This window comes from Oncorhynchus kisutch, linkage group LG30, assembly GCF_002021735.2.
Source record: "Oncorhynchus kisutch isolate 150728-3 linkage group LG30, Okis_V2, whole genome shotgun sequence".
NCBI lineage: Eukaryota > Metazoa > Chordata > Actinopteri > Salmoniformes > Salmonidae > Oncorhynchus > Oncorhynchus kisutch.
Window position 1 is genome coordinate 7,088,460 of NC_034203.2, and position 64,514 is coordinate 7,152,973.

Sequence of the window (64,514 nt, forward strand, 5' to 3'; positions counted from 1 at the left end):
GTACGGCGACAGATCTCAGAACATTGTCAATTTTTACAGTGTACTCCCTGTACCAGTCAGAACCGTAGGATAAATAAATGGGGAACATAAACAGACAATGAAAGCTCTTACAATATTCGCTGATTACACTTTTCTAAAACAGGTTATAGGCTATTTGTGCACCACCAAGTTAGAACAGTATGCGAAATTAAGAGGTGAAAGTATACCAAATTATTAGGGTGTGTCACATTCGTTGAATGGAGGAGACCAAGGGGCAGCGTGATATGAATACATGTTTTTAATGAAGGCGAAGAACACTTACCAAACTATACAAAAACGACCGTGAAGCTAAATATAGTGCTGACACAGGCAACTAACACATAGACAATAACCCACGAAATACCCAAAGAAGATGGCTGCCTAAAAATGGTTCCCAATCAGAGACAACGATAAACAGCTGCCTCTAATTGAGAATCAATCTAGGCAACCATAGACATACAAAACCCCTAGACAGTTCAAAACACATACATCACCCATGTCACACCCTGACCTAACCAAAATAATAAAGAAAACAAAGAATACTAAGGTCAGGGCGTGACAGGGAACGCCTTTGGTTCTTTGCGTTTAAAAACAAATACACGTCATATAACATTTGAGTCTTTGCGTTTAAAAATTTGACTCGTTTAAAAATTTGACTCGTCAAATAACACAATTCTATTAGAATGTTGTGAATGCTGAATTTGCACTTGCAAGCCAAGCACCACAACTACTAACGTTATGTGTTTACAATACCGCTTTGGTGAAAATAGACCAAATTATTAGGGTGATACACATGGGCTACTAACAGCTTACTACACAACATACACTTCATATTACTTTCTTATACATTTCTCCCTAGCATATTACATCATTTATGCAGCAGCATACAAGACATCTTTGGACTCACCTTGTGAAATTTTGTCATCGAACTTTATCATCAAAGTCTGGCATTCTCTGGATTTATGGTGGGAATACTGGGGAAAAAAACACAGCCACTCCATTGAATAGCAGGCTAACGTAGGGGTTTCTTTGCAACGCTTGCAGTTAGCCACTGATTCCTTCCAAACGACTCGTTGTTGAATTTGCAATTTCCAACTGATTATTGTGTAATCTTAATGTACAATGGCCGATGAACACCGATATGTTTTATCTATAATTTCTCTTAATTATTTCTCTTCATATGACAAGGATTTAAAAGTATTTGCCAGTAGATTGTCGACTTGATGATAACTGATGATGACTGCTAGCTTAGACTTTGAAAGTAAGACATTGACTTGATCAGTCCAATAAAAGCTACTGTAGCTATAACGTGATTTGATGGCATTCTATCTGTGGCCAATGACCTTGAGCATTCTTGGATGGGAACTTCTAATATAAGCCTCCTCCCTAAGTTTGTTTTACTCACTGCTTTAGCACACTCTGCCAACCCTGATGTCCTTGCCGTATCTGAATCCTGGCTTAGGAAGGCCACCAAAAATTCTGAGATTTCCATACCCAACTATGACATTTTCCATCAAGATAGAACTGCCAAAGGGGAAGGAGTTGCAGTCTACTGCAGAGATAGCCTGCAAAGTAAAGTCATACTTTCCAGGTCCATACCCAAACAGTTCGAACTTCTAATTTAAAGAATAAGTCTCTCACTGTTGCCGCCTGCTACCGACCCCCCTCAGCTCCCAGCTGTGCCCTGGACACCATTTGTGAATTGATCGCCCCCCTTCTAGCTTCAAAGTTTGTTCTGTTAGGTGACCTAAACTGGGATATGCTTAACTCCCCGGCAGTCCTACAATCTAAGCTAAATGCCCTCAATCTCACACAAATCATCAAGGAACCCACCAGGTACAACCCTAAATCTGTAAACAAGGGCACCCTCATAGACATTATCCTGACCAGCTGGCCCTCCAAATACACCTCTGCTGTCTTCAATCAGGATCTCAGCAATCACTGCCTCATTGTCTGTATCCGCTACCGGTCCGCAGTCAAACGACCACCCCTCATCACTGTCAAACGCTCCCTAAAACACTTCTGCGAGCAGGCCTTTCTAATCGACCTGGCCCGGGTATCCTGGAAGGATATTGACCTCATCCCATCAGTTGAGGATGCCTGGTCATTCTTTAAAAGTAACTTCCTCACCATCATAGATAAGCATGCTCCGTTCAAAAAATGCAGAACTAAGAACAGATATAGCCCCTGGTTCACTCCAGACCTGACTGCCCTCGACCAGCACAAAAATAGCCTGTGGCGGACTGCAATAGCATCGAATAGTCCCCGCGATATGCAACTGTTCAGGGAAGTCAGGAACCAATACACGTAGTCATTCAGGAAAGCAAAGGCCAGCATTTTCAAGCGGAAATTTGCATCCTATAGCTCTAACTCCCCAAAATTCTGGGACACTATAAAGTCCATGGAGAACAAGAGCACCTCCTCCCAGCTGCCCACTGCACTGAGGCTAGGTAACACGGTCACCACCGATAAATCCATGATAATCGTAAACTTCAACAAGCATTTCTCAATGGCCGGCCATGCCTTCCTCCTGGCTACTCCAACCTCGGCCAACAGCTCCCCCACTCCCCCTCCCGCAGCTACTCGCCCAAGCCTCCCCAGCTTCTCCTTTACCCAAATCCAGATAGCAGATGTTCTGAAAGAGCTGCAAAACCTGGACCCGTAAAAATCAGCTGGGCTTGACAATCTGGACCCTCTATTTCTGAAACTATCCGCCGCCATTGTCGCAACCCCTATTACCAGCCTGTTCAACCTCTCTTTCATATCGTCTGAGATCCCCAAGAACTGGAAAGCTGCCGCGGTCATCCCCCTCTTCAAAGGGGGAGACACCCATGACCCAAACTGTTACAGACCTATATCCATCCTGCCCTGCCTATCTAAGGTCTTCGAAAGCCAAGTCAACAAACAGATCACTGACTATCTCGAATCCCACCGTACCTTCTCCGCTGTGCAATCTGGTTTCCGAGCCGGTCACGGGTGCACCTCAGCCACGCTCAAGGTACTAAACGATATCATAACGCCATCAATAAAAGACAGTACTGTGCAGCCGTCTTCATCAACCTGGCCAAGGCTTTCGACTCTGTCAATCACCATATTCTTATCGGCAGACTCAGTAGCCTCGGTTTTTCTAATGACTGCCTTGCCTGGTTCACCAACTACTTTGCAGACAGAGTTCAGTGTGTCAAATCGGAGGGCATGTTGTCCGGTCCTCTGGCAGTCTCTATGTGGGTGCCACAGGGTTAAATTCTCGGGCCGACTCTTTTCTCTGTATATATCAATGATGTTGCTCTTGCTGCGGGCGATTCCCTGATCCACCTCTGCGCAGACGACACCATTCTGTATACTTCTGGCCCTTCCTTGGATACTGTGCTATCTAACCTCCAAACAAGCTTCAATGCCATACAACACTCCTTCCGTGGCCTCAAACTGCTCTTAAACGCTAGTAAAACCAAATGCATGCTTTTCAACCATTCGCTGCCTGCACCCGCTCGCGTGACTAGCATCACCACCCTGGATGGTTCCGACCAAGAATAAGTGGACATCTATAAGTACCGAGGTGTCTGGCTAGACTGTAGACTCTCCTTCCAGACTCATATCAAACATCTCCAATCCAAAATCAAATCTAGAATCGGTTTTCTATTTCGCAACAAAGCCTCCTTCACTCACGCCGCCAAACTTACCCTAGTAAAACTGACATCAACTTCGGCGATGTCATCTACAAAATAGCTACCAATACTCTACTCAGCAAACTGGATGCAGTTTATCACAGTGCCATCCGTTTTGTTACTAAAGCACCTTATACCACCCACCACTGCGACCTGTATGCTCTAGTCGGCTGGCCCTCGCTACATATTCGTCGCCAGACCCACTGGCTCCAGATCATCTACAAGTCCATGCTAGGTAAAGCTCCGCCTTATCTCAGTTCACTGTTCACGATGGCAACACCCACCCGTAGCACGCGCTCCAGCAGGTGTATCTCACTGATCATCCCTAAAGCCAATACCTCATTTGGCCACCTTTCCTTCTAGTTCTCTGCTGCCTGTGACTGGAACAAAGTGCAAAAATCATTGAAGGTGGAGACTTTTATCTCCCTCACCAACTTTAAACATCTGCTATCTGAGCAGCTAACCGATGGCTGCAGCTGTACATAGTCCATCGGTAAATAGCCCACCCAATTTAACTTCCTCATCCCCATACTGTTTTTATTTATTTACTTTTCTGCTCTTCTGCACATCAGTATCTCTACCTGCACATGACCATCTGATCATTTATCACTCCAGTGTTAATCTGCTAAATTGTAATTATTCGCCTACCTCCTCAAATGTATATAGTATTTTTTTCTTCTTTTTTTTCTACTGTGTTATTGACTTATTTATTGTTTACTCCATGTGTAACTCTGTGTTGTTGTCTGTTCACACTGCTATGCTTTATCTTGGCCAGGTCGCAGTTGTAAATGAGAACTTGTTTTCAACTAGCCTACCTGGTTAAATAAAGGTTAAATAAATAAAATAAAAAATAAAAAACCCAAGGGGCTAACATTTTCTAGCTCTAACCTTAGAATTGGGGATTACGTACTGTCCCATGAGTGGCAGAAAACTGAGCCAATCCAGACAGACAACTGAGCCAATCAGGCTCAACGCTCTATATTTTCTGCTGGCTCGCCCCAACACCACAGAAAGCACTGAGCTAGGTTGAAACACCTGCCTTACTCAAGAAAGCAAAAAAAGCGACCATGTTTGGATGCAGCTTTATTAACTCATTGAGATTGTTTTTTAACCCAAAAGTGTGGTGCTTAAAATGAATGATGGGTCACCTTGGTATGTATACATAAGCCTAATCACTGTCTCACAACTGCCCTAGAACTCATGTTAACTAGCTATTCACAGACCACAACCTTGTGGTTATCATGCATTTTTTTCTCAGTCGTTTTAAGGTGTCATAAAAAGCCCATTAGAAGAAAAATCCTGTTTCTTACAAAGCAAACACAAAACATTTGTGACCCTATAGGTCCACTAAAATGAAGATTGCTAACTGACTTACCAACAAAGCCAGACAACTGGCTACAGTAGGAGCAAATAGAAATCCAAGGCAGCCATTGATATCTTTAATAAAGTGCACACCACCCAGTACAGTCACCTATGTAACCTCAGTGCATTTACACAAATATCCAATGACTCCTATGCTTAACCTGTACAGTCATCACCATAACCACAGTTCATTTCAGAATGGTCAACACCGTAGCCACAGTGCACCTCTCACACGTGGTTGTTATCTCCGTAAACCACATTGTATCTCCTGGTCAACTCCGTAACCACTGTTCCCCTCCGTGTCCATCCGTTGAACACTCAGGGATGAGGAGGGTCTTCTGTCTGGGTCCAGTTTTGGACGTCTAAACTGGGGATTTAAGGACTTATGGGAGGTTAAACCCCTGGATTCAAGCCCCCAGTCGCCTGTTTGAGGGATTACACTCCTCAGACCCCCATTTTCACCTCTTCATCTTGGCTGACGAGAAGTGGGGGTTGTCTTTGTGTTCGTGTCTCTGCCTGACATCTCTGGGGGCGAGGGGTCTCTAAATGAGTGGGCTAACTGCTCTTAGACGTTAAAGAGATTCTCCGGTACGTTTGTATATATTTTTTGCCAGTAGTTTTGAATGTAGCGCCCATGAGCTAAAAGTGATCCCCAAAAATTGCATACTACAGTTGTGGGATCTTAATTTGAGCCAGTTTGATACAGCAGAAACATTTTCTTGCAGCAACAGGAAAATGGAATTATTGTGTGTATTATAATTAATGACAATTTATTGTAGGATTTTAGAATTTCAGACTTGATTTTCCCTAACATAAAATGTATCAAATGGAAATTCTAAGCTTTGGTATGCTTTTTAAACCTTGAATACACCACAAGTTCGCATTTCCTGCCGTGCTGGAAAATTATCATCAACAAAATAGTGATCAAATGAAGATTCTATATCTCTACGTCTCAAATGTGCAGATATGTGCACTACATCACTACGTCATTGCTCTCTCTCTCTCTCTCTCTCTCTCGCTCTACTGTGTGTGCGTTTGCTAGCTGTCACTCAAACGGCAAGGTGCTGAAGCTTATTGGCTGAAACTCAAATTGCTAGGGGGCTGAAACTCATAATGTAGGGAAAATGGCACCACACAGCTTCCAAAAAACAGTCGCTTTCAAACTATGGATTTCGTGGCTAATTGAGGTAAAACAGTAATTCTGGTCACAGATTATGCATGCATGAACTACACATTGACAAATCCAGCCTAAAAGCGGGAGGTTAAAATACTTACCTGTCTCCAAAGTACCCGAGCATGTCTTTAATTAAGTCCCCTACTTTAAGCAGTTCTGGACCGGTTTTGACTGACTTTTTGTTGAATCCAGCAGTTGCAGTTTCATCTCGCTGTGATATTCTCAGCCGGATTTTCAGCTCTCAACATGAAAAAATACTAAATAACTTAGTAGAATTGAAACACGACCACTTTCTTTTGGTCACCACTATGTCATCAGTTGTATGAAATGGGTATTGTTTGTTGATTGATTGTTACTACATTTAGAAAGCATTTAATTCATTTCAAACCCTATTCCCTTACTTTTGTTGAATAGGGTGGTTTTTTTCTTCTTATTTTCATAATATTTGTACACCTCAGCAACTTATATCTATTTTTATCAGAAAGGTGAGTTTCAGACCTCTGTATAACTATGCAACATTTCTAATTATTGTTTATGGCCATCTCATGAAGATGTATTACTTTTAGGCATGTCTATTTGAGTGGAAGTTTACATTTTTGTCACACCCTGATCTGTTTCACCTGTCTTTGTGCTTGACTCCACCCCCTTCCAGGTGTCACCCATCTTCCCCATTTATCCCCTGCGTACTTATACCTGTGTTTTCTGTTTGTCTGTTATTATTGACCTCTGACTACCCTGAGCCTGCCTGCCTGCCTGCCCCTGGTGTTACAATAAACATTGTTACTTCACACAGTCTGCACTTGGGTCTTACCTTGATCCCTGATACATTTTGCCATATTGTTCAAAAGGTTAGAAGGTTGTGTAAATGGTACATGCTGTATTGTAATGTAAAGATGAATGCTGAGGACCTTTAGAGTGATAGAAGCCAGTGGAATGCACCATATCTTTTCTAGGGGGGTGTGATGCAACAGCATAAATAGACATCATAGTTACGACGTAGGCCTACAACAGTATTAATGTATCGATGAGATTGACTACCTAATGGACTGCCCTGCTCTAATGGTTTACAAGAACTGCCTATGCTAGCAGTACGGTAATGATTTGACTATATGGGTGTGTGCATGCGCTGCATGTGTGTGTGAGAATGAGGTCAACTTTGTGCCTATGTGAATGAATGGAAAAGTGAGTGTGCATGTGTGGGTGTGTGCATGTGTATGCCTGTGTGCATGCATGTGTTTTCCAGTATGTGGTTTTGTGTGTGTTCATGTTCAGGTATTTGTGCCGTGAGTGTGTTCCGGTATATATGCATGTGTGTGTGGTAGCTTACGCTTCACTTCAGTGTGTGTGTGTTCCGGCATGCCAGGTGTCCGTGCACTGCTGGCCAGAGTGGGAAGCTTGCGCTTCACTTTACAAGGGAGCCTACAGGGGTGGAAGTAAGCTGCCCTGAAACTTTAATGAGAGTCTGACATCTTCAACACGATCGTCTCACTGCCCTCATCCTCATCTAACAGTCCCTATATGTGGAGTGAAAACCAGACAGACAACCTACTTTAATACGAGACAGACATTCTGCGGTCTCCTAAACACAAAGACACTATTGACACTGTTTGTGGTGCTTCATTGTGAAGCTACGGAAAATAGCTTTCCTCTCGTGATTTAATTGTCTTGTGTATAGTACGTTAAATGTACATGCAAGTTGATGACTGTTCCTAATGATTTTGCCTTCTTAATTGTTTTTGTTTGATTGGCCAATTGTCCTATAGCCACATAATTTGCCAATTACAGTAGCAGATCGATATTTCGTTTAAGTTGTTACGTGCTTGGCTGAACTGTAAAAACACTAGAGTACAGTAAATTCAATATGGGGAAATCCCTGATTAGTTGCCCTAATGAGGTCTACTGTAAATCAATGACCCAAATCAATGATGTATGCTTACCTCCTATCACTTAAATCTACACTACAGTAAGTACAGTAAGTACATGCACATCCTTAAAGGAGAACTATTCCACCTCTATTCCTGGGGTTGGGTAAGACAGTGGTTACTACAGAATTAGAATAGCCTACCTCAGTTGCAGTTACAATGACCAAAACCCTTCATTGGAAATAGTTCTCTTTTAACCCCCCCCCCCCCTCTCTGTTCTCTTTAGTCTGTGTGTACGGACCTCTGTCAGGGAGTAAACTGTTCCTGTGAAGTGCTGAACACACAGGCTGGGGGGGGGCAGAGGTCAGACGGGCCATTTTCTTTTGTCCTCTGAAGTGACTGATGTCGGCTGACTTTGTGTCTGTCCAGTAAACCACATTGCCCACAGAAGGCACTATTATTATTATTAACATGGTTGACACTTCCTTTACAGTGCATTTGACCAGTAAAAAAAAACAGTCAAACAAGCTGGTAGTGACTGGCCATTTAGTTGTGAGATTTGACGTGTGGTCAATTATTTTGAAATCAATGTGATTTAACTCATATCTGGTTATGGCATACTGTACCTTGTGACAGAGAGCACTTGCGATTCAATTGAAAGTTCTTGATTGATACTGTTACTCAGTACTAGCTCTCCTGATGGAAGTGCCATTGAAGTACAATTACAGTGCTGGATTAGCCATCTAAAATAACAAGCACATTGATATTCACTGGTAGTAATAATAGTCTGGAGCTATAGTTTGTGATTGGTTTCTCTTTCAACACAGGATTTGTCAATGTCATCTGCACAAAAAACATGAAAAGGACTTGGCCCTTGAATTGTACTGCTTTCTTAGTAGGCTACTTACAGGCACTTTCCATTTGGGTACTGAACCACACCTACAAAATGTTGTCCTATTTACTTTCGAGGAGAGTTCTGCAATAAACAAACCTAAGTCTCAACTGCTGACTTACTTTCGGTTTATCTTATTAATAGATTTATTAGATATATAACTTGTAACTAACTCACAATCCTAACACTAGCTAATCTCTTACCCACTACTGTGCACTGACATTTACAATGATTCTTTCCTCCCCTCTGCTGGGGCCTATTCTCACAAAATTGAGATTCTAGGATTTGCGTGCGCAACAAATTATTGGCATTTGTCAAACTGTCGCAAACAGCATTGATTTTCAACATTGAGTCAACATTGTTTTCATTGATAAATAAGAGCCATACTATATGTGAACGAGTGCTACAACCCCACCTGGAAAATGCCCTCCATTCACCATTTATGGTAGCAAAAAATGTCCTCATTTGTTGTATGATTTGGAAATGTTAGAACTGGGCCATGCCAGTTTCTAAAAGAAAGCGCAAAGTCTAATTTTAATCACATTTCTATAGCGGTGTGGATAGAATGTTTTCATCTTTTGCAGTGACTTTTTCAAACAAAAAATGCATGCCACCTATTGCGAGTGCCAAACACTGGCTACGCATTCGGCAAGATTGATTGTCTATTCAAACAATTTTAAAGTAAATGCTACAGTCCATACTTCTTTACAATATTATACACTACACGGCCAAAAGTATGTGGACCTCTGCTCATTGAACATCTCATTCCAAAATCATTGGCATTAATATGTAGTTAGTCCCCCACTGCTGCTATAACAGCCTCCACTCTTCTGGGAAAGCTTTCCACTAGATGTTGGAACATTGCTGCGGGGACTTGCTTCCATTCAGCCACAAGAGCATTAGTAAGGTCGGGCACTGATGTTGGGCGATTAGGCCTGGCTCGCAGTCGTTGCTCCAATTCATCCCGAAGGTGTTTGATGGTTATGGGGTCAGGGCTCTGTGCAGGCCCGTCAAGTTCTTCCACACCGAAAGGGCCTTCCTCAAACTGTTGCCACAAAGTTGGAATCACAGAATCGTCTAGAATGTCATTGTATGCTGTAGCATTAAGATTTCCCTTCACAGAAACTAAGGGCCCTAGCCCAAACCATGAAAAACAGCCCCAGACCATTATTCCTCCTCCATCAAACTTTACAGTTTGCACAATGCATTCGGGCAGCGAGTCTTCTCCTGGCAGCCGCCAAACCCAGATTTGTCTGTCGGACTGCCAGATGAGTTGTTGAAGCGTCATTCATCACGGTGCCACGTTGGAAGTTACTGAGCTCTTCAGTCTTCAGGCCATTCTACTGCTAATGTTTGTCTATGGAGATTGCATGGCTGGGTGCTTGATTTTATATGATTTTTGGGGCGGCAGGGTAGCCTAGTGGTTAGAGCTTTGGACTAGTAACCGAAAGGTTGCAAGTTCGAATCCCTGAGCTGACAAGGTACAAATCTGTCGTTCTGCTCCTGAACCCACTGTTCCTAGGCTGTCATTGAAAATAAGAATTTGTTCTTAACTGACTTGCCTAGTAATATAAAGGTTAAAAAATATATATACACAATTGTCAGCAACGGCTGTGGCTGAAATAGCCAAATCAAATTTTATTTGTCACATACACATGATTAGCAGATGTTAATGCGAGTGTAGCAAAATGCTTACGCTTCAAGTGCAGTCAAGACAGTGCAGTAATATCTAACAAGTAATCTAACAATTCCCCAACAACTACCTAATACACACAAATCTAAAGGGGCGAATGAGAATATGTACATGTAAGTATATGGATGAGCGATGGCTGAGCGGCATAGGCAAGGTGCAATAGATGGTATAAAATACAGTGTGAACATGTGATATGAGTAATGTAAGATATGTAAACATTATTAAAGTTGCATTATTTAGAGCGGCATGTACAAAGTGACTAGTGATCCATTTATTAAAGTGGCCAGTGATTGGGTCTCAATGTAGTCAGCAGCCTCTCTGAGTTAGTGATTGCTGTTTAGCAGTCTAATGACCTTGAGATAAGAGCTGTTTTTCAGTCTCTCGGTCCCAGCTTTGATGCACCTGTACTGACCTCGCCTTCTGGATGGTAAAGGTGTGAACAGGCAGTGGCTTAGGTGGTTTATGTCCTTGATGCTCTTTTTGGCTTTCCTGTGACATTGGGTGCTGTCGGTGTCATGGAGGGTAGGTCGTTTTCCACCGGTGATGCGTTGTGTAGACCGCACCACCCTCTGGAGAATCTTGCTGTTGAGGGCAGTGCAGTTTCTGTACCAGGCTGTGAAACAGCCCGACAGGATGCTCTCGGTGGTGCATATGTCAGGGTTTTTGGTGACAAGCCAAATTTCTTCAGGCGCTGTTGTGCCTTCTTCACAACACTTTCTGTTAAGGTGGACCATTTCAGTTTGTCTGTGTACACCAAGGAACTTAAAACATTCCACCTTCTCCACTGCTGTCCCTTCGATGTGGATAGGGGGGGTGCTCCCTCTGCTGCTTCCTGAAGTCCACGATCATCTCCTTTGTTTTGTTGAATGATAGGTTGTTTTCCTGACACCACACTCCGAGTGCCCTCACCTCCCCCTGTAGGCTGTCTCGTCATGTTGTTGGTGATCAAGCCCACTACTGTTATGTCGTCTGTAAACTTGATGATTGAGTTGGAGGCATGCATGGCTACGCAGTCGTGGGTGAAAAGGGAGTACAGGAGGGGGCTGAGCACGCACCCTTGTGGAGCCCCAGTGTTGAGGGTCAGCGAAGTGGAGATGTTGTTTCCAACCTTCACCACCTGGAGGTCGGCCCATCAGAAAGTCCACGACCTAATTGCACAGGGTGGGGTCGAGACCCAGGGCCTCCAGCTTGATGGTGAGCTTGGAGGGTACTATGGTGTTAAATGCTGAGCTGTATTCGATGAACAGCATCCTTACATAGGTATTCCTTAATTGGTATGAGATTGTGCAGTGTGATGCTGATTGCGTCGTCTGTGGACCTGTTGGGGCGGTATGCAAACTGAAGTTGGTCTTGGGTGGCCGGTAAGGTGGAGGTGATATGATCCTTGACTAGTGTCATGACATTGGCCTGGGGGGGGGGGGGGGGGGGGGGGGGGGGGGTTTATGACAGTCATAAATACCCCTTCCCCCCTTTTTCCTCTCTCTACCCTACTGAGGTTACATTTGCAAAAAAACATAGAGATTCTGGGAACATCAGTAGGTGGGGGAAATGAACTATGTTCTGGTAATCCGAACAATTGAACATATGCGGTGGTACTGAATATGGTAATGAATATGATGTCAGTTTGGTTGTCATCTGAGACATTCTCATCAATGATAAGATGACATAAACTCCACAGTGGAAAGTCTACACCTCAGAGTTATTGGATTCACATGGAATTGTTGTTCAATTTAAAGGTTTGAATATTACATTATTTGTGATGGGATGAAATGTGATTTTAGCTTCTAAAATGGGAGATGTGGGTTTTCTTAAGATAGGGCTGCTCAATCAATCAGTGGCCCGCCCTGTGAAGGGACATGGGCTATAAAACTTTTCAAACACACCCTTCTCTCCCTTCCCATATAAGCCCTTGACGACAATAGAACTTCCTGTTCCGAGGACTTGAGGACGACGGTCCTATGTCAGAATGGTTCAGATAATAACTACAGAACGAATCCAACATCAGCGTGAGCTTTGGTTGCGAATGGTATGAACTTTTATTCACTACAGAAGTGATACCTCCTAGCCGTTGAGTTAGCAACCACAGCTACAAACGCAGGTTAGGAAGGAACAGACAGAGTATACCGTCTACCACACAACAACGTTATTACAACGTATCCAATTTACCAGCAGAGACATTCTTCAAAGGACTCGGTTGGGCAACACGGCCTTCCATCTACAACCTACTGAAGCGCAGCTCAGAGTAAATATTTATTGCATTTTCCTTTTCCAAATGGGCGGTAATTTAGAATGCATAACATACTGTATTTACAATAGCACAGCGTCTTCCTTTGTTACTCAGTCTTCCCGCTCTCTCACTCAAACCCAGCCCTTTTCTTTTGTGTAAGAAGCTGTCATATCTCTTTCCGCCCGCTAGGGACGTTTTCCTTTATGACGTAATTTGTAATCAAGTTATGATTTAATTATGTGTATGTGTAATTCTGTGTGATTAATTAGGTATTCAGTAAATAAATAATTAAACCCAATTTTGTATTGCAGATAACTAAGAATTTACAACTTTCAGATGAGACTGAAATAAGATGACGGTTGATATTGACTGCTATTGATGTAAAATATTACTAGGTCTTTAAGAGTTTATTTGGAAGATATCAGCTCTATAAATATTTTTTCGTGGTGCCCGACTCTCTAGTTAATTACATTTACATGATTAGCTCAATCAGGTGATATTAATTACAGATAAATTATTTTATAGAATAGCATGTCATATCACTTAATCCGGCATAGCCAAAGACACGACACTAGTCTCTCAAAACACTTCATGATGACAGAAGTGAGTGCTACGGGGCGGTAGTCATTTAGTTCAGTTATCTTTGCCTTCTTGGGTACAGGAACAATGGTAACCATCTTGAATATGTCTGTAAACACACCAGCCAGCTGGTCTGCGCCTGCTCTGAGGACGCAGCTAGGGATGCCATCTGGGCCAGCAGCCTTGCGAGGGTTAACACGTTTAAATGGGGTGTCCACATACTTTGTAGTGTATATTGTTCAGTATTTTGTTGATCAATACATGATTTTCTTTCTCCTGCCTTGGTATAGGCTCTGAGATGAAATAGGCTATGGTGTTGCGCTCCTATTGCACATCAATACTGCAGCCTACACTTACAGTTGAATAGTTTAAATAGGCTAACGTTCTATTTACTTTCAAGCACGCTTGGCTATTGAATGAACAATTGATAGATGGAAGACTCATTTTTGTTGTGCAGCGGGAATCGACCTGTTTGACCTTTTGATGTCAGAAAAGTAGGGACAGTGATATGTCCTGCAAAATGATTATGATTTAAGCCTACATAAGAAAAGTAAAACAAACAGAGGCCTATTAGGCTATATGCTGCTGTGCGATATCATTACCAATGGCAAATGCATCTGTTTAATCATTTTGGCCTATGTTTTAATATTTTAGTATTATTCCCAACCACCATAATACCTCCAAGTTCCCCAAAACAACAACATGAGCTTGCAATACAATTGATCGACCACTAGAAGTTGTACGTCCTCATGCTTTAAGCTTTGCTTGGAGATACGTACATTTTTACCAACCTTTGCAGGAAAACTGAGCCTCCTGCTCCCTACCTGCTCTGCTCTCTGCTGTATCTAAATCAATACAATTGAATTAGGGACAGCAGTTAATACACCCTAAATTCCCATTTGTTTCTGTAAACTAATTTGTGGTCGCCTCTGACACAGTCCCCGTCCCCCGCCTCCCCTCTGCAGGACTCCTTGTTTCTGCAGCCGAGTGCGAGACCGACCGAGGGGGGAGGGAGGGGGGAAAGTGAGGGGAGGGGGAGGGGGCGAGGGGAACGGAGGGTAGGGTTGATGAAAACAACAGATCGCTGCTACCCTAATCCTTTTGTGTATACGGTGTTAATCCAGCCGTAAAAGCCCGCTGCATCCGCGCCTTGTACCCGAGCGCTCCCATCACACAAACAACTAACCTGTGTCCTTATGGAAAGCAATGTCTGGATAGTCATACTGTAAACACAGCACTACCAGCAGTAGCATCTCATAACAAACACACAAGATCACAACCTCAAACTCTAACTGTGCCTGTTGTGTGTCCATTCGTCTGCATCCTTAACATAGATTTCCTTTTTGCGTGGTTGTGCAGAGTGTGTTTTAATTCATGTGGGGGGGGGGGGGGGGGTGAAGTTGTGTTTTGCAGATGGATTTTGTTTTTTGGGTGCTTTCTGACATTTTCTCTATGTGCATTTGTTGTTTTTGTTCCATTTGTGCATACAGAGTCGTTGGTTTGTTTGGTATGGACGTATGAATGCATACATGTGAATGTAAGTCAGTGTATTCATTGTGTGCTGTGTTTTTGTGTGTATCCCATGCTTGTTTACAAGCTGAACGAGAGAGGGGGGGGGGATAGAGGGAGGGAGCGGTAGTGTGGTTGCCGGGGCAGGGGGGGGGGCTGTGTTTAAAGAGGACACACCCTGGCAGCAGCGGAGGCACCAATGCCCCTCCCACCCCCAACCCCCTCTACTCCAACCCACAACGCCAGGCAGCTGATTAGAGAGCTCTCCGTGGTGCTGAAAAGAGAAAAACACATTCAGACACACAGTAGGTGCAGTACGGCCATGAGAGAGAGAGAGCGAGAGAAAGAACGTGAGAGAGTGAGCGAGAGAGAGAGGAAGGTAGAGTAGGCGTGTTCTTTGTGTTGTGATCCACGCTTCTGAAGCTTGGACTCATCTGCTGTGGCTCAGGCTAGCAGAGAGGAGCTCTGTGTGGATGAGAGAGGCAGTGGAGGGATGCTTCGACTGAACACCCCCTGACACAAACATACACACACCGCTCTTCTTTTCAACTACGGGCACGAACTGCACCTGTGGCACACACACACCTGGAAAGCCGAGGGTTCATCGGATCAGACAGAAAAAGCCACGAAGAACAAGTCAACTCCGGCGTGTGAATTCATTCTGCAGAAAGTGGCTGCAAGTCAAGAGGAGTGTGTGCGAGGCTTGTTTGTGTCTGTCTGTTTGTCAGTGAGGATGTGTGTGTGATGCTGTTAGGGTTTGGTCCAGTGCTGCTGCCTGCTCCCGTGCTCTGTAGCATGTGCAGATGAGTGTGAAGCAGGCCCCTGGGTTGGAGTCTAGCATCGTTTGGACAGGGGGCTTGGGTCTCTCCGGCTACCCAGGGGAGGGAGCACTGATCTGGGCATCCACCGGCCTTGCTGGCACTGCCCCTGCCCTGGAGTACTCCTCTGAGCAAGCCTTACTGTCGGGAGCGTACAATGGCTACTGGACTTCCCTGTGGATTTAAGTGGAATTCTGCACAGATGCTCCAGGATCTGTCCGAGTTGTTCAGAGGCTCGCACTGGACTCACCTGGAGAACACCACTTTGGCCCTCAAGTCAGCAGGGACACAGCTCCACTGTAAGTAACACACACACACACACACAGAATACAACCTTACCGTGAAGTGCTTAGTTACAAGCCTTTAACCAGCAATATGGAAAATATAAATAAAATAAATATTTACTAAATAAACGAAAGTAAAAAATTAAATCCAAATTTACACAAGAAAATGACGTAACTATAACGAGGCTATTTACAGGTTAGTCGAGGTAATTAGTAAAGTGACTATGAATAGACAATAAACAGCGAGTAGCAGCAGTGTAAAAACAAGAGGGGGGGGGTCAATGTAAATAGTCTGGGTGGCCATTGATTAAATGTTCAGCAGTCTTATGGCTTGGGGGTAGAAGCTGTTAAGGAGCCTTTTGGTCCTAACTTGGCGCTCCGGTACTGCTCCGGTACTGTAAGCAGAGAGAACAGTCTATGACTTGGGTGACTGGAGTCTTTGACAATTCTTTGGGCCTTCCTCTGACACCACCTAGTATATAGGTCCTCCATATCAGGAAGCTTGGCCCCAGTGATGGACTGGGCCGTACGCACTACCCTCTGTAGCGCCTTACGGTGAGATGCCGAGCAGTTGCCATACCAGGCGCTGATGCAACTGGTTAGGATGCTCTCGATGGTGCAGCTGTAGAACCTTAAGAGGATCTGGGGACCCGTGCCAAATCTTTTCAGTTTCCTGAGGGGGAAAAGGCATTGTCGTGCCCTCTTCATGACTGTCTTGGGATGTTTGGACCATGATAGTTCATCAGTGATGTGGACACCAAGGAACTTGAAACTCTTGACCCACTGCACTTCAGTTCCATCGATGTTAATGGGGGGCCATTTCGGCCCTCCTTTTCCTATAGTCAAAGATCAGCTCCCTTGTCTTGCTCACATTGAGGGAGAGGTTGTTGTCCTGGCACCACATTGCCAGGTCTCTGACCTCCTCCCTATAGGTTGTCATCGTTGTCGGTGATCAGGTCTACCACTGTTGTGTCGTCAGCAAACAGTGCCATTGATTTCATAGGGTTCACCTTTGTTACCTGATCCTCTGTATGATGAGGGATGGTTTTCACTGACCTAGCTGTGCAATTCTTTTGACACCGCTCGAGAATATCCCCATACCCCCAGTGCCACCGTTGCCTAGATACGGACGTAGTGTGCCACTTTCATTCCCGTTTGGGGGAAAAGGCTGCCTTGGATGACCAACTGTTGCAATCAATGTCACCTAAGAAGAGGAGAGGATGGAGAGGGCAGTAAAAAGTGAGGCGTAGTGAGGGAAAGATAGGATGTGGGTTAGGTTCAGAGCTGCAAAACAACATTTTAAGAGAAAAGATTGAGTAACAAATTGCACGCACTGGAGAGAGAGCATCTCCAACAGATATAGCTGATTTTAAATGAGAGAAAAGATAAAAGAAAGAGGTGAAAGGAAGGGAAGAGATGATGAACTGTGCAGGACCATAGGAGGAGAAGCAGGGCTGCAAGGTTTTACTGAAAAACAGTGTGATAAACAAGCTGATCCCAGCGCTGCACAGCGCTGCAGGCTTACAGGGATTACAGAGGCAGGCTTAATTCAGCTCCAGCAGTGTTTGAATCCTGTGTTGCCCCCCCCCCCTGTCACTGACAGAATTTTACCTCTGCACTGAACACATCCACTTAACATGTCCACTCATCACTTCAACACTGAGATTTCACAGTGGGCTTCAAAAGTGCTTCACCACTCAGCAGCTTCATGAAACCACTGCGCTTTGAAACTGTGGTACATGGACCAAAATTCAACCACTAGATGCAGCGCAGAGGGTCGGCACTCAGAAAAAGATGGAAAAGTGCCGTGTGCCTGTGCATCAATGATAAACTTCAACTATGAGATGCAATTCTGCAGCATTAACTGTAGCGCTCCAGCCACGAGCTAAAACACAGTACTGTAAATTAGGTCTGTCTCTCGTCTCTCTGTGACCCTGATTCAAAACTGGGCCCTTTTAAAAATGAGTGGTCTCTGGAGCAAACCGGAACAGACTGCCCCACGTGCAGTTAAACTCACTAACCCCAACGTCGAGGTTATTCATGGACAGACAGAACAGACAGACAGTAGAGGTACAGTGTGCCAGACAATTATCTGGTCTTTCTAAGTTAGCCATGCCATCCATTTGGCTGCTCTCCAAACTCTCTGACTCACACAGACACGCACACTCGCGCGCACACACACACACACGTTCTCACATGCACACATGGGCAGACAGACCGTCACACACACACACACACACACACACACACACACACACACACACACACACACACACACACACACACACACACACACACACACACACACACACACTGTCCCCCAGGTCCCCTCCCCCCACTCCACACACAGTCCACTCAGTGCCGCTCACACGTAAACAGCACAAGTCTCTTAGGCTTATCTGAAAACATTGACCTACATAAAAGTGTGCGTTCTCTTCTCTTCTGCTACAGACTCCTGCAGGACGCACTGTGCTGTTGCACGCACACACATACCGGTACACACACATTCCCTCTCAAACAGCATCTATGCACAGTGTGCACTCTGCATCTACGAGCTCACTGAATTCGCACACCCCATCGTCAGATGCTCAATGGTGCGTTTGGATGTGGCTGTAAACAGTGCTGTTTTCACCGTCCATTCCTCTCATTTGAGCGAAAGCAAAGGGGTTGACAGTCAGGGAAGAGGCTCTTTTTCCCCCAATGGAGCATCCTCCTTCACGCAGCTCGCCTGTGACGCACAACTGTTTGTGGAGGAATCTTATAAAGAATAATCTTGTGTAGAAGCAGGCAAAAGCACAAACCAGATTATTTGATCAGGAACCGCAGCAGTTCTACGTGTAAATCCAGCACAAACCACAGGAATGCACATGAGTGCAATCAGTAGCATAATGCCTGATATTCTGTATGCGTAGTACGTGACGTTGAAGGACTTCTCAGTACTGTATGTTGCTTCATCCTAAGCCTAAGGCTACTGTCATTCGGGTTGTGTGTCATTTGTTTTCCTTCTTTCATTCGTAAGTTCTTGATCCATTGAAGCCATTTATCAGGGCGACTAGACAGTGGGGCCCCTTCAGAGTTGTGCGTTTGTACTATACGTTTCCCATGCTCCAGGGGGGATAATGATGAAACTTGTGGTCGCAGCCATGACGCAACTGTTACCACTAATACTAACAACCCATTTATAAGCAAAAAAAAAACACCCATACACAGCCACCAGCCACCGTAAACATCACTGAGCCCACTATACCATATTTGTCATTAACACTACTCTATCTTCCTCTCGAAGAAGGCTGCCGGATCGCTTGTGAAGAATGATGAGCTCCAAAGAGGAAGAAACTCTGAGATTTCTCCAGTATGTTGAAGATAGCGGACTAAGAGCCTACAGCGGGCTGGTCTCTCAGAATTTGGATCACGCCAGGAATGAGAGGAACAGGATTTACCTACAGGAGAAGAACGACAAGAAGAGAAAACAGGAAGAAGCCATAAAGAGGTAGGAGACTTAAAAATGTGTTCGTACACCTACAGGACACTCCTTCCAAAACCTGGGCCGCAGACCTTTGAGAAATGATACAAATATACAGGCACGTCATGCTTGTCTATAGACGTGAGATGTCACACCATACGAGGACTTAATGTTAAATGTAACAAAGCATCAACGACAGTCATGCATCTTATAATACACCTGAAGACACACACACACACACCGCATGCTTATACAGTTATATATAGACTCACTTATACATGATATGCTTGTAAAGTCGCAGGCTTAAGTTGCACTGTGCTGCCGATGACACGGACCTCTTACAATTACAATTACAGCCTCCAAGACAATGAATCTGGCCCAAACGAGCCCTTAGGGCACCTTGTCCAATCTTTCAAGGGGGCCTTCGGATTTCCATTTCCTTAAGCTGAGTGTACACTATGTGATTTTGGCCCATAAGTTTTTGAGATCGGAGACTACTTGGGGCGCGCGGCCGCCACCGACACTCGTTTAATGTGAACGAGTCAGAGACAATATCTGAGGGCTTTGACCCTTCTTTGAGCAGTCTCAGACGTCCCAATATTTGGAAACGTGTTTGAATTTATCGGCACAAAATCTGCAATGCTCTTGTAGTGTGAGACATGCAACAACAAGATTTGAGAACTGTGATCTGCAGTAGCCAGTGAGATGATGACGTTGCATCGCATCACCCAGAATGTGTACACTGGAGCAGGGGAAATGACTCTGACACACAATGTTATTAAATTCAAAATGTATTGGCTAGATATTTCAACTCTGTAGCACACGCGTGAATGTCTGACGTTTATGAGGCTGCTTTGAGCTATGGCTCGTTCTAGCTATCTAATCACATCCTTGTTTTAACGAGACAGCGTGGTATCGAGAATCCTCACCACAAAGGGAAGAACCTTATCGTGTGTGACCCACGTCTGCGCCACATCGTTTAGTGTGCACGGTGCACACCACTACGTCGGCAATGTAAAACACAACAGGAAAGACGGTTGTTTAATGTGAGAGGCTCAGCGATGTTAGGATTTTAAAAGTTGTGTAGTGTTCCGCCCGGCATTATGGTGTGCTATTCTGATTTGGAGCAAAGGCTTGTACTGCGTTGGTCAAACTGTTGAGTTTCCATACACAACAGAGATGAAAGGATGTGTGTACTGTTTGTGGTTCTTGAGTGGGTGTGCGTGTGCGTGCGTGCGTGTGTGCGTGCGTGTGTGCGCGTGTGTGTGTCTTGGGTGTGTAACATGTCCTCAGTCCCTTCTGTTAAGAGCTCACAGTGTGTGTGTGTGTGTCCCTTAAGCCATGGCATATTGCTATACTTTGGGGTGCCAGTGGGTCGGTGCGGGCCTCTCTACGGAGTAGAGTTAATTTATCATTTACTGACTTATTTGGGACTTGTCCTTGGCTAGAGGTCGTCCCTGCCTGCTCCACTTGATGGAGAGTAGTTTTAAGGTAGCCTGGTCTCAGATCTGTTTGTGCCGTACAGCCAACCCTTATGGTCATTGTTTGGCATGGTAATGACAATAGGACTTGGCAAGACGGCAGAAACAGATGACAACAACCATAGGAGCACAAACAGATCTGGGACCAGGCTAGATTTAGGGAGATTGTGATCATAAAATTGATGGATGAGCCCACATTCACTATTGGACATAAATGCACTAAGTGTGTGATTGGTTTAAGGTTGTTTTTAATGTAGGGTCTATCAACAGAACTCTAGGCTATATTTGTTAGCTGGCTAATGATGGAAGATTGGGCCAAAACTCAAAACCAGTCATATATAAGGTACATAATATTATTTACTAACTGAGAGTTTGTAATTTCAGTCATCTGATACAGTGGTTACAAACACTTCTACAAAGCATTGGAATTTGCATTGGAATAGTCAGTAGTGTCTTGCAAATGTTTGCGTCCTCTTTCATCCTCTGTCCAGGTGAAAGTGAGGCAGAGGAGACTGGTTGTCCTTACTTGGGGCTATGTAGCGGCACCACGTGGCATCCGAAAGCTGAGCGAATAGGAAGTGGCTGCACGACATGGGCAGCACGTGGAGCCGGCGTGCTTTGGTTGTGTGTGAACAAGTAGGCGCTGTGGAGGCAAGTGTGTGGTTCGCCCATAAAAGATATGACAGCAGATGGATAGAGAGGCGTCTGGTTGTGTGTTGCTTTCCAATGCTACATGTTAACAGTGGTAGCAGAGTTCCTCGACAGATTCTCATTCTACAAGTGTTTGCGACATTTTCTAGGTCTAGGGAATGTGTTCCAAACCTGAACAGTCATCACTCTTTAAGCCTTGTATGGCATTGATTGCTTTCACCTGTTAAGCTCTGAAAATGTTGTAGAGAGTGTCAGGTATGTGCAGTGTATGTGCAGCTTTGGCCATTTAGTGTCTTCTTCTGATAGTAAATCTGACATCAACTACAGTTGACTCATAATATTATAGTAGGTGCCAGCAGTGCAACTTTTTTCCATTCATGAACTGTATATGTTCTCTGCACTTGCAATGTTTCTATGCACCGCACCGTTTACACGAGTAGCGTTTATGAGCAAGTTCTGTTTGAGAAACCAATATAGTGCATGTTTTAAAGCACAAAGTCCCAAGTCCCCCAGTCGTATGACGAAACGTTCTGTGGAGAGCACAAGAAACTCATATAACTTTTCACTTAATAAACACATGGCAGCAAAAGTTACCTAGCACACCGACAGCGAGTCTGATGTCATCCTAATTTTGTACCCATTCCAAGGGAGGTGCTGCCTTGAGGAAAGTGCTATCTAGTGTCCTGATATCTCTCTATCCGTCTCTCAGCTGTTGTCAATGTAAAATATTAATACACAGTAGCTAGAGGAAGAGTATAAAAAAAATTGCTGGATTTTGGACGAAGCCTATAAGTAGGTCAATGAGACGACCCATTTTTACAGTAAATGATGGAGGGAGAGAGAGAAGCAAAAATAAAGAGAGATAGAGAGGGGGAGAAAGAGAGATATACGAGAGAAAATGGGAGAGAGAGAATGGGAGAGAACGGGAGAGAGCGAGAGGGAGGGGGAGAGAAAAGAAACCTGTTAGAAAGAGATTAAGTGTGGAGAGCTCGCTAGCAGGAGATGTGTTCTGCCTGGTGACAGCTGGAACAGCCGCAGGCCAATCAGAGCACCAAGTTGGTTTGAGTGAGGAGGGTCTTCCTGCCTACAGTGCCATCCCACTTGTGTTTCCATTGTATCTGAAGGAGTAGTTATTCACACACACACAGGGATATACACGCACAGGGTTGTTGTCGGGCAGTTCTGGTTCTGTGTCTACTTGTGTCTCTATGTGACTTGGAATGTGCAATATGTCACCAACAAACAAAATAATTGGGTTTATGTGTGAGATTAATTGTAAGGGAAAAGTCTGTCCATAACACTCAGTGTGTATTGTCACACATGCACACACACACACACACACACACACACACACACACACACACACACACACACACACACACACACACACACACACACACACACACACACACACACACACACACACACACAGATAGATAGATATGCACAGCAAACCTCACACACAAACTTAGTTCTGTTCTTTTTTGGTGTCTTATTGTGCATTCAATGTCACATAGACTCAAGTAGCCTACTGACACAGAGCCAGAACTGCCCGACGACAACCCTTCATCCAACTGTTCCTTGTGCACCTGTGGTCTAAGTTCCAGCCAATCACTGGGCAAAGATCCTATAAATAACACACAAATACACTCCAGTAGTTACACACCTGGTACATACACAGTTCTGTATGTGTTAATGTTCATGGGTGCTTTCCTGCAGACGCCTGTGTGTGAGCGAGCAGAGCTTAATTATTATTACGTCTGGTTATGATTACATTATTATTGTCATTTCTGCAGAGTATATGAAGCCATATTTCCACATTGCATGGATAAAGTTTTTCCAATTCTAGAAATAACAAATGATTATGAAAAAACAATAATGTTATAACCTATCATTTCTGCCGCGTTTATGAGTTCAAAGCAAAAGCTACAACTCGTCACTTGATTTACTATACTGAAAACAATGAAGGTTCTTAAAGGGTTCTTCCTCAGCTGGTATGGTTCCTTGGGGAACTCTTAGCCGATAAAGAACCTTTGAGTTAAGTGGAGGTTTCTTGACGGGACATCTACAGTTCTTCGGGAATTCTTAAAGGTTCTTGAAATATATGGAAGCCTGCAGATGTGTCCCTTTCATAGCATACAGAAAATTGGCCAGTATTAACTTCTTTGGGCTGGAGGCAGTATTGAGTAGCTTGTATGAAAAAGGTGCCCAGAGTAAACTATCCAAACATTTGGATAGAAAACACTCTGAAGTTTCTAAAACTGTTTGACTGATGTCTGTGAGTATAACAGAACTCATATGGCAGGCAAAAACATGAGAAAAAAATCCAACCAGGAAGTGGGAAATCTGAAGTTTGTAGTTGTTCAACTCTTGGCCTATCGAATACACAGTGTCTATGGGGTCAAATTGCACTTCCTAAGGCTTCCACTAGATGTCAACAGGCTTTAGAACCGTGTTTGATGCTTCACTGTGAAGTGGGGGCGAATGAGAGGGGAATGAGTCAGAGGTCTGCCAGAGATCCACGAGCTGGTGACGCACGCTCACGTGAGAGTTAGCTCTGTTCCATTGCATTGAAGACAAAGGAATTTTCCGGTTGGAACATTATTGAGGATTTATGTTAAAAACATCCTAAAGATTGATTCAAAACATCGTTTGACATGTTTCTACGGACTGTAATGGAACTTTTTGACTTTTCGTCTGCTCCTAGTGATCCTGGGTGAGTTTGAATTTGTGAACTAAATGCGCCATCAAAAGGAGGTATTTGGACATAAATGATGGACTTTATCGAACAAAACAAACATTTATTGTGTAACTGGGATTCCTGGGAGTGCATTCTGATGAAGATCATCAAAGGTAAGTTAATATTTATAATGCTATTTCTGACTTCTCTTGACTACTCAACATGGTGGATATCTGTTTGGGTTGTTTTGGTCTCTGAGCGCCGTACACAGATTATAGCATGATGTGATTTTTCCGTAAAGTTTTTTTGAAATCTGACACAGCGGTTGCATTAATTAGAAGTGTATCTATAATTCCGTGCATAATAGTTGTATCTTTAATCAATGTTTATTATGAGTATTTCTGTAAATTGATGTGGCTCTCTGCAAAATCACCGGATGTTTTGGAACTACTGAACGTAATGCGCCAATGTAAACTGAGATTTTTTTATATAAATATGAACTCTATCGAACAAAACATACATGTATTGTGTAACATGAAGTCCTATTAGTGTCATCTGATGAAGATCATCAAAGGTTAGTGATTAATTTATCTCTATTTCTGCTTTTTTGTGTCTGTGATTTTCTGTGACTTGGCTCTGACCTAACATAATCGTTTGGTTAGCTTTCGCTGTAAAGCCTTTTTGAAATTGGACACTGTGGTGCGATTAACAAGAAGTGTATCTTTAAAATGGTATAAAATACTTGTATGTTTGAGGAATTTTAATTATGGGATTTCTGTTGTTTTGAATTTGGCACCCTGCACTTTCACTGGCTGTTGTCATATCGATCCCGTTAGCGGGATCTCAGCCCAAAGAGTTATTAACTGGTGTTGATTTTTCTGTGTAACACTTTTTGTGTTGATTCAGGAGATAAATTAACACCGTAGAGAGATTAACACTCAGTGGTGTAAAATAACCCCAGTATTGGTGACAATAACCAAAGTTGAACCAAAACCATGCCCATCGTTATCATATTTCCCAGCATGCTCTACTGCAGGTGGAATTGTTCGTTTCAATATCTATGTTTTTGCATGTACACAATTGATTAATTAATCGTATTCTACTCAAATATAAATAACATACATTTTTGTAAACTAATTCAATCTGTCACTATAGACTGAGGCTATTGCACCCATTACTGAAATTATTGTTCCACTTTATATCATCTCATATCTTAGTCTTCCTAACACTGGCAGTCATTCTGAAAGCAAATGCTGGCTATCCCCGCTTCCTGGATTCCAATAGGAATCACTTTGCAAGATAGCATAATGTGCCGTTCAGGCCTGATGTGGCCTGTAAACCATGAGTTTCAGGCTACTGTATTAGGGTAAAACTAGGGTCTCAAAATAAGCCTTATGAATTATGCTGTGTTAAAAAATAAATGTTTAATGATAACACATTCACTTAGGATTTCACATGATGAAGGCCACAGGACTGAAAAGGTATGAATGCAACAACCATGTCTCTGTCACTAGCAAACACAGTTATTGGTGGTACTGGTAACTCAAAAATGTACCCTGAGAAATATGCAGATTTTTCTCAACAATAGGGTGTTAAGTGTGTGTGGTTCTTCAAAGAACCATCCCATTTAAGGTTCTTCAGAGAGCCTAAAATGGTTCCCTTATGGTAGGGCTCCCCAACCCTTCCTGGAGATCTACCTTCCTGTTGGTTTTCAGTCCAACCCTAATTTAACACACCTGATTGTACTTATTAGCTGCTCAACAAGACCTTAACTAGCTGAATCAGATATGATAAATTAGGGTTGGGACTGAAAGCCTACAGGACAGTAGATCTCCAGGAAGAGGGTTGGGCAGCCCTGCCTAATGGCATCGCCCTGAAGAACCTTATTTGGTTTCAACTTGAACCTTTATTTTTTACAGTGTACATAGGGAAAATAATAACTCCTGCCATTCAGATACCATGATTAGTGTGTTCATGGTTAAAAAATAATAGGAAAGTACCAAAGAGAGTGTTTGAAACAGGCACTGTCTTCTAGGCTACATAACATCAGCTGGTGCCAAGCTCCTCTGGGCACAAGGCATGACCAGGAATACATACTGAGAGCTGTGTGATTTTTCCCTTCCTGGTTTTAAAAATGCCAGCTCAATGCTACCTCCATCATGTGCGTGACTGGCACGGTCCACTGTAGTGATTCATAACCTGAGATCCTGGAACCCTCAGGTGGTGTGTGATAGGTTTGGTAGCTGGAGGAGGGTAGGTGTCATATAGCTGTACACAAGGGAGGTCCACAGGTTCAAGGAAAGAGTCACCCATTTTGAATGCTACATCTCTGAGCGATGTTCTATCGATTCCCTTGGGTCATTTCATGTCTTCATGTGTATCTGAGCTATTGCCGTTCAAGCAATGCAGAAATTCGCAATGACATAGCATTGCGATAAAGCTGCTCTCTGTAGACTGATTGCAAAAACGTCTGTCATACATAGATTTCAATACTGGCTGATGTCATAACAGCCATTTAGCCATTTATATTATTTCTTCAATATTCCTACCTCGAGAAATGTGTAATTTAACAGTGGGTCCTCCACATGTCTCCTATTTGTCTGCCTCTTCAGTCCAGGGTGCATTGCATGGTGCCATTGCAAGGCCGTTGCAAATATCAGACTCTGCGAGGCACACTGATCTGTAGATTGAACATGGTGAGATTGTAGACTCCTACATTTTATAGTGCCGTTTGTTTAGGCGATTTTACAGCTAACTAGCTACTTCACATGCTGTTATTGACATTGGTATTATTGTGTGTAACTACATTTGCTAGCTAGCTACCTAGCTTGCTAGTCAGCCAGCCCATTGAGAGAGCATTGCGCGTGTTGTAGTCGACTTGATCTGCAACAGTTTTCCACACCGATTTTCAGATGTTGCATACAATCTTAGTATAACAATAAAATGAAACATTTGTTCACAAAAAAAAGTTCTCACATATTAGTGTTATTTAACACTGTGAATTTTAGGAATTAATAGTTTTGAGTGGATTTTTCCTTTTAATAACTACAGATCGAGGTTTAGAACTTGGGAGTTGTAGTCTCTCATCTGTTCGTTTGTTGTGCGGAGCTGGACAGCAGCAGTCTTTGTGTCTGGTTTCCGTGGGTACCCTGTTGCTAGGCAAAGTTAAGCCCCTAACCAATGAACCCAACCCTGCAAGCTCCTGCTGCTCAGCAGCTGGCTTGGAGTCAGTGGGAGTCAGCAAAGTCACACACACATAAAACGCAAACATCCACCCACCCCCGCCCATGCATGCATTCAAGCATTTGTACGCACACAATGCCACTTAATGTCACAATAATCTTCCAACTTTGTATTTTGACTGACACATTGACTTAATGTATGGATAAACTCTTGGACTTAATTTCCACAATGTGGGCTAAACCACCAAAAGATACCAAAACACAAAGGGTTTTAGGTTGGTTTTCCTATAACTAACTGATTCAGTGCAGATGATTGATTCCCCTCAATGACAGTAACTGGACAAAAACGGTTTAGTATACTAATATGTCAACATCACTGTTTCTGTCCAATTGGTCTTGATGGAACATTCATTCTATATTTTCCAAAACAATTTGGTCATTCCAATTTTCTAACCTTTTCAAAGAGGCACTCTGCAACTGGAGTACTGTCTCCATCAGGGATGAATTACATGTGGTTCAACTCTCATCCACTGACATTGTGAAAACTCTGTGTCAGTGCAATGAGGAGTTTGAGTTGTAGTTGAGCTCCAACAGAGAAAGATGCATAAGTAGGGAGGAAGTACACATTCACCACAGCAGATGATGCACAGTAGTTTGAATGGCCACTGCGTGAGTGGGTGTGTGCATGTGCAAAAAGTTCTGTAGGTTTGTGGTTGGAGAGAGAATAAGGCTATTTGCTTTTGTCATTTTTCAACTTGACTTACAGGTATTTACTCTGATTTTTAAAAAATGTATTCAAGGTGTTGACCATATACTGTACCACAATCAACACATTTTTGTATCTGACAATATCTGATGATATAGGGCTATAAAAACTAAGACAAAAAAAAATGATTCAGCTAGACTACTTCCTATTTTTGTCCGCCTCATCATCTCCAAACTTTATTTAAACTTTCGCCGTGATATATTCTGTTTGCTGGTGACCTTCTAAATAAAAAAATTGTACTTGAAATGAAGCTAAAGTCACCACCATCTGGCAGTAAGAGAGTCAGAAATCAACTCTACAGTCCTGTGACTGTTAAAGCCCCATTCTGCCACATGAACCACTCCATTCAGGCTAATCATCCGGGTTTTTAAAGAGGGATCGATGGTGGCCGGAGTGGGGAGACTTCCATCGTGTCATTGTGTCTCTGCGGCTGGGAGCGCTGAGCTAACCATGCCCAGGGTTAAACACAAATCAATGGCTACCCACAGAGAGGTTCTCTCGGCTGAGTGGCACTAATGTGGCTCTCATTGTTGACGCTTGCATCATTTGAGCACTCATAAAGAGAGTAGGGCAAGCGGAAACACACCCACGTGCACAAACAAACATCGAAGTAGACCTCGGTGTGCTATTTTTGGTTGACATTCTTGTGAAAGGGCAGACTTCCAGAGATGAGGGAAGGACTGATGTATCGGTGATGTTTTAAGTTGACTAATTATCTTTATAGATTAATCTTTGTCACAGTAACTTACTACAACTGTTTGAATGAAAGATTGATCGATTTATTGCTTATTGTTTATTTCTGGATCAATCATTTTGGATTTGAAAGCAATACATTTCATCTTTATAGTGTTCAGTGTGGTTACATTTGCTTGGTTTTCCATCCATAATAAATGGTTTCTATGTCGAATGCAAAGATAGTTCTATGTACCGTCGTGCGTTATGACACGAGCACCTATACTATCAGATTCCAGACCAGTCGTCATGTATCATAACATAAACATCTCTCTCTCTCTCTCTCAGGACGGGCGAAGAGGTGGTGACTGAGGGGAAGCTCCTGCGCATGGGCTCCATGACAATGCCACCCCCCCCGGAGCGCATGCCCGTGCCCCCCTATCTTGCTTGCGGGCCGGGCTTCGCTGTGCGCTCCCAGTCCCTACACTCGGTGGGTGGGGGCAGTAATGGCGGTGGGGAGGAGGAAGTGGGCAGCCCCACGTCCCGCAAGCAGCCCCCACCCAAACCCAGGAGGGACCCGGCTACCAAGTTGAGCATTTCCTCTGAGACAGTGGACCACAGCCCCACCTTGGTCTGTAGGGGCTGCAGGGCCAATCCGGACAGTTGTGATGGTAAGTATGGAATGGCACGGCTAGCTAAGCAAAGTAGCTAGCTATAGCCTGTAATCCAACGTAGCTAAGGCAACATGGGCTTAGTACACAACTATGAAAAAATACTACCCGACGCACAACTACACAAACACACAAGACCTGAGAAACACTCTGAGAAACACTACACTACAATATGCACTGAGTGGTTTATGTGTGACAGCGCTGTACAGCATTCCTGTCTGACTTTACATAACAACAACACAATTTGGCCCACACTCGGTAAACAAATGACCATCCGCTGCAGTGGGACTGAATGAGCCCTTACAAGCCAGAGTGCAGTGAGTGTACATGAGGTTGAGTGTAGCAATGCGGATGAACATTGGCTTCTGGTGAGTGAGGCTCTGCTTCGTCATTCAATCTCACTGCTCCTGACGGTCATGAATGGTGTTTATGTAGGCCCAGTCGGACAGTTTTTCCACTATTATTGGATGGCGGATGTGCGTACAGACTTTCTTTAAACGGAAACCGTGTGTTTGATGTATTTGATACAGTTTATCCCATTCCGCTCCAGCCACTAAGACGACCACGCTCTCCCCAATTAAGGTGCCACCGACCTCCTGTGGATTTCACAGCAACACAACCTGACTCTAGTAACTCATTCAGGCTTGAGGAGGTTGGAAGGGTGCGTGCAAAGTGACCGGTCTCCTTTTTGATGAGCTGTCGAAAGCTAACCGCTTGGAAAATGCCTCCCCACAGCATGTGCAACCTACAGTATCTGTGTTCTACAGTGTCTGCTCATCCGTTTTCCTCCTTAAAGCCCACAAAGATCCAGTTTACATTTTGCACGAGAATGTGCTCCGAGAATGGGTCACATCCGGAGAGATCTGAATTTGATGTCCTGGTGTGACTCGTTTAGCCTTTATCCACTTTGTGATCGGCTCTAGCATGAATCCTCACCAGGTAGACAAAAGTGATCCGCTCTGCGTCTGTTGTGAGGAAAAAGTGTCAGAGGTCACTGTAAGTCGTTGTTGCATGCAATCGGCAATTCCCCTGAATTTAATAATAACAGCAGATCTCAGAGGAAAGCAGATTAATGAAACGAATGACGGAAGCGGGACACATTGGAAAAAAGATGGTTACTGTACTAGAAAATGTAAGCAGAGACAAGGTATATTTGAATGGATCGACATTCAACCATCGCTAATCAGATATAATTTGTTTGAACTTTATTCACTATAAAATCAGTAGTGTGGATACTGGGATGTAAACCAATAGAGCATAAGAGCCATACATTCAATCACTGTTCAGCTGTAGACCTATATCAAATAGCATGAAAACATTTTTTTGTTTTTTGACAGAAACAAAGAACACCTGCTAAGCAAGGAAACAACAAGTGAAGAAATTAACAGGCTATTAAAGTCTTCTAGTCTTAAAGGGCTGTGAGAGACTTAAAGGTGAATATACGGCCGCATTCGACTGCGTTGCAGTTTGACGTGTGTGCCGATGTGATGGTTGGTTAGGGAGTTGCCCTGGCTGTCTCAGATTGGAGGGGATCACTGTGTGCGCACAGATCTTCCTCTGCACCACGGCAACCATCCCACAGAAACAAGACCCCCCGTAGCCCGGCCAATCAGAACAGCGGCAGGCAGCGAGGGCCAATGAAGCTGCGGCAACGGTTGAGCTCTAAGGCGTCCCGGCCAATCGCCGTCGGAGTGTGGGGGTGTCCATCACAGAAAGAAGGGTTGTTGCGTGAGCCGGAGCAGGCTCTGCGCCGAGCAGGGGGGAGGGGCCAGTCGGAAGCAGAATTCATTCAGGAGGAGCGATTGACCTAGATTCCTTTTCCCCTAGGAAGAGAGGGGGTGTGGGTAAACACATCCGCTACGGGGGAGGGGGCGAGAGAGCGGGGGAAGGGAGGCGGGGAGGATGAACTCATCATCTGTGCGTGAAACAGATCTCAAGATCCACCATGCAACCCAGTTAGCATAATGATAGTAATAACAGGCCACACATCCGAGTGCGGAGACACAAATTACACTGACACATAGCCACATCAACAATTGAAAAACACACACACACGCACACGCACACGCACACACAAGCACACACACGCACGCACTGAACCACAGCTGACTGTGCTCAAATGAGGGGTTGGGTGAAGTGCGGAAGAGACATTTCAGTTGAATGCATTCAGTTGTTCAACTGACAAAAATTATATATATATGCTATTATCATCTGGTTGAGAAAATGGTGCCGGGATATAAAGCCCTGTTGAATTTACAACCTGTGTTTTTATGTGCACTTGTTGGAGGAAAACAACATATTTGCCCTTTGCCTGTGTGTGTAGTAGGGAGAGATTTAAGTTCAGAGATGATGAATGTGAATCTGTTGAGGTTGGGTTGAGGTTATGGATGTACTGTACATGAAAGATTTCAAAGGGATGAATGGTGTGTGTGTGGGTGGGTGTGTGTGTGTGTCGTGATGGAGGTGGTGAGTCATAGAGAGGAGCGTGCGCCTGGACCATCTGGCGTCTGAATTATTAAAGGTGTAAAATCTGCAGTTTGAAGGAGACATGTTCCAGCTCTTATCTTCCACTTTACATCTGACCAACGGGAAAAAGGGACACACTTATACACTACACTATTTGACCTAGAAATACACTCTCTCTCTCTCTGCGCTACAATATACTGTAACCAGAACATATCTAGCCTAAAGGAACACCTGTCTCTATATGGTTGTGATATACAAGACCCAAATGGATTCACTGCAACGCTACGTCATACCAACCTGAAAAAACCCACACAGTTTGACTCAGATACACTTAACTACTACATTGCCGTATATCTGACCTAAAAACAAAGACATGTAAAACGTAATAATACAGGGAAGGTTTACTATGATATGGCTAACACGTTTTGTTTTTCTGCTCCTTCAGCGCCACAAGGCTGCGGCGAAGACTGCAAGAGGGTCCCTCCCCCCAAACCCAGGAGGAATCCTAACACCCAGCTGAGCACCTCCTTCGATGAGTCCTACATCAGGAAGCACGGAGGCTGCAAGGGTCACTCCCCCTCTACGGAGCGCGAGCACAACCCCTCGCCGCCGAGCGACGAGAGCCCCAGCCACCACTCCGACTCGGATGAGCCCGTCTACATCGAGATGGGCGCCAGTGTTGGGGGCGGGGGGCAAACAGAGGCGCCCAGGAGTGAGGACGAGGAGCCGGACGAGTCGGTGTATGAGGAGATGAAGTACCCCCTCCTGGATGACATGGACTACCGCTGGGACCCCCCGGGATGCCGCTCCGCCTGCCCCACCCCGGCACCACTGGACCCTGAGCCCCTTAGCCGCTGCTCCACTCCGCGCAACATCCCCCTCTGCGACATTCCCGCGCCCTTCCCCAACCTGCTAACCCACCGGCCGCCTCTCCTGGTGTTCCCCCCTTCACCAGCCCAGTGCTCGCCAAACTCAGACGAGTCCCCGCTCACCCCTCTGGATGCACTGACCAAACTGCCCATGATGGACAACCCCGGTGCCTATAGCAAGTCACCCACCTCCTCTTCCGAGCCCCCCTTGGCACACCTACGCCGGGAGCTGACCGCCACGCCCACCCTGACCGTGTCGGGTCGCTCGTCGGCCCCGCCCCTGCCCTGCACCCTCTACAAGTCCTCGGCCTCCTCGACCCACGGCTATCAGCGCAGCCACTCAGCCTGCCCCTCGCCCGTCAGCATGGGCCGCTGCCTAACTCCCCTCAGCCTGATGCGTGCGCCACCCTTCGACGCCCCCATTCCCTTTCCAGGCGGGCTGCCGCGCAGTGCCTCTGCCACGCCCCACGGAAAGGGCTCGCCGCCCCAGGACTGCGTTGCCGGGGGCAGGCTGCATGGGTCAATGCAGAACGTGTCGACGGGGCGCTCACGCACACCGACCAGCCCCCTGGACGAGCTGACCAACCTGTTCACCGCCGGTAGGAACATGATGAAGAAGAACACCAGCGGAAGGAAGTCGAAGGAGCCCGGGGAGAGTGAGTGTCAATCATTCAGTCAGTCAATCAATCGGTCAATCAACGCATCACATCATCTATTTGTCAATCTAGTTACAGAATCAGTCAATATGAACATAGAGGTACAGTAAAAAAAATAGTTCCTCCACAGGTATCCAATATCCAGTCTGATCCAAACTGACTGCCATGCCATAACCCACACAGTGTAACATTGAGACGTTTGTTGACACATTGATGCACAAACTACAGCAATGGCTCAAGTTTTTTGTGAAATGATTTATTTGTGTTCTCATCAGTGTAAACCCCTTTTCATCTGGTTAAACAACTTCCAATCCCACTAAATTAGGAGATGCTGCTGCTGCTGTTTGCGGTGGGTGTTTGTGGCTCTTTGCAAGCATTTCCTCCGTGAGCCCGTTTAATCTATGCCCACCAAACATAGATTGATACAGATCATATGATTTAATCTGGCCCGGATTAGGGAGTAAAGCGGTCGGCATGCCTCTCAAACCATGCAGTGGCATTAAGCCACCGCACAGCATTACTCTTAAATATGTAAACATGTTTAAACACAGGAGGCCAATGCATCCAGTGCAGTACTTTTCCAAAATTGCACAAATGGTGAATCCAGATAGTTACCCAACTCCGGAGGTTAATACATATTTATAAAACTTCAGAACCGGTTTTCCATATTCATGCTTTGTCAACCATCCTGTAATCTTTATATTCAATCGTGGATTCATTTATTTAATTTGTATGCATAATTCAGCCATTGATTTTCTCCTAATTAATGACCCCTGTTGACACATGGCCTGAAATTTAAATGGGCCTAATGCAAAGGAATAAAATATGAATTTGTGTTTGAAACCACATAGGCTATTCATTGCATATGCACACAATACTGTATTACAAATTGTAAAAGAGTAAATTGTGTGTAGGTATCCAGGACTTAATTATGGTCACAAGAGCAGTGAAGTGTGTTATTGGGTTTTTATCAGATTGGCTGATGATTTGGAGAGAGATCTAACATAGCAACTAACTCCATGGGGGAATTCCCACTGGTTGAGTGCATTTGAACCCATCTCGGGCTATACATAAAAAATGACTGGGCACGTGTCAATCTGTTCTTAACTCCGAGAGCTTCATAGCAACCACCAACTCCAACCCAGTCATAGCAACAGAAGAAGGAGCCTCTCTTATTTGCAGCATCCCTCCCTGTGGGGAAGTGGGCCAATCGCAGCGCAGGTCACTCCAGCTTCCAACTGATCATGTGCAGCAGCAGTAGGCTTCCTAAGAGACAACCAAGACATTTACACCTGATTAGAGAGTTCTATTCCTATCTTGGCCCAATCAGCTAGTAAAGATTGAACCAATCAGGGAAACAGCTTCACAGTCACCAATCAGGAGAGAGAAAGAAGCCCCAATCTATGACAGATGCTGACTTCCTGGAATTGTAACACCTTCTCTGAATGTAGGAAATCTTGGTTGGTGGTTCTGGCAAATGTTTGCATCTAGCCTTTTATGCAAATTCTGTGTATTTCTTAGCTTTCTTGGCTTGTGGGATCATTTGTTGGCTCTGTCCTCTTCATGCATATGCAGTAATGCCTTATTGATGCACAGTTTTGTGTTGTCTTTTAGCCTAATAGAAAGAGACAAGCAGAAAGAGATAGAAAATTACAATTGCCATGTATACCTACTGCATTGATTTAGAAATATTTCACCAAATATGACCGATTAAAACAGCAAATAAATGTGTTAAACAAGAATGCATTGAAAGTGGTTACTGAGCCTTTACCTACCCATTGGTAATAGTATCTATGCAATTCACATCATGGATGTCTCCGTGACATCTGTCAAATGAAACAACAGCATTTCCCAGTAATTCAGGCAAAAGGACCTTGTCTCATCCCAGTGGTTCATAGCACCCACAGCGCATGGGTGAAACCAAGTGGCCATATAGCGTTAGTGCAGTGCTTTAATACAATTGTTTATTTTTATATAGGTTATGTTTACTAGTTATTTTGTGTTGAAGTAACAGAGTATACTACTAACTAATTGGTAAGGACATGCAGGAACTTGGCATCTTAAGGTTTTTGACAGTGTTTCTCCTAGGAAATAACAGTAGATACCACTAGGCCTAACTAATAACTAGGGACTTAAAGAAACTTGGTATTTTCTGGTGTCTGACTGTGTTTCTCCCCTGTTATAGCCGAGTCCAAGTGTAAGCCTAACAGCGAGTCCAAACGTGAGGGCAAGGAGCGGCACAGTCACAGCAAGGAGTCCAAACGGGAGAGCAAGGAGTCCAAACGGGAGAGTAAGGAACGTAGCAAAGAGTCGTCTTCTCACAGACGCGACACCAAGGACAGGGGCTGTAGCAGTGCTGAACCCCTGCCTATGAAACGGGACAGCAGAGACCGGGGTTGTAATAGTGTGGAGCCCTTGCCTATGACAAGAGACAGTAAAGATCGGGGTTGCACTAGTATTGAGCCCCCGCCTGTCAGACGGGACAGCAAGGACAGGGGCTGCAATAACATAGAATTGATGCCTAGACGCGATAGCAAAGACAGAAGTGTCCACTGCATGGAGCCTTTACTAAGGCAGGACAGTAAAGACTCTCCCCGGAATGGTGTGGAGTCCAGACCAGACAGCAAAGAAAGGCTCAGCCACCAGAACCCACCGGAACTTCTACCCAGGCAAGATAGCAAAGACCGAACCAGGAACGAAATGGATTCGAGACATGACAGCAAAGAACGAATTGATCAGCCACCAGAGCTCCTACCCAGACAAAATTGCAAAGATTCACCCAGAAATGGCCTTGAGTGCAGACGTAATAGCAAAGACCGAGACAGGGCGAGCTACGGCCAGGAGTCTAGACAAGAGGGCAAAGAACGAAGTTACAATGGAATGGAGCTCTTACCCCGACAGGACATCAAAGAGTCCGCCAGACATGGCCTTGAAGCCAGGCGTGACAGCAAGGACAGAAGCTGCAATGGCTCAGAACTGCCCCCCCGGCGCGATAGCTATGGCAAGAGTGCCAATGGGGTAGATCCTAGGCGCGACAAAGACCGGGTGGGTTACAGCTCAGATGTCTTGCCCAGGCGTGATAGCAGAGATAGGGGGACCTACAACTTTGAGCAATCAAAAGCACAAGAGAAGAACGGTGTATCAGGGCAACAATCATCGACAGCCACACCAACTCGGCATGGAAGACCTGCTGGCAGTCCGCCAATGATGTTGGGAACTGGCAATACAGGTGAGGATAGCCTCATTTAAATTGCACATGCAGCTCAACACAACCAGACACCAGGAAGTGGCTGTGGTAAATGATTGACACGCACTAAGCATGTCCTCATCAAGCACAATAATCTGCAAAGTTTAGAGATGCTATACTGTTGATTGCAATAACATGCAAGTAGCATATCCATAATCAAACAATTTGAACATTCTCTGACTGGGTTACATGGGTAACTAAAATGTACATAAAACAAAGGTAGTTCTTCAATCAAGTACAAGGGTGGAGTAAAAACCCGTAGGCACTCGGGTGACTCGGCCCTCTGTGGAATGAGTTTGACACATGCTGTAAAACAACACATTTCACTGCACCTATCCGGTGTGTGACAATAAAACATATTTTGAGTGTGCTTGTTATCTAGCTTGCTAGGCTAATTTAGTTAGCATATTGTCCGTCACCTTGATTGTCATTTGAAGACAATTTGAATTAATTATAAGGATATTTCATACTAAATCAGTAAAGTTTGAAAATTAAAAGAACAAACACAATTTTACACATTTCACACGAAATAAGAAACTTACCTAGGCCAACTGTTCTCATCAGGGTGCAGTTTCAAACTCAAGAAAGGTGATTTTCTATGGTTTTGGCGCGAATACTGAGACCAGGTGCAGGTGCCCTTTGAAACACACTGTAGTCTAAATAGCTAGAAGCCTAGGCTACACAACATAAAATGAAATGTGATTCCAAGTGTTATCTTATAGATAAGACATAAAACATGCTGAGAGATGATTGGTAAGGGTTTGCAATTGTGATTAGGCTTATAACTGTGTATTGCTTCACCATAACTTTTAGTTTTGTTGCATATAAACTATTAAAAGAGTGAGCTAAACGTATTAATTTAAATGCATTGTCCCTCTTTATAGAACTGAAACCAGCACTTCCGAAGTATGGCCGCTCCTTCTCTGCCCCAGTTACACCCTCTCCCTTGGGGACCCCACAGAGGCAAGCACCAGAGGCACAGGTAATTCGATGAGATATGCTGCCAATAAATCTACAATTATCGAGAATTTCAATAAACATTATTCTACGGCTGGCCTTGCTTTCCACCTGGCTGCCCCTTACACCGGTCAACAGCTCTGCACCCCCCGCAGCCTCCCTGATTTCTCCTTCACCCAAATCCAGATAGCTGACGTTCTGAAAGAGCTGCAAAATATGGACCCTTACAAATCAGCCGGGCTAGACAATCTGGACCCTCTCTTTCTAAAATGATCCGCCGAAATTGTTGCAACCCCTATTACTAGCCTGTTCAAACTCTCTTTCGTATCGTCTGAGATCCCCAAAGATTGGAAAGCTGCCGAAGTCATCCTTCTCTTCAAAGGGGGAGACACTCTAGACCCAAACTGCTACAGACCTATATCTATCCTACCCTGCCTTTCTAAGGTCTTCGAAAGTCAAGTTAACAAACAGATCACCGACCATTTCGAAACCCACCATACCTTCTCCGCTATGCAATCTGGTTTCCGAGCTGGTCATGAGCTGGTCATGAGTGCACCTCAGCTATGCTCAAGGTCCTAAACAATATCATAATCGCCATCGACAAAAGACAATAATGTGCAGCCGTATTCATCGACCTGGCCAATGCTTTCGACTCTGTCAATCACCGCATTCTTATTGGCAGACTCAACAGCCTTGGTTTCTCAAATGACTGCCTCGCCCGATTCACCAACTACTTCTCAGACAGAGTTCAGTGTATCAAATCGGAGGGCCTGTTGTCCGGACCTCTGGCAGTCTCTATGGGGGTGCCACAGGGTTCAATTCTCTCTGTATACATCAATGATGTTGCTCTTGAAGCTGGTGATTCTCTGATCCACATCTACACAGACGACACCATTCTGTATACTTCTGGCCCTTCTTTTGGCCATTCTTTGCATTAACTAACCTCGAGACGATCTTCAATGCCCTTACAACTCTCCTTCCGTGGCCTCCAGCTGCTCTTAAATGCAAGTAAAACTAAATGCATGCTCTTCATCCGATCGCTGCCCGCACCTGCCCACCTGCCTAGTATCACTACTCTGGACAGCACTGACTTAGAATATGTGGACAACTACAAATACCTAGGTGTCTGGTTAGACTGTAAACTCTCCTTCCAGATTCATATTAAGCATCTCCAATCTAAAATTAAATCCAGAATCGGCTTCCTATTTCACAACAAAGCATCCTTCTCTCATGCTGCCAAACATACCCTCATAAAACTGACTGTCCTACTGATCCTCGACTTCGGCGATGTCATTTACAAAATAGCCTTCAACACTCTACTCAGCAAATTGGATACAGTCTATCACAGTGCCATCCTTTTCGTCACCAAAGCCCCATATACTACCCACCACTGCAACCTGTATGCTCTCGTTGGCTGGCCCTCGCTTCAAATTCGTTGCCAAACCCACTGGCTCCAGGTCATCTATAAGTCCTTGCTAGGTAAGGCCCCACCTTATCTCAGCTCACTGGTCACCTTAGCAGCACCCACCCGTAGCACGCGCTCCAGCAGGTATATTTCACTGGTCACCCCCAAAGCCAATTCCCCCTTTGGCCGCCTTTCCTTCCAGTTCTCTGCTGCCAATGACTGGAGCAAAAATCACTGAAGCTGGAGACTCATATCTCCCTCACTAACTTTAACCATCAGCTATCAGAGCAGCTTACAGATCATTGCACCTGTACATAGGTCATCTGTAAATAGCCCCCCCCCCCCCCCCAACTACCTCATCCCCATATATAATATCTCGACTTGCACATTCATCTTCTGCACATCTGTCACTCCAATAATTGCTAAATTGTAATTATTTCACCACTATGGCCGGCCTTTTTATTGCCTTAGCTCCCTAATCTTACTTCATTTGCACACACTGTATATAGACTGTTCTATTGTGTTATTGACTGTTTGTTTATTCCATGTGTAACTCTGTGTGGTTGTTTGTGTCACACTGCTTTGCTTTATCTTGGCCAGGTCGCAGTTGTAAATGATAACTTGTTCTCAACTGACTTACCTGGTTAAAAAAGGTGGATTTTTTAAAACTAATAATAAAAAAGATTGGCCCCTACTGCAGACCTGGATCAATATCTATTTGTTTTCTTTCATTCTTGGGAAGTGCTTGATTTACTTTCCCTGGTTGCCTACTGCTCTTCTCCACTTTTCCCCAGGTACCCCAGATGCCGTGGATGTGTGGGGACAGCACCATGCTGGAGCAGATCGAGAGGAAGCGCACCCTATGCATGGAGATCCGCTCCAGGCAGCGGCCCCCAGACAGAAACCACCCGGACAGGAACCTGTGCAAGCAGAAGAACAACGGGGCCAAAAAGATCCAGCCGCCCCCGTACCCCACACAGACCACTGTGTTCTGGGACACAGCCATCTGACTATAACCAATGATTAACTATAACCCACTTGGCCCCACGCCCAATCCCCATCTAGACTTTGTGCCTACTGATTGGCCTACTCCGCATCTCGGGGGTCAGGGGCAGCCAATAAGAGCAGGGAGGGGATCGCTGATGTCAAAGGACAATGGTGGTTACCATAGCAATATTTCCGCTTGTTCAGGTTGTAATGTTTTCTCATCATCACTGGTGATATTTGATATTTTTCTATTTCAAGTGACTCCATGTAAAATACTTAGTACGAATAAATATTTTCTAAACAAAAAGGGATAAAGCAGCAAAAACTATGTAGATGTAGAGCAATCCAATGTTTCTTTTACGTTTTCGTTTTGGTATTTTACATTCTAAAGCATAATCTATCACGGATAATTATTTATGCCAAATGCTCAATGAATTTCCAGTACTCAAAGCACTCTTTTGAATGGAGGATATTCTGACTATCAGAGCCATATATTTCGATCTAAATACATGGCTCTGGTTGCCATTAGCCCTTGGGCCAATGTGTTATAGTATGTACAATACTTAGTCCTAGAACAGGTCAGGAATCTTGTGCTTCAGTTTGTAAGTTTACAAGCTGTGTAGTCAGTCAGAGCCTTTGACAAGGATTTATTTGTTATGAGATGGGTTGGCTAGCATGTACATAGTACACAACACTAAGATAGAAACGAGGGTGGGTCAGGGAGATAAACCTAAGGACAAACCTATTATCCCAAACCAGCCTGCTGAGGTAAATTGTTGGTGAGGTTGCACTTTGCAAGGGTTGGTTATCTAATATGGGTTGGTGGCAATAGCTGGCACAGGTCAGCTCTCATACTCTGCCAGGCACATTGAGGGTATCTTCCCACAGAGTAGATACGGAACTCAATCCACACCAACAACCAGCCGGAACAATCCACACCTGAACTTTTAGACAAAAACTTAAACTTACGGCAGAATATGTGTATTTTATGCACTTGCTTGAGAAATAACTTTGGAAAAATGTGCTTATATATTTTTGGGTAAAATGTAGAGTAGTAGAGACGTGCCATGTAATACGTTATCACTGGTTGGCTGGGTGGTATGATCGCAGATGATTGGCTGTCTGTGACATGCCGTCATCCGTGACTGGCTGTCTGTGACGCATTGTCCCCTGTGATTGGCTGCTTGGCAGCATCCATTTTAGGGATCAGATGATAAGGACCTATAGGGTGGCCACAGCTCTGCCCAAGTATAAGGACATGGGTTACACAAGGGCCTACAGATCAAGGCTTTGTAAAGTAAAGATTAATAATGAAAAACTGCACTACCCATCATCCTCCATCACACTCAATTAGGCTGGATCCATGTCCAGCTACCCCTCCACTCCCCCTCTACCTTCTACATCATCTAAAGAGGTTATCTTTTGCACGTAAGAAATGCAATGTCTACATTGCCAAACTGTTTTAGATGTACCCCCCCTCCTATTCCTGTCCTCCATAGACCAGCATGCACCTGCATGGGCAATAGGGGTGTGACTGAAGTCATGGGTGACTCAGGAGTTGCCTCTAACAGTTGCTCCAGGGCCAGATTTCTTAATGATCTCCTAGGTTAAGGTTAGGATTTGGGTAATCTAACTATAGATCTGTGTTGGGGGATGGTCCTACATCAAGCGATGAATCCCTTTGAGGTTGTTTAAGGTGCAGTGTACTGTAGTGCTGTTGGGGAATAACATGGGTGAGAGACCAATAAACGACTAGATCCCCAAATCTGTCCATTCATTGGCAGACATGAGCAGCAGTCCTACAGGAATGGAGGAAAGGAAACCTAGGAGTAGCATGAACAACCTAACTGGTTAAGCCAGTGCAGTACCCCTTCATTGAGAAATCAACACGGAGGTCCCCACCGAGTCCTTTATACCTGTATGTGTGTGTGAGTGTGTGTTAGTGTGTGTTAGTGTGTGCCAAGCTACACTGTATGCAGGTCAACTCTGAAATGATTGTTGTAAACATGAACTTTTCTGCCCCACACGGTTGGTCGGCGCAGGTCTGAAATGTATAACGATGTACAATCTCTTTTGTGTCTGTATAGAATATGTGCACTGTGAAAGGTAGAGAGAGCACAGCACTGTGAAAGGTAGTGAGAGCACAGCACTGTGAAAGGTAGAGAGAGCACAGCACTGTCAGAGTCATCTGTCTTATTTCTAAAAAGGAAAAGAAGAAAAAAAATGTTTGCGAATATGAAGTACTGTATGCTGATTGTCACATGGGTTCTGTTGTCGATAGAAATAAATATGAACTTCAACCCGCTGTGGAAGAGCTCAGACTCCTGGTGGAATATGTGATTGTGCTTTTGGTCTTTGCAGTTTACTCTGATACATATGTTTTTTCAATAGTAACCCACATTGTAGTACTCAAAGGGCACTTGGTAAAGTTAACACAACATGATTTAAAGAGATTTTTGTTCTTGTGGATGAAACTTTTAAAGAATAAAAACGTTTACTTATCTGTAATACAAACATTGGCATAGCACAATTTGATAGCAAATTCAAAACCATAAGAGCACCACTGTTATCAGCACCAACAAACAAAATGAATATTTACACCGACACGGGCAACAAAAGGAAACAATTTCATTTTGTAATTTCATTTTGCACAACTACAAACAGGAATATAACACAGATACTGTATGATGTACGAATAAATGGGACCAGTGCATTTGAAGCTGTAATAGCAGTAGTGCAAATGGTATACATTACAACATTATGACATGGGTATTGATATAACAACATAATATTATTGGTTATTCCAATTACAACGTGTTAAGATGAGTTCTGATTAAGGCATGCTGTGTCTTTTAGCTTTCACTTCCTGGTCTGGGAGGTGCTCAATGCAGGTTGATCAGTGCTTAACCATTGTGCCTATTGCCTGGCCAATGCCCACCATCAAGAAGTTAGTTAAAAGGATTATTCAGTGAAATTACATCATCTTCCACACTTTATATATTTGTTTCCTTACCTTGAAAGCAGTCCATCGACAGGGATAGACAGCAATCCACAATATGGTTTTGTTAAAACTAGTTAGGGATAGGCGGGACGCAAATGTCTCGACTGGCCAATTGCCAGGGAAAATGCAGAGCGCCAGATTCAAATAAAATACTATCTAATTCAAACTTTCGTTAAATCCCACATGTAAGATACTCAATTAAAGCTACACTCGTTGTGAATCCAGCCAACATGTCAGATTTTAAAAATGCTTTTCTGCGAAAGCATAAGAAGCTATTATCTGATAGCCTGCACCATCTGCACCAGCAGTAAACAAAGGAGTTAGCATATTTCAACCCTGCAGGCGCTACACAAAACGCTGAAATAAAATATAAAACATGCATTACCTTTGACGAGCTTCTTTTGTTGGCACTCCAATATGTCCCATAAACATCACTATTGATTAATTCCGTCCATATATATCCAAAATGTCCATTTATAAAGCGCATTTGATCCAGAAAAAAACATCTTACAAAAAACGCAACGTCACTACAAAATATTTCAAAAGTTGCCTATAAACTTTGCCAAAATATTTCAAACTACTTTTGTAATACAACTTTAGGTATTTTTTAAACGTTAATAATCTATCAAATTGTAGACGGGGCAATCTGTATTCAATACAGGAAGACAACAAACCTGTGCCACTTTTCACGTCTTGCGCAACTCACAAAAGTGGACCCAGTTCCTAGTTGGCCTACTTCTTCATTGCACAAAGGAATAACCTCAACCACATTCCAAAGACTGGTGACATCCAGTGGAATCGGTAGGAACTGAAAACAGGTTCCTAAGAAATATCCCTTGGCAATAACAAGGCAGGGAACAGAGAGAGGCAAAAAAAAAAGAATTCTGAACAGTTAGTCCTCTGGGTTTTGCCTGATACATAAGTTCTGTTATACTCACAGACATGATTCAAACAGTTTTAGAAACTTCAGAGTGTGTTCTATCCAAATCTATGAATAATATGCATATCTTATATTCTTGGCATGAGTAGCAGGAAGTTGAAATTGGGCACGCTAGTTATCCAAAAGTGAAAATTCTGCCTCTTAGCCCTTCTGCCCCCGAGCCTCCATGATCAAATGGTAGATGATGGTGGTAGCCCCGAAGAGTTGACAAATGTATAAGGCTATACAGTGGAAAACCAACAGGGCTAGCACAGCATTGGGAAAAAACTAAATAGCAGTGATTTAGAGGGGTCAGGGAAGTTCGGTAATCATAGTATGAGGTAACTTGACTTATGGATGAAATAGGAGGTGACGTGGCCTGGAGTTTTTAATGGTCTATGCCGCTGCCTCTGGAGCACATTTACAGCTTGGGTTCAAATCTGGTCCACTGCTCTTTCAGTACTCTCTCTCCTATCTTTCACCTCCAACTCTCTCAATCCAATAAACATACAATAAAGAACAAAGAAAATAAATAGGTGACATAAGGTGTGTGCATATATACAGTGTGTGCATCAGCCCTTGGTACACACGTGGCATCGGCTGACCTGCTGGCGCTGTTGATTGGAGGCACACGCCAGGGACTGGGGTGGTGCCAAACTGCTCGGCTCGGGTAACAAGGGTCAGCCAGAAGCTGTAGACATTGGGCAAAGTATTGGCACGTGCCACTCCACGCCGGCAGCTGCTCGACGAGGTCAGAGACTGACCCTCGCCACCTGCTCCAGAGTGCTGGAGAGAGGATAGTACACACACACACACACACACACACACACACACACACACACACACACACACACACACACACACACACACACACACACACACACACACACACACACACACACACACACACACACACACACACACACACAAACATCAACAAACAACTTTGCACACAATAAAGTCATACACACATACAGAGATCCCCCACCCCCCCAATACACTCACCATAAGGAAGGAGTAGCTGGCCCACAAACTCCTCAATCCGAGGGGACAGCTGGGGGCGTTGTGATCTTGGCTGCGAGGGCGTCTCGCACACACGGCACAGCTGCTGATGTGGCCGAGGATTTCGCAGCCCGACATGATCATCATGGGCACGGCCGCAGAGGTGGAGAGCCAGTAGGACTTACCATTGCGTCTGGCGTAGTCACAGGTGTTGCAGTAGAAGAAGGGCATGGTGCTGAAGACTTGCAGACATGAGCCTGCCTGGCTCGTGTCTCCAAGTCTGTTTCTCCCTGGGGGGCCCTCGCAACCCAGGAGGACCCTTAGGACCCAGGAGAGAACACAAACACCACGATCAGTCAGTGTGAGGGTAAGGGGGCACGCACTCACACACACAACTCTCCTGTTTCTGTTGGTCAGCTACCATGAGGCCCAGGGTTTCCACAGGGCCCAGCATTAAATTGTGCGCTTTATTTAACAAGGCAAGTCAGTTAAGAACAAATTCTTATTTACAATGACGGCCTACCAGGGAACAGTGGGTTAACTTCCTTGTTCAGGGGCTGAATGACAGATTTTTACCTTATCAGCTAAGGGATTCGATCCAGCAACATTTCGTTTACTGGCCCAAACACTATGCTACCTGCATCTCCTGGGGTTGGGGTTCAGGTAGACTTAATGATCCTGAGGGGCCACGGAGACAAAGGGGGGTTCCTCAATGGTACTGACCTGGATGGCCTTTGGGCCCTGCAGGTGATACAGAGGAACCGTGTTATCAGAGGGACAGGCTAAAACAGCTAGAATTGTCTCAGTTAGCTCTGCTGATCTCAGTGGTCACCTGCGTCTGCCTTTGTCACCTTTGCGCCCCAGGAGGCCATAGGCACCAAGACGACCTCTTGGTCCATTGGGGCCCATGTGCCCTGCTGGGCCTCTGGCACCTATCAGAAAATAACAGCACCAAATAACAGCACCAAACAGAAGAAAACAGAATGCATCAGGGAGGAACTACCTCGACTTGCCAAATAAAAAAGTGTTATTTTCGTTTTTGCTGCAAAAAGTTTTTAAACGTTTTCTGTTTCGGAGTTGTGTGTTGTGTGGTTACCTTCGGCCTTTGTGGTCCTGAGTTGTCTGGTGGCCCGGGGGTCCTGCGTCTCCTGGGGAAGGCACTGCAGTACCAGTGGTAAAACAGAGCACTTGAATACTGAGACAATAAAAACACATGGTAAACCCCTCCTATGCACCAGAGAATGGGAGCAGAGCTGGAGCAGAGCGAGGAGCAGAGCATGCCCAATTTGACTGGAGCCAGACGGAGATTCATAAAGTCTGGAGCGTTGGCCTTCTAGCCCGCTCCAATTTCATTCCAGTAGCCTCCAGTAGAGCTCATTCGCGCCCAGCATGCATTTGTAGTCTACTTGTGTGCTGCTATAGCCCCTTGCTTTAGCTACTGTCATGGAGTTTGCTAAATTGATAGAACACACAGGTGCAAAATCAAGGTGACTTACAAAGATGAGGACCAAGAGCAAGAGAGGGAGTGCGGTGATGTAGTGTCCACATCTAAAGAATCATTGTGGAATCTGAAAAGACACATATCCCGAAAGCATGATGGTGTACTTACTACACGCACATGCTAAAAGAAAGGAATGGGGTCGGTAGCTAACTATACTGAACAAAAATATAAACGCAACATGCAACAATTTAAAAGATTTTACTGAGTTACAGTTTGTCACGATGTGGCCCTTTGTATGTCGTGGGTCCCCCTCTCTTTCACTCACCCCACCACAAGTTTTATTTTACTTTACAAAAGGTCATACATACCTGGTAGAAACTGCCATGCAGTATTAAGGGAGAGAGTCTACCAGAACAAAGAGCTTATCTTAGTTCAAAACTCCTAATCCCCAAAATGGGAGAACTAAACAATATTCTACTTTTGAGAATGTGGGAGTGGTCCGTGGACACTTTAAGGGACAGTTATGACAAGTGTGTTTCATTTGGTGATCTCATGAAGGACAGGGAACACACATAACTGTATCTCTTAAAATGCACATTTCCAAGCTGTCAGGTTCATATCTAAATATTGTGAAACGTATGTGATCGAACATGCAACTATTTGTGAAAAAATGTGATGTTAACATTCTAAATGAGAAAATATGGGTTTTCATATAAAGTTAACCAGGTCAGTAACCACCATAGTACCCTCCAAGATCGTCATCAAGCTCGAGACCCTGGGTCTCGACCCCGCCCTGTGCAACTGGGTACTGGACTTCCTGACGGGCCGCCCCCAGGTGGCGAGGGTAGGCAACAACATCTCCTCCCCGCTGATCCTCAACACTGGGGCCCCACAAGGGTGCGTTCTGAGCCCTCTCCTGTACTCCCTGTTCACCCACGACTGCGTGGCCACGCACGCCTCCAACTCAATCATCAAGTTTGCGGACGACACAACAGTGGTAGGCTTGATTACCAACAGCGACGAGATGGCCTACAGGGAGGAGGTGAGGGCCCAAAAGCACTCACAAACTTCTACAGATGCACAATCGAGAGCATCCTGGCGGGCTGTATCACCGCCTGGTACGGCAACTGCACCGCCCTCAACCGTAAGGCTCTCCAGAGGGTAGTGAGGTCTGCACAACGCATCACCGGGGGCAAACTACCTGCCCTCCAGGACACCTACACCACCTGATGCTACAGGAAGGCCATAAAGATCATCAAGGACATCAACCACCCGAGCCACTGCCTGTTCACCCCGCTGTCATCCAGAAGGCGAGGTCAGTACAGGTGCATCAAAGCTGGGACCGAGAGACTGAAAAACAGCTTCTATCTCAAGGCCATCAGACCACCACTAACATTGAGTGGCTGCTGCCAACACACTGTCAATGACACTGACTCAACTCCAGCCACTTTAATAATGGGAATTGATGGGAAATGATGTAAATATATCACTAGCCACTTTAAACAATGCTACCTTATATAATGTTACTTACCCTACATTATTCATCTCATATGCATACGTATATACTGTACTCTATATCATCGACTGCATCCTTATGTAATACATGTATCACTAGCCACTTTAACTATGCCACTTTGTTTACATACTCATCTCATATGTATATACTGTACTCGATATCATCTACTGTATCTTGCCTATGCTGCTCTGTACCATCACTCATTCATATATCCTTATGTACATATTCTTTATCCCCTTACACTGTGTATAAGACAGTAGTTTTTTGGAATTGTTAGTTAGATTACTTGTTCGTTATTACTGCATTGTCGGAACTAGAAGCACAAGCATTTCGCTACACACGCATTAACATCTGCTAACCATGTGTATGTGACAAATAAAATTTGATTTGATTTGATTTGATTTGAACCACGCCCACGTGAGCATAGACATTACATCGGCGTCATGGACCAGTCTTTTCTCTGAAGTGTATATAACACACACCAAACGAAATTCACATTAGACTAGAAAACATGCATCTGATGCTTCATGTGAAATGGTTAAGAACTACAATAGGCCACGGAGACCATACAGCTGTAGTTTTGCTACACGGCTGGAAATGGTTAAACTCTGAGACTATCGATCACTACATATAAGAGCAAATCTTAGACGTATAATTACTAGTCTGCAGCTTGGAATTACATAAGTCTAGAACGAGAATACCGACAACCACTGAAGCCTCTATCTATGAGATCATTTCCAAATGGCACTCTGAAGTATCCATTCTAACCACCTACAACCACAAAAGACATTGTGACTTCTGAGAAAGTTAACCAGAGACTCTGATGAACTCTATTGAGGGATTAAGTGACTCCAACAGAGAAGACGGCAACAACATACTGGCGTAAATATATACATTGCAATTATTCTCGAATGAGTGGCCTTTCATGTACAAAGGATTAGCATTTCAATGATTATAATTATCCACTGTGTATTGTGAATCCATTTAGTCTTTCCCGTTCTTTCTCAGTCCCCACCCTTTCCTTTGTCTACCAAGCCGTTCATATCGGCTTAGTCCACTAGGGACTTTTCTATCATTGTTAGTAACCAATATCTACTGTTTGTTTGTTATGTAATTCTGTGTGATTATTTAGTTAGTAAATAAATAATTAAGCCAATTTGTATATTGCTGATTCATTATGGAAACTAGGGTTCGTGCAGATATCCAAGGGTTTGCGATGTTCAGTAATGAGAACTGAACTGAATAATTCATTAAAACCTGTTTGGGATAGGGGGCAGCATTTTCACAATCGGATGAAAAGCGTGCCCAGAGTAAACTGCCATCTACTCAGGCCAGAAGCTAATATAAGCATATTATTAGTAGATTTGGATAAAAAACACTCTGAAGTTTCTAAAACTGTTTGAAAGATGTCTGTGAGTATAACAGATCTCATATGGCAGGCAAAAAACTGAGAAAAAATCCTTTTTTGAAATCTGACACAGCGGTTGCATTAAGGAGAAGGATATCTATAATTCTGTGCATAACACTTGTATCTTTTATCAAAGTTTATGTTGAGTATTTCTGTAAATGGATGTGGCTCTCTGCAAATTCGCCGGATGTTTTCAAGGCACAACATTACTGAACATAACGCGCCAATGTAAACTGAGATTTTTGTATTGTGTAACATGAAGTCCTTTTAGTGCCATCTGATGAAGATCATCAAAGGTTAGTGATTCATTTTATCTCTATTTCTGCTTTTTGTGACTCCTCTCTTTGGCTGGAAAATGTCTGTATGTGTTTTTGTGACTAGGCTCTGACCTAACATAATCATATGGTTTGCTTTCGCTGTAAAGCCTTTTTGAAATCGGACACAATTGGTATATTAACAAGAAGTTAAGTTTAATTTGGTGTATTGCACTTGTGAATGTATGAAAGTTAAATATTTCAAAAAAATATTTTTGAATTTCGCGCTCTGCCTTTTCAGCTGATGTTGTCGAGGGGTTCCGCCTAGCCCTAACAAGTTAATAGACTAACTTATCAGATATTAAAATATCTGAAGAGTTATATTTGGAAAATTATAACTTTGTCATCTCAACATTTTCCTTGGTGCCCTGACTTCCTAATTAATGTTTACATGATTAGTTTAACCTTTCTAGCGCAGGCTTTCCGCTAGCAGAACCCCTTGACAACATTCCACTGACAAGGCAATGTGCGAAATTCAAAAATATGTTTGGGAAATACAGTATTTAACTTTCACGCATTAACAAGTCCAAACAGCAAATGAAAGATAAACATCTTGTTAATCTACCCATCGTGTCCGATTAAAAAAATGCTTTACAGCGAAAGCACAACATATGATTAGGTCAGAGCCAAGTGAAAACAACACACAGCCATTTTTCCAGCCAAAGATAGAAGTCACAAAAAGCAGAAATATAGATAAAATTCATCACTAACCTTTGATAATCTTCATCAGATGACACTCATAGGACATCATGTTACACAATACATGTATGTTTTGTTCGATAATGTGCATATTTATATCCAAAAATCTCAGTTTACATAGGCGCGTTATGTGCAGTAATGTTTTGATTCCCAAACATCCGGTGATTTTGCAGAAATACTCGTAATAAACATTGATAAAAGAGACAACTGTTATTCACAGAATTAAAGATAGACTTCTCCGTAATGCAAACGCTGTGTCAGATTTCAACAAAACTTGATGGAAAAAGCATAATCTGAAAACGGCGCTCAGAGCCCAATCCAGCCAGAGAAATATCCGTCATTTTGGAGTCAACAGAAGTTAGAAATCACACCATAAATATTCACTTACCTTTGATGATCTTCATCAGAAGGCACTCTCAGGAATCGCAGTTCGACAATAAATGACTGATTTGTTTCATAAAGTTCCATAAAGTCCATCATTTTTGTCCAAATAGCCACTTGTTGTTAGCGTGTTCAGTCCATCTTCATGAGGCGCGAGCACTTTGTCCAGACAAGAACTGGAAAAGTTCCGTTACAGGTTGTAGAAACAAGTCAAACGATGTATGGAATCAATCTTTAGGATGTTTGTTTAGGATGTTTTTCAACCACTCTAAAATTTTCTTGTTAACAAACTATAGTTTTGGCAAGTCGGTTAGGACATCTACTTTGTGTATGACACAAGTAATTTTTCCAAAAATTGTTTACAGACAGACTATTTCACTGATGATTCATTGTACCACAATTCCAGTGGGTCAGAATTTTAAATACGTTAAGTTGACTGTGCCTTTAAACAGCTTGGAAAATTCCAGGAAATTATGTCATGGCTTTAGAAGCTTCTGATAGGTTAATTGATATCATTTGAGTCAATTGGAGGTGTACCTGTCGATGTATTTCAAGGCCTACCTCCAAACTCCGTGTCTCATTGCTTGACATCATGGGAAAATCAAAAGAAATTAGCCAAGACCCCAGAATTTTTTTGTTGTAGACCTCCACATGTCTGGTTCATCCTTGGGAGCAAATTGCAAACACCTGAATGTACCACGTTCATCTGTACAAACAATAGTATGCAAGTATAAACACCATGGGACCACGCAGCCGTCATACCGCTCAGGAAGGAGATGCGTTCTGTCTCCTAGAGATGAACGTACATTGGTGCAAAAAGTGCAAATCAATCCCAGAACAACAGCAAAGGACCTTGTGAAGAAGCTTGTGGAAACAGGTACAAAAGTATCTATATCCACAGTAAAACGAGTCCTATATCGACATAACCTGAAAGGCCGCTCAGCGAGGAAGAAGCCACTGCTCCAAAACCTCCATAAAAAAGCCAGACTACGGTTTGCAACGGCACATGGGGACGAAGATCGTACTTTTTGGAGAAATGTCCTCTGGTCTGGTCTGATGAAACAAAAATAGAAGTTTGGCCATAATGACCATCGTTATGTTTGGAGGAAAAAGGGGAATGCTTGCAAGCTGAAGTACACCATCCCAAACGTGAAGCACGGGGGTGGCAGCATCATGTTGTGGGGGTGCTTTGCTGCAGGAGGGGCTTGTGCACTTCACGAAATAGATGGCATCATGAGGAAGGAAAATTAAGTGGATATATTGAAGCAACAGCTCAAGACATCAGTCAGGAAGTTAAAGCTTGGTCGCAAATGGGTCTTCCAAATGGACAATGACCCCAAGCATACTTCCAAAGTTGTGGCAAAATGGCTTAAGGACAACAAAGTGGCCATCACACAGCCCTGACCTCAATCCCATAGAAAATTTGTGGGCAGAACTGAAAAAGCGTGTGGGAGAAAGGAGGCCTGCAAACCTGACTCAGTTAAACCAGCTCTGTCAGGAGGAATGGGCCAAAATTCACCCAACTTATTGTGGGAAGCTTGTGGGAGGCTACCTGAAACATTTGACCCAAGATAAACCATTTAAAGGCAGTGCAAATACTAATTGAGTGTATGTCATTTTCTGACCCACTGGGAATGTGATGAAATAAATAAAAGCTGAAATAAATGATTCTCTCTACTATTATTCTGTTATTTCACATTCTTAAAATAAAGTGATGATCCTAACTGACCTAAGACAGGGAAAAACTGAGTTTAAATGTATTTGGCAAAGGTGTATGAAAACTTCCGACTTCAACTATGTATATATATTGTTTTAAACGTTGCATCTCTGCCCAGTCTGGCAAGAGTGGCCCGAAGGGTGTTTAGCATCCCCAGTGGCTCTGCAAGCGAGGAGAGGATATTCTCCACTGCTGGCCTGCTCTCCAGGCACCATCGCGTGAGACTGAAGCCACAGATTCTTGCCAAACTCGACTTTCTAAAAATGAATTCAAAGGCACTGTAGACTGAGCCTAATAAGTAAGCCACAGACTATATACTGTAATGATTTAATACAATGAAATGTTGTTTAAATGCTGAGCACTTTATGTCCCTACCAACGTAGTGTCACACTCGCAAATGCTTCACAATGTTTTTCTTTGTAGGCTATAGCCTTGAAATAATTGAAATAATATAGCCTAAATCATTCATTTTCTTCCCTTCTTAGGCTCCCTGTCTGGCTCCTAACCTTTTTAGAGTGTTTATATGCTGTTTAATACGACATGTATTTGAAGCGCTTCCTACATTCACCTTTTCATGTTTATTAAAATACTTTTTTATTCAAATCATATGGTTTGGTTTCAATACTTCAAAATCTAATTATGGGTCCAGGTCGTCACAAAAACACATGGGTATTGATTGAAATTGTGATTTTAATGAATAGAGTGAATTCGGAGCGACAGTTCTTTTTCTCCCTGTGTGTGCTGAGCAGTTTTTAGTGGAGCTGTTGGAAAGGATGTGGAGTGCCATGCTCCATGAGCCATGAGCGGGATTTCTGACCAATAAACTCCGATCACATATTCTGCTGTGCACTCTTTCTCTTACAAACAGACAGAGACAGACACACACATACGCACCTGGAGGTCCATGAATGCCTTCGTATCATGAGCCTGTTGGTCTTCTAAGTATAGTCTTGATTAAAGACTAGTTGATTGGAATCAGGTGACTTTTCCGGGGGTCCTGAGTGACATCACACATTAAATCAACCATACAGGAGTTATAGTAGCTAACATCGTGATGTATTGTTGTCTCTACCTTCTTGCCCTTTGTGCAGTCTGTGCCCAATAATTTTTGTACCATGTTTTGTGCTGCTACCATGTTGTGTTGCTACCATGCTGTGTTGTCATGTGTTGCTGCCTTGCTATGTTGTTGTCTTAAGTCTCTTTATATAGTGTCGTGTTGTCTCTCTTGTTGTGATGTGTGTTCTGTCCTATATTTATATGCTATACATTTTTTTATTGTTTTATTTTATTAAATTTTTAATTAATTAATAAATAAAAAAATTAAATCCCAGCCCCCGTCCCCACAGGAGGTCTTTTGCTTTTTGGTAGGCCGTCATTGTAAATAAGAATTTGTTCTTAACTAACTTACCAAGTTAAATAAAGGTTGAATTCAAAAAAAAAAAAATTTTAAACAACCAAACCACTTTAAAAAGCAATTCCATGTGCAACAGTATTGCTACCGTCCTTCTCCTCGCCTCGAACCAGGGACCCTCTGCACACACAACCATCTGACACCCTCGAAGCAACATTACTTATCACTCCACAAAAGCTGTGGCCCTTGCAGAGCAAGGGAAACAACTACTTCAAGGTCTCCGAGCGAGTGACGTCACTGATTGAAACACCATTAGCGCGCACCCTGCTAATTAAGCTAGCCAATTTACACCAGTTATACTCACCCCCCTTTTGACCTCTTCCTTTTCCGCAGCAACCAGTGACAGGGTCACGGCACCAATGTAACAGTATTACTTCCGTCCCTGTCTTTGCCCCTACCTGGGCTCGAACCAGGGACCCTCAACAACTGACACCCTCAAAAGCTTCATTACCTATAGTTCCACAAAAGCTTGCAGAGCAAGGGGAAAAAACTACTTCAAGGTGTCAGAGCGAGTGACACCACCGACTGAAACGCTATTGGTGCGCACCCTGCTAACTAGCTAGCCATTTCACACAGGTTACACATGCAATACTCATTTGTACACCACCGCACCAGGGAACTACACAGAGCCGTTTTATATACAGTGGGGCAAGAAAGTATTCAGTCAGACACCAATTGTGCAAGTTCTCTCACTTAAAAAGATGAGAGAGGCCTGTAATTTTCATCATAGGTACACTTCAACTATGACAGACAAAATGAGAAAAAAAATCTAGAAAATCACCTTGTAGGATTTTTTATGAATTTATTTGCAAATTATGGTGGAAAATAAGGTACAGGTATAGGTATAAGTACCCATGGGATAATGGGGAAGATGGGCGACACCTGGAGGGGGTGGAGACAAGCACAAGGACACGTGAAATCAGGGTGTGAAAATGCAAGGGTCAACTGCACAAATGTATACTGGTACAGAAGACAAAAGAGATATAGGTTACAATGTAATATGTAAGTTACAAGGTGGCACGTAGGTTGGGTCTTAGTACCTGTGGGAAGGTCCGCTCCACGACTACCCTTAAGGCCTTGACCTCTGAGAGGTCCTCCGGGAAGCCCTGGGGGTCCTGGACGACCTGGCAGACCTGAGGGACCAGGGAAACCTGCACATACACAAAGTTGCAACGTAATTTAATAGAAGGAGAGGCCTTCGGACTTCTCCAGTGATTCTTTGAAACTACATCTAGATGCCTTAAGAAGACATACAGTACGGGGACTGTAGGGGTCCATTACAGTGCGCCTGGAGCTCCGTAGACGCCAGGGTGTCCAAATGCTTCTGGTGGTCTTCTGGGTCACCTGGATCTCATTGGTCCCATAGTGAGGCTATAGAGAGAAGAGGACCAATTAAAGTTGCACATTTCTATGAACTTTCCCCAAATTCCCAGGTTTTCCAGAATTTCAAAGTTGGAAGGTTTGAAGAATCAGCAGGGAATTAGAAGGAAATACGAATCCTGAACCAGGACCTCTGGGAATTTTGGGAAAGTTGCCAGAATTGTACAACCCTAGGACCAATCGCACCTGCTCACACCATCTAGAAGTGTGACTCACTCCCTCAACACAAATTTTACATTTCGGAGTGAACACATATATTTTGGATCTAGATACTATACAGCAATAATAGCCCAGCTGGAGGCGGCAGCCAGAAAGACCAGGCCAAAACAGAGAGGACTTGTTTTCACCCACTTTGTCAGGAATGGCTTACTGGAAACAGCAGCGGACTGAGAATGGTAGCGGCCTGGAACTGATCTGGAAACAGCAGCGGACTGGAAACAGTAGCGGACGGGGAGTTAAGAGCTGAGAACAGCAGTGGACTAGGAACAGCAGCATTCTGGGAAGAGCAGAGGACTGGGAACAACAGCAGACTGGGAACAAACTGGGAACAGCAGCTGACTGGGAACAGCAGCGGACTGGGAACAGAAGCGGACTGGAATCGGACTGGGAACAGCAGCAGACTGAGACTTGGAACAACAGCTGACTGGGAAGAGCAGCAGACTGAGACTGAGAACCACAGCTGACTGGTAACGGACTGGGAACTGACCTAGGAAGGCGCCTCATCAATCCCTAGGACATTGTCAGCACAACATTCAGACCAGACCAATGCTCCCTCTAAGTCGTGCACCTCCTTCAGGACTTCCACTCAGAAGAAATGCCATGCAGAGACGCAAGAGATTGAACTTCACTGAGTTCGCCTCATTAATTTACACTAAAAAGATCAAGGTTTTTCCTGTGATCGAATCAACATCAACATCAGCCTATTTTCAATGCAACAAACCAAAACAAATCAAACTTTGCAAGATTGAGTCTGTGATTTTGTTGACTGAGTAGAATTATATTACATGGGGTCTCCACCAGCAATGGGGTCTTTCAATCACTCAGAGTGAATGAGCTTTTCAGATCCATTCAGATCAGAGTGCGGAGCCACGCATGTGCACATTTTGTTTAAATCCAATTCAATCAGTGTAGACGAAGGGGAGGAGATTGAGACATGGATTGTCTGTCTGTGCCATTCAGAGGGTGAATGGGAAAGACAAAAGATTTAAGTGCCTTTGAACGAGGTATGGTAGTAGGTGCCAGGCACAGCGATTTGAGTGTGTCAAGAACTGCAATGCTCCTGGGTTTTTCACGCTCAACAGTTTCCCATGTGTATCAAGAATGATCCACCACTCAAAGGACATCCAGCCAACTTGACACAAAAAAAAGAACGATACTGTATTGTAGTTTTAGAAGGTAAGACTTTTTTTCTTGTTATTAAAATATCAGTTCCAGTTTTTAGGCAGAAAACACTCATTCTGTCTATATATGCCTTTTGTTTGGGAGAGAAAATGCCTGTATCTACGAGCCATGGTAATATGCGTGCGTGCAAGCATTTCATGAACACTTTATAGACAGAGGTTTTATTTCCTCAATACAGTTATTAGCGAAGTCAGTGCTTGTAGGAAAAGACAGACAATGGCAGTTTTTTAAAGAGGAACAAGTGCATTTTTGTACAAGTCAATTTATAAAAAAGAAACATGTGGAATTGTTGTGTAGTTCTTTACACGGTTTCGCTGGCTTCAGAGATAACCTTTTGGTTCTAACTTAATGTACTTCATGCGCATAACCACTAGATGGCCTAATATTCCAGTATTGGTCACAATACTGGTTCTGTGAACTCTAAAATGAGTCTCTCCCTCTCCAAACTATTTGTTGATCCTTATAATCAATTGATTCTGATATGTTATATGTTACAAGCCATATAATATGATATTATACGAGCTCATAAACAGTTAGAACAAGTAATAAAGCATTATAACAGTTGGCTGTTTGATAAAGTGTTCACAGTTTCCATCACAAATAGCACAATGTCTGATCGTATTGGGGGTAAAAGTAATATTGCACCATGTAGGACTAAAGCTATGGTGGTTTGGCCAAGACATACAAACGAGCACACACACACACACACACACACACACACACACACTCACCCTATCCCCTTCATGCCCCTCCAGCCCAGGTGGTCCCTCGTCACCCCTTCTTCCCTTCTCCCCCCGTGAGGCCCTGCAAGGCCCCTGTGACCTGCTTCAGCCTCCTCCCTGGTGCCCCCTGGAGAGGAAATGACAGCTAAAGTAGTAGCAATGTGATTTACACATCAAATGTATCTGATGTAGGTGTAGTGGTCCTCGAGAACATATTAGCCTATTGAGCTAAAGCCTAGGCATGAGTTATGGGAGCTAGCACGAGATTCAGGTCTGGAAAACATGGATATGTATGAGTTGAAAGCATGTGATGAATCGCTGCTACTGGATGGAGCACAATATGAACCCTTTTGTCATTCCACCATGTACATCTATCAATAAGTCTGCAGCTTCGGCTCAGTCTTTTTTCCAAACGTTGTGCAGACATCACTTTCTTATTAAGTTTCTTATCAAACGTATATACCACATACATGATAAATAACACAATCTTTAAAAAATAAAAATAAATAAAAATAAGCTATATCAAGAACCTTAAAGGGTGCTTTGGCTGTCCCAATAAGATAACCCTTTTGGTTCCAGTTAGAACCTTTTTGTGTACCAAAAATGGTTCTACCTTGAACCAAAAAGTGTTATCCTATTGGGACAGCCAAAAGCACCCTTTTGGAAACGTTTTTACTAAGAGTGCAGGATACTGTTTATGTTTGAGCACTAGCTCATGGTGGAGCTAGTGAAAAAAACAACACATACTGTATCACACACACAGACCAATGAGATGCTGACAGACATGAAAATCGACCACTGATGCACTGAACAGATTAGTTAGTTGGAGAAACTGTACTGTGTGAACTAGTGGTGGGCATCAATATCAATAAGATATCGATAAAAAAGCATACATGACTATTCCTGCATGCCTAAAACCCTCTCACTGGCTCTCAACCTAGCCTACTTATTGGGAAGATGGGATTTCAAATCAAATCAAATTGTAGGTCAGTTAAGAACAAATTCTTATTTTCAATGACGGCCTAGGAACAGTGGGTTAACTGCCTGTTCAGGGGCAGAACGACAGATTTGTACCTTGTCAGCTTACTAGTCAAACGCTCTAACCACTAGGGAACCCTGCCGCCGCATGGTGTCACCTTACAGTGAAATGCTTACTTACAAACCCTAAACCAACAATATAGTTTTAATAAAATACCTAAACAAATTCAACACAAAAAATAAATAGAGTCAATGTGCGGGGGCAGCAGTGTCGAGGTAATTGAGGCATTATGTACATGTAGGTAGAGCTATTAAAGTGACTATGCATAGATAATAACAGAGACTAGCAGCAGCGTAGAAGGGGGGGCAATACAAATAGTCTGGGTAGCCATTTCATTAGCTGTTCAGGAGTCTTATGGCTTGGGGGTAGAAGCCGTTCAGGAGCTTCTTGGACCAAGACTTGGCGCTCCGGTAGTGCATGCCGTGCGGTAGCAGAGAGAACAGTCTATGACTAGGGTGGCTGGAGTCGTTGATGATTTTTAGGGCCTTCCTCTGACACCACCAGGTATAGATGTCCTGGATGGCAGGAAGCTTGGACCCCGTGATGTACTGGGCCATACACACTACCCACTGTAGTGCCTTGAGGTAGGAGGCCGAGCAGTTGCCATGCCAGGCAGTGATGCAACCCGTCAGGATTTTCCTGTAGTCCACAATCACCTCCTTTGTCTTGATCACGTTGAGGGAGAGGTTGTTGTCCTTGCACCACACGGTCAGGTCTCTGACCTCCTCCCTGTACGCTGTCTCATCGTTGTCGGTGATCAGGCCTACCACTGTTGTGTCATCAGCAAACTTAATGATGACGTTGGAGTCGTGCCTGGCCGTGCAGTCACTTAAACTGGTTGGGTAAGTTTAAGGCCCCCAGAACATTCACACCTGGCCTAATGGGCAACCAGTTGTCTGGACTGTAAGAGAGAAATTTAACATTGGCACAGTTTCAATATTCTTGTTATCAAACATTGCAACTGGGGTAAACTGGGGTAAAAAGTGTTTCTGATATACAGTATTCCATTATGATATCGATATCAAGTGGAAAGATTCAACAAAATCGGTGCCCATCACGAGGGTGAAATGTGAAACTTTGCATGATTGTTTTATGACAGAAGATTCTAAAAATGATGCGGAATTTCTTTGATTCCTTTTAATATTTTCAGCCGTAGTGTCAACCATAGAGTTCAAGTTGTACGGGTCCCACACAGTCGTGGTCATTACACTAGGCCGTCCGTCATAGACCCCCATGAAATGTGTGTTTGTGTGTGACAAATGTATTTCACAGCTTGTGCTTTTATTAAATCAACTATAGCTATCTGTCTCCTCTCCATATCTTGTGTTGAAAGTTAGTTTCACAAACATGGAGCAACATTTACTTATGTTTCCTAAATATTTGGATATTTGGGGGATTTATTTTGTAAGACAGGATAACTCCCACTACACATCTGGCAATAAAACTGGCCTACTTTCACTTTCCAAATGAGTTGAGTTTCCAATCCTTGTGTGAACTCTTAAACCAGACTTGCATTTAACAGTTTCTTAATGCCTTAATGATTTTATCGTAGATGTGTAGCTGTTAATATAATGTAGGCATTAATGCAAGTGCTGAGGGCGTAGGGCAATTCCATTGGGATCCTATTGCTCTAGATCACTACAAACCTTGGACAGTACCATGGGGTTTCACAATGTGTAACACTGAACATGGACACAGACAGACAAACCTAATGACACTGCATAATCAACTCTTAATGAAACAGGTGGAGTTGAGGTCAACACAGAAATTCCCCGGGTGATGGAGTTAAGTTTATCCTAGCTCTAAACAACCCACATTTCACCAGTGAAGCCAAAACACATTACCGGCAAATACAGCAATAATTCCCAGAATACTATTCCTTGCCAGAAAGAGGCTCCTGCCAATGTTTACAAGCGAAGGTATGAAGGAGAGAGATGCATGTTCAACCAATAAGGTCAGGTTAGTTTAGCGAGGTTAAGCTGACACTAGATCTGTCTCTGTACGTGCAGATGCAATCTTTTGCTGTGTGTGGATCATGGCACAGAATTATGGAGGGTTAAAGGCCAATTCCAAAATGCAATGCTTGAATGCTAAATTGAAATGCTAGAATTATAAATGCAATGTTTATGCTAAATTAGAATGGCAAACTGATAAATGCAAATTAAATGATACATGCAATGATGCAAAAAGTGTTAGTTCATACGCACCTGCATGCCCGACTAGCATCACCACCCTGGATGGTTCCGACCTAGAATATGTGGACGTCTATAAGTACCTAGGTGTCTGGCTAGACTGCAAACTCTCCTTCCAGACTCATATCAAACATCTCCAATCGAAAATCAAATCAAGAGTCGGCTTTCTATTCCGCAACAAAGCCTCCTTCACTCAAGCCGCCAAGCTTACCCTAGTAAAACTGACTATCCTACCGATCCTCGACTTCGGCGATGTCATCTACAAAATGGCTTCCAACACTCTACTCAGCAAACTGGATGCAGTCTATCACAGTGCCATCCGTTTTGTCACTAAAGCACCTTATACCACCCACCACTGCGACTTGTATGCTCTAGTCGGCTGGCCCTCGCTACATATTCGTCGCCAGACCCACTGGCTCCAGGTCATCTACAAGTCTATGCTAGGTAAAGCTCCGCCTTATCTCAGCTCACTGGTCACGATGGCAACACCCATCCGTAGCACGCGCTCCAGCAGGTGTATCTCACTGATCATCCCTAAAGCCAACACCTCATTTGGCCGCCTTTCGTTCCAGTACTCTGCTGCCTGTGACTGGAACGAATTGCAAAAATCGCTGAAGTTGGAGACTTTTATCTCCCTCACCAACTTCAAACATCAGCTATCTGAGCGGCTAACCGATCGCTGCAGCTGTACATAGTCTATTGATAAATAGCCCACCCTTTTCACCTACCTCATCCCCATACTGTTTTTATTTATTTACTTTTCTGCTCTTCTGCACACCAATATCTCTACCTGTACATGACCATCTGATCATTTATCACTCCAGTGTTAATCTGCAAAATTTTAATTATTTGCCTACCTCCTCATGCCTTTTGCACACATTGTATATAGACCCCCCCTTTGTTTTCTACTGTGTTATTGACTTGTTAATTGTTTACTCCATGTGTAACTCTTTGTTGTATGCTCACACTGCTATGCTTTATCTTGGCCAGGTCGCAGTTGCAAATGAGAACTTGTTCTCAACTAGCCTACCTGGTTAAATAAAGGTGTTCTCAACTAGCCTACCTGGTTAAATAAAGGTGTTCTCAACTAGCCTACCTGGTTAAATAAAGGTGTTCTCAACTAGCCTACCTGGTTAAATAAAGGTGTTCTCAACTAGCCTACCTGGTTAAATAAAGGTGTTCTCAACTAGCCTACCTGGTTAAATAAAGGTGTTCTCAACTAGCCTACCTGGTTAAATAAAGGTGAAATAAAAAATACAGCATGGTCAAGCAAGTTAATGTTTTCGAGATTTCGAGATTTTCGGACTACTAAACAACTGTTGATTTAGATCCACAGAGAGTTACCGCAAGTCACAAAGAAAACAGGAGCTGCCTCCACTATTCCAGCACCATTTCAACATCATCGAATTACCTATAACATCATCAAATCACCTGTATTAGACCTGCTTAGTCTAATACAGTGAAAAATGTAATAAATTAAAAACAATATAGTTCAATCCTCGTCAGCTAAATATGATGTGTCTGTCTTTGGTTCTGATTTTTGAGTGAGTGTGCGCGTTCGTGGAAGTAGAAAAAGCTCACCCTACTTGTAGAGAAACTTGTAGACATCCTCCTCTCTTTCATGTTGATGAAACGGTTTATGACTCTGTGATACAGTACCTGCTTTTATTTTTTTTGTCCTAGGCTACCTGGCTAAAATGCTTGCTCGCTAGCCTAACTTCCTTTCATGGGCAACATTAGCTAGTTAACATTAGCCTTCTACATCTAGCTACATAGTGAACTTCCATCCTCTTAGTCCACGGGCACAATATATGAGTTCATGGTTGGATCAGAATCTCTATTATAATCATTGGCCAGTAAGGAGAATTAAGTGAAACCACTTGTCCAAATCCCTATCTCCATCCATGGCTAATTTAGGAAAGGGACAATTTTAGCTAGTTAGCTAGCCACCGGAGGACAACAACACAACAAGATGCAACAATTCAAGTTGTTTCTGTCAATTATGTATTCCTGTCAATGATGTGATAGGAGTAAAGTCAAATCCAAACTGGCTTCCCTTGATACTTTTTTTTGTGCACCAGGACCATTCACAGATGAGCTCACTCAGTTTAGCTCAACACTGATTGGCTATTCTTTTATATCAAAATATGGTTCCCAATCAGAGACAACGATAATCACCTGACTCTGATTGAGAACCGCCTCAGGCAGCCATAGACTACGTAGACACCCCACAAAACCCCTAAGACAAAAACACACCACAATAACCCATGTCACACCCTGGCCTGACCAAATAATTAAAGAAAACACAAAATACTAAGACCAAGGCGTGACAAAAAGCCACTTTAAACTATGCCACTTTGTTTACATACCCTACATTACTCATCTTATATGTATATACTGTACTCGATACCATCTACTGCATCTTGCCTATGCCGTTCTTTACCATCGCTCATTCATATATGTTTATGTACATATTCTTTATCCCCTTTACACTTGTGTGTATGAGGTAGTAGTAGAATTGTTAGGTTAGATTACTCGCTGGTTATTACTGCATTGTCGGAACTAGAAGCACAAGCATTTCGCTACTCTCGCATTAACATCTGCTAACCATGTGTATGTGACAAATCAAATTTGATTTGATTTGAAGGACAATTATGAAAACTACAATAGGTCTACATGCTTACAGTGGTAGACAACACACTTCAATGCAAAAAATCACCTGTCTGTTCACCTGTTAAATTCTATAGTATGTTATAAACCGCGCTCCCAGTTTGGCCGGGTGGTCCGATATATCCTACTCCTCCTCAGAAGAGGAAGACGACAACCGTTACAGTCTTGTCTGTGTGCTTAGGGTTGTTATCTTGTTGGAAGGTGAATCTTCGCCCCAGTCTGAGGTCTTGAGCTCTCTGGAGCAGGTTTTTATCAAGGATCTCTCCGTACTTGGCTCTGTTTATCTTTGCCTCGATCCTGACTAGTCACCCAGCCCCTGCCGCTGAAAAACATCCCCACCGCATGATGCTGCCACCACCATGCTTCACCATAGGGATGGTGCCAAGTTCAATCTTGTTTTCATCAGACTAAAGAATCTTGTTTCTCATGGTCAGCGTCCTTCAAATCATTGCTTTTTGGCAAACTCCAAGCGGGCTGTCATGTGCCCTTTACTGAGGAGTGGCTTCCGTCTGTCCACTCTACCATGAAGGGCTGATTGGTGGAGTTCTGCAGAGATGGTTGTCGTTCTGGAAGGTTCTTCCATCTCCACAGAGGAACTGGAGCTCTGTCAGAGTGACCATGGGGTTCTTGGTCACCTCCCCCGATTGCTCAGTTTGTCCGGGTGGCCAGCTCTAGGAATAGTCTTGGTGTTTCCAAACTTTCTTCAATTTAAGAATGATGGAGGCCACTGTGTTCTTGAGGGCCTTCAATGCCGCAGAAATGTTTTGGTACCCTTCCCCAGATATGTGCACCGACACAATCCTGTCTTAGAGCTCTACGGACAATTCCTTTGACCTCATGACTTGGTCTTTGCTCTGACAAGCATTTTCAATTGCGAGACCTTATGTAGACAGGTGTGTACCTTTCCAAATCATGTCCAATCAATTGAATTTACCACAGGTGGACTCCAATCAAGTTGTAGAAATATCTCAAGGATGATCAAATGGAAACAGGATGCACCTGGGCTCAATTTCGAGTCTCATAGCAACATGTCTGAATACTTATGTAAATAAGATATATATTTTT

At 43.7% G+C, this 64,514-nt stretch overlaps 1 protein-coding gene across 2 annotated transcripts; it reads left to right on the plus strand.

Moving 5' to 3' along the window:
* The first annotated feature begins 15,240 nt into the window (after positions 1-15,240).
* On the plus strand, positions 15,241-42,550 carry nyap2b (neuronal tyrosine-phosphorylated phosphoinositide-3-kinase adaptor 2b). 2 transcript variants are annotated; one of them, XM_020467723.2, is made up of 7 exons: positions 15,241-16,098; positions 19,373-19,573; positions 29,327-29,649; positions 32,561-33,640; positions 35,826-36,869; positions 37,772-37,869; positions 40,044-42,548. In XM_020467723.2, exons 2-7 carry the CDS (start codon positions 19,395-19,397, stop codon positions 40,257-40,259), a joined length of 2,940 nt encoding a protein of 979 aa, XP_020323312.1. In that variant the 5' UTR covers positions 15,241-16,098; positions 19,373-19,394; the 3' UTR covers positions 40,260-42,548. The 2 variants fall into 2 exon arrangements, with proteins under 2 accessions (XP_020323312.1, XP_031665603.1); XM_031809743.1 differs by having other exon boundaries at positions 15,295-16,098; positions 19,370-19,573; positions 40,044-42,550.
* The last annotated feature ends 21,964 nt before the right edge of the window (positions 42,551-64,514 follow it).

Bases quoted from the DNA above. Each gene is read 5' to 3' on its own strand.
- nyap2b (XM_020467723.2), top strand. From the start codon at position 19,395: ATGATGAGCTCCAAAGAGGAAGAAACTCTGAGATTTCTCCAGTATGTT. The intron at 19,574-29,326 runs GTAGGAGACTTA...TCTCTCTCTCAG, and splicing joins CAGGAAGAAGCCATAAAGAG to GACGGGCGAAGAGGTGGTGA. The intron at 37,870-40,043 runs GTAATTCGATGA...ACTTTTCCCCAG, and splicing joins GGCAAGCACCAGAGGCACAG to GTACCCCAGATGCCGTGGAT.